Consider the following 66,615-nt stretch of genomic DNA (forward strand, 5'->3'; position numbering starts at 1 on the left):
TCTTTTTATGTCTTGTACTGAGTAACGACTTTGGAGATAACAATACACAGTGTAATAACTATTGTTATTCTATTATTTGATTATGTAAATTTGTTTTATTTTTTAATTTAAAAAAAGCGAGTGCCTGGAGTAGGTGAGCCCCCCCATGGGCGTGGCTGGGCATCAGGGAGGGGCGTGGCGCTGGAAAGGGATGTGGCCAGGTAGAGGCGGGCCTGGGGTGGGGGCGGAACCAAGTTCGTGAGGTGCAAGCGCGGGGGGGGGGGGGTATGGCCGGAAGGGGCGTGGCCCAACAGAAGAGAGACTGAGCTTCGGGCCGGCCGGCCAGCTGGCAGCAGGTAGATAGATCGGGAGGCGGACAGGTCGAGAGGCCAACAGAGAGCGTGGCGGGGCAGAGGCCAGGCTCAGAAGAGGGCACGGGGTCGGCCGCTGTAGGACAGGGCGTGCCCAGGCATCGGTTCGCAGGGACAGGGACAGGGCCGCGCCCGACGCACGCCCTGCACACATCCGCGGCTGCCTCCTACGGGTGCCGGGCAGCGGCCGCCGGGAGGTGGGGCGGGCGGTTGGGCAAGGGGCGGGGCCGGAGCGGGTGCCGACACAGGGGTGGGGTTACCGTTGCGAGGCGGGGCGGCGCAAGCGCGCTTCGGGGCCGAAGCGGTTTCCCTTCCCCGACGACGAGCCCGCGGCGGCCGCCCCCCGAGTCCCAGCAGGGCCTGTGTGGCGGCGCAGCCCGCGTCCGCGTTGCCGCCCCCGCGCCCCGCCGTTGGGCCGCGCCGGCATGTCAGGCCCCGGGCCGCGGGAGCCGTCGCCTGAGGCGGGCGCGGCGGGCGCGGCGGGCGGCGACGTGGGCCCCGAGGACGCGGGCGGCGGGGACGCGGCGCTGGGCGAGTCGGGGCTGAGCTTCACGACCACCGACCTGAGCCTGGTGGAGATGACGGAGGTGGAGTACACGCAGCTGCAGCACATCCTCTACTCGCACATGGAGGCGGCCGACGGCGAGCTCGAGGCGCGCCTCGGCTCTGCGCTGCTGGGCGGCCCAGGCGCAGGCGCGGCAGGCGCGCAGTCCTCCGCGCCGCCTGGGTACCCGGTGCTGTGCCCGCCACTGGCGGCCGACGCCCCCTGCCTGGGTCACGTTGACTTGCAGGAGCTGCGCATGATGCTGCTCGGCGAGGCGGGCGCGGCCGAGAAGATGCCAGGCGGCTTGGACGGGGGGCGGGCGCGGGCTCGGACGGAGGGCGGCGCGGCCAAGGAGGGCGCGGGCGCCGCGGGGCCCGAGGGCGCGCCCGAGGCCCGGGCCAAGCCCGCCGTGCGCGTCCGCCTGGAGGACCGCTTCAGCAGCATCCCGGCCGAGCCCCCCGAGCCCGGCGTGGCGCTCAACAAGTGCGTGTGCGGGGGAAGAGGGCCGGGCCGGCTTTCGCCGGGGTCTGGGTGGGGACCGGTGGGCTTGTCGGGGTGAGGCAGGCGGGTCGCCCACGGGTGTACGTGGACCAAGGGGCAGCCGGCCAGCTGGGGGGTCTGGAGGTGGGGAAGCAGCCCGACGCCTGTCAGGCCTGCGCTAGGACGAGGGCAGGATGCTCCGGTCATATCCAGGGCTGGGTAGCAACAGGTGGGTGTCGGCGGGGGCTGGCTGGAGTGGAGGGCAGCCTGGGTCCCAGGATAAACACAGGGACCTAGAATGAGTCACCAGCGTACTCTGACTTGCGTCTCCTCAGGCAGCAGACTCCCAGGTCCAGGGTGACCTGAAAAGTGTGCTCTATGCACCTGCAGAGTCCCCAGCCCCAGGTGGCACCTTTGGGAGTGTAAGGCTCCATCTGGCTCTGCGCTCAAAAGGAAGAGGAAGAATTGGGACAAGTGCACAGATGGCCCTGAGGATACTTGGCTCCTGTTACCCTCCTAAGTGCCACAGAAAGCTTCTCTGCCTTCCCGAGGGCTGACTTAGGGTAGAGTGCGGGACAGTTTGGGCCTGGGGAGGGAAGATCAGGAGTCCTCGGGGATTTGGAGCCGTAAGACAAAGCTACAGCCTGCAGCAGCTTGTGGCTCACTTGGTGACTTACAGGGGTGGCTGTGGAGGGGGCTGATGCCCTGCTTTTCCATTCATTCTCCAGCTGTGGCTGCCCTGCTGCCCATCCTCACTAGGGTTTGGAGGATGCCAAAAAGAGGAGTCAAGGTGTGCTGCGGGTCGGGAGGAGGCACAGGCTCACTTCCTCCGGGAGGAAGAAGAGTAGGTTTCCCTGGCAACACTGGTGGGTAGTTGTACAGCCATCTTCTGGATGAGGGTGCATGCTCACAGAACTCCTGTCCAGAGTAAGGCGGTGATGGCAAACCTTTTAGAGCTTTCAGGGAAGCCTGCTGCAGCATGCGTTCTGTGGGTTCACCACCACTGGTTTAAAGTGACCTGTCAGGGGAGTAGTAAGTGATAGCATTGTTTCCAGAACCTTTCTGCCACTTACTCCTTTCAGTTTGCTGGATTTTCTTTTGTCTTGGCAGTTTGGTAACTCTTATTCGACATCCATCTGAATTAATGAATGTTCCTCTTCATCAACAACAAAACAAATGTACAACATTAGTGAAAAATAAAACTACTGCTGCGACCCCTGCTTTGCAGTTCACCTACCCACTGTTCACAAGTTCGTGCTCTACTGGTGGAAATTCTAGCCTTTCACAGACACAGGTGGGAAGCTGACTTGTGAAGTTTGCGCTTCTGTACTAAGTGGATAGATTTTAATATATGTAGGCCCCAAGGATTTTTTTTTTTCACAGAGCTTGTAATAACCTTTAAAACTGAGAGAATATTTATATGGTTTAGGGCTATATTAAAATTCCTCAATAAAATGTTATCAATAGCTTTGAGGTTACTTCTGTCAGGTGCATTTTATTTGTGCAGGAAATGGCAGATTAAGCCACATACAGATAAAATTCCCATTGCTTCATTTTTTCTAGAGTTCTAGTAATTCATCTAATGTACTTGAAGCTGCCAAGCACCAGGACATCGGACTGCCAAGAGCATTTTCTTTCTGTTACCAACAGGAGATTGAATCTACTAAACAGACTTTAGGTAGCCGAAACAAAACTTTGCCTGAGCAGGTTTGGATTAAAGTGGGAGGTAAGCCAAAAAGTAGTGGGTGGTGGGCAGGTTTCCTGCCTGAGTCTTGGCACAGGCCTTTTGAGCCATGGGGAGCAGGGAGGTAGGTGACTTGGACACACCAGACAGTCTTTTTGTGTCTCAGGGATCCTTACACCCTCTCCCCATCTCACTTTGAACATTCTTCTGAATTTTAAACATCATAATCCATCTTAATGTGGAAGCATTGGCTTTGAGGGGTTTTTTAAAGCAGTAAAATGACAGATTCACATAAATTTCAGTTGTCTTTATTACTGAAAGCACTTTATAATTTATTTTTGTTTTATACTCTGAGTGACGTAGGATTTGAAACCTGCTGAAAGGCATAGGAGAAATGCATAATAGAAAGACACTATAGGTGGTCAGGAACTAGATGGAGAGCCAGAGGCCATAAAATGATCAGAAAGTTTGGGAAATAAAAGGGCTACTGATGGCAAACATTGCCAGCCTTGAAAATTAACTGTCAGTCCCTTCCTCTCTGGAAAAAATGTTTTTCAAGTTACACGGTAAACTAACACTGTTACACTAAGCTTTTGACAAGTTGATGGGATAGGATGGAGATGAAGAGCTGTTGCTTTCTCCCCCTTCAGCCATTTCTTTTTCTAGTTGGGACATTGTATAAAAAAAAAAAAAAAAAAAAGATTTGTAAAGAATAAAGATGACCACTGAAATGGTCCCTGTGCTAACTACTGAGGTTAAGGAAAAGAATACTACCAAAGCCTTTAAAGTCCTTTCTCTGTCCCCATTTAAATGTTTTCACCTTTCTGAAATTTGTATGAATGATCCCTGAGCTTTATATGGCATATGGGATTGTATATCTAACACATACTAGTTAGATGCTATTCTTGTTTGCTGGGAATTTGTCATATTTCTATAGCATGTGCACACAGCATGTGGCATAAAAGTCACAATGCTATTCATCACTGCCTTTGGGGGGAGAATCACTTCCAGGTGAGGACATACTTAAGCCACTTAAATTTTGTCTTCTGAGTGCTGCAGTAAAATTGTAGTTGTCATATTAGAGTAATTAATATAATGAAAAATCTTTTTTTTTTTTTTTTTTTTTTTTGGTACCGGGGATCGAACTCGGGTCCTTGCGCTTGCACAGCAGGCGGCGAAACCACTGAGCTAAATCCCCGGCCCAGATCTCTTTTTTTTTTAAGAAGATATTTTCCATTCTGAATTTCAGAAAAAGGGAGAAAGTTCTTGGCCTTTTCACTTATAGATAACACCTGTTGATTAAAAAGGCACACTTTTCTGTGTGATGCCGGGGAATTGAACCCAAGGCTTCCTACTGAGATACATCTCCAGCCTCTTCTTTTATTTTGAGGCAGGGTCTCACTCAGTTGCCCAGGCTGAACTCAAACATTTGAACCTCCCGCCTCCGCCTGTCAGAGAAAATCTGGATTGGTTGCATAACACTTGGAAGGAGTGTTTGTAGTTCAATCATAGATTTGTGCTTAGATTTTCAGTATGAATTGAGTGTGGAGCTCGGTGCTGCTGCACATGGAGTCCCTGCCGCCACAGCTTGTGGTTCAGTTCTCTGCTGCAAACCCAGTAGTGTTTCTATATTTTAAAGGCCCCAAATATATTCTACCTTAACGGGGGCAAGGTAAGAAGGATAAAAAATTGAAATCCCATTTTTTCCTTCTTTTGCAAAGAAGAAGCGCTATGTAAGCAAGCAATAAATAAGAGGAATCGGAGTAGAATACGTCAGTTGGACACAAGTATAGAACGAAGAGCCCTTGGAGAGATTCAGAATGTGGGCGAAGGCTCTACAGCCACACAGGGCACCTGGCAGTCCTCGGAGTCCTCACAGTCAAACCTGGGGGACCAGACCCAGAGCGGGCACCAGGGAGGAAGGTCTCAGCGTAGGGAGAGGCATAACCGAATGGAAAGAGATAGAAGGTAATGTGGCAATTGTCAGGTCACTTTGTACAGTTATCCTAGGTAGGCAGGTACATTGCAGATAAACAGCACTTAGCTCCTTTGCGCCGAGGGTGGGGAGGAGGCAAGAGTAACACTAACTTTGGTTTGCTTAATGGAGCAGGTGTCCCCAAGACTCCCAGATTCAGTTATTCTCTGGAGGACTTAGTACAAAGAATATGAGGCAAAATCAGAAAAGCCACATGGGGAGAAGCCCAGGGGAGATTGGACACAAGGTTCAAGGCATCCTTTCTCCGTTGGGTGTCTGGGATGCCCTGATCCCCCATTGGTGTGTTCTGATAATGTAGTGAGGTGTCACTGAGCAGGAGAACTCATCCGAGACTGACTTTGAGACAGCCACTTAAGTACTCGAGCCTTGCACACAGCTGAGAGAGCAGGTATTTGAGGGAACCCCTGCTGTTGTCAGAGTTCTGGCCCTGCAGGCCACTCTTTAATCTTTCCAAGTCTCCTCAGACACTGGAAGGCCAGCCTTCTCAGCAGAGCCAGCAGGCCAGTGGGCTAGCTGTGTGGCAGACAACCTAGTTCTGCATTTTGTTTGGTTCTTTCAAGAATGTTGGGGAAGAAGGAGGTGAAAACCAAAATGGTCTTTTCTATGGATCTTATTCATGCTCTTCTATATAAACCCAAAAGAAGTCATTTATTATGATTACTGTGGACCAGTTTCTGTTTTAGGCTTAGGAAATAAATAGCACTGAGACATATTCAACTTTGAAGCTCCAGGATTAAATGTTAAGCCAAGGCAATTTACTGCCTTTTTTTTTTTTTTTTTTTTGGTTTTTTAAGATATGGTCTCACTTTACAGCTGACTTGTACTCACAATGTAGCCCATCCTCCTGCCTCAGATGCCCAAGTACTGAGATTACAGGCGTGTGCCACCTTTCCTGACATGCCTTTTAAAAGATGTATTAAAGCCAGCTATAGCCACTGGTGGGGCATGCCTGTAATCCCAGCAATTGGGAGGCTGAGACAGGAGGATCATTGTGAGTTCAAGGCCGTCCTGAACTACAGAGTGAGATCCTGTCTCAAAAAAACAAAAAACAAAAGTAGCTAGCTAAATACTTTTCTTATATATGTCATGCTTTGACTGAGGAACTTCCCTGAATACAGCTATGAATTATAATGGGCATGCTGCCTACCCTGACATTTATTTAACCAACATTTATCAGATAACCTGTGAAAGGCCTCACATGGCATGTTGACAGCTTGAAAGCGAATTCTCACTATCACTGGCTGAGTTCAACAGCCTTCTGAAAATTCTTTACCCCTCCATTCAGTTCCTCATGGATGAGATATCAGAATAAAATGAGCTGATTGATATTTAAAATGTTAAGCCCCAGACCCAGCAGTCAGGGAGTTGTTTTCCTCTTACAAAGTTTCTGTCACAGTTCTAGGTATACAGGTGTGAAGACACGAAGCTAGGGTACACTGTAAGTGCTGAAAGTCAGCTTAGGTCAGACTTTCCCTATTACTGGATGTAAGATGTGAAGGGTAAAAAAAGTTCAGTGATAAGTTGTGCTTTGAATTCTCTAAAAAGGCTAAGTTTCTGGGTGTGAAGAGAGAGGGAATCTGATAGCTTTGGAATCAGGGCCTCTTGGAGAATCTGAAAACTGTGTCTGAGTCCCTGCCACAACATTTGGCCCATGGAGAACAGATTATAACATTCTCAGCAGAAAGAACAGTCTACCCAGAAAAGGCACGGAGTTTTACCTGCAGTCTCAGAAGGTAGCGCCGTCCCAGGCGTAGCAATGTGAGCCTGGCCCCTGAGAAGTAAGGGGAACTGCTGGGACTGGGCCCATCTGCGCCACAAGTGTTCTGGGGACGGCAGTGCAGGGCAGGACACTGCCTGGCTCACCTGAGGCTCCAAGGTCGTGGCACAGCCTGAGTACTCAGACTACCGCATTGGAGTCAGACCCCTTTGAGCAAGACAGTGAACTTGGTGCTGCTCGTCTCCTTCACCATGCTCTGTGTGATTAACCTGGATTTTGACTGCAGGCGCAGAATCCGCATTTGCTGTGATGAGCTGAATCTTTTAGTTCCCTTCTGCAATGTGGAGACAGATAAGGCAACAACCCTTCAGTGGACCACAGCGTTCCTGAAGTACATCCAGGAAAGACATGGGGATTCTCTTAAAAAGGTTAGTATTTAAGTAGCCCTTGTAGCTATTTAGAGTCTTATTTTACTTACGAGTGTTCCAGTTTATCCTTTCTTCCCCAGGATAATTGAAATTGCCCTTTATTTCCTTTGTTAAATAATAAGTGCAATGTGAACAAAGCTCTACTCAATAGAAATGTAACTTGTATCGCTTCTCGGCCTTTTGGCTAACATCAAGTGTAGAAATGTAACTTATCATTTACTAAAGTGAAAATGGCAGTCCAGATTTATTCGTGAAACTATGTAACATAAATGACTTGAAGTGTCAATTGCTCTGTAATGTGTTGCACACCGACTGTATATAGTGTATTGCACTGGGGTCCAAAGAGTGTGCAGGGTGTGATTTTTGTCCTCCAAAGGCAAACAAGTTACATTCCTGTGGCTAGGGATGAGCTGGAGCTTCAATACCTGTGCACTTTGGCTCCCTGGGGTTGGGGGCCACTGTGACTCATCTGTCCTATGTGTCCTACTTTGGTTCTGCCAGCACTGGATGCTGGTTCAGGTGAGAGTCGGTGGCCCCAGAGGGTGCAGAGGAAGAGAGCGGCAGTCGTGGGTTGCTTGTGGCTCTGCCTCGGGAACCATGGTGCTGGATACTAGGGTCAGAATTCTGGTGGTCAGGGCCTGTGGCTCTGTGTCCTGCCCGCTGTGATTAGGCCTCAGTGAAACAAATAAGCCCACAGGGTCCTGATTTTGTATCTTGCCCAAGCTTTTGGGCACTTGCTGCTGTTGACCCCAGCAGGAGTCTGTCTGCTTGGAGAGTGGGCTAAGACAGATGCAGCAATCTAGAGCCTTTCTAGGAAGGACACCCGTGAGGTGAGAAGCCCTCCCACAGCCAGGCTGCGCCAGCGGGGCCACCTTTCTGCAGGACACTCCTTGCAGTAGGAGTGTCCTGACCTGTTCCCTCCTCTGTGTCTGCATGACAGTTATATCTTATGAATTGCAGGATTGCTTAAGTTTTTACTTTCATTATATGTTTCATTGCATTTTAAAGCAATACTATGTTTTATCCTAATTGAGCCATTTACAGTTACTTATATGTAGTTGGTCTTTAACATTTGTTAGTGGTAGACTGCTGGCTTGTTTTAATAAAGTAAAGCTTTAATATTTTAAAATGACTTAATGTTTGGCTCTGTGTACCTGTTCACAGTAAATCATTACTGATGAAATTCTGTCATAATGCAATAAAGATATTTATAACCTTTTAAATAAGCTATGTATTAACTAGATTAAAAACTTATGGATATTATGGGTTTTTTTGTAGGAGTGGTTTTTAAAATTTTGAATATTATGTTTTGCATATTATGTTTTCTGAATATTTCTGAAGTATAGTTGCATTGCATTTGTAGATTATTTCTGGGTCAGATGATTAGACCCAGCAGAATAGGCAGAGTAAAGTCACTTAGCTGTCTGGGGAACTGGAACATCACTAAGCTGAATATGTGTTCTTGGTAATTTCCATAGTAATTTCCCCCTTACTTGCATGCATATTTTTGTTCTTAAAGATGCAATAATGAAAGTTTTCAGTGGTTTTCTGTTTATCTTAGTGTGCATTTTACTCAACAAACCTTTCTTAGTATAACAAGGCATCTGCTGCAGACCTGGAAGGAGCCAGCGACCGTGAACAGTGAAGGAGATGTCGAGTCCTGCTGCTGGGTGGAAACGCTGCAGTGGGTCAATGCAGTGACAGTGGGCTTCTGAGCCCAAGTGCTGAGAAGGAGCCTGCATCGCAGAGCTCGGAAAGCTGCAGTTCCACGGGGCTTTGGGCAGGGGCGCCACACACCATGACTAGGAGAGCTCTGCCTGCAGTGGTATTGCTGGGGTTGGAGCCCGAGGTAGGCAGGCCAAGGTGTGGTGGGCCTGGGTCTCTCGCTGAGAGGCCCTGGAAGGTTTCAGGGCAGGGAGGGATGTGACTGGACTCACATTTTATAGCCATCACTTACCACTGTGGTGGCCTGCAGCAGTAGCTCTAGAGAGACGCCCTGGCTGGGGTCGGCAGAGGAATAGCTCCCGTTGTATTTGTGGTGCCAGATACGAAGCTTAGTGGCCTGGTCCTTGACCAGCAGGTGGATAGGGAGCGACAGGATGGGGGTATGCTCAGTGTGCCGGGCTGGAAGTGCCGAGCTTTCAGAGCTGCGGAGTTGTTGAGAAGGTGTCATTAAAGGAGTGTGCAGCTCAGACAGATGACTGACGTCGCGTTCATGTTCAGGTGAGCACACGTGGTACAGGAGCACCCGTACGCCCATCGCCGGATCTCAGCTGTCAACAATTACATGTTCGCTTCACACACATATAAGAGGCAATCGCAGACCTGTCTTCATGTTGGCCTCTGACCGCATCCTGCAAGACCTCCACCTGGATGGCCCCAGTGCCATGGTCAGCCCCGCGAGGGTGGTGGCAGCTATCTTCTTTCCTCGGTTGCTCCCTCAGTAGTCACATTTTCCCAAATTGTTCCAAAAGTGATCTTTGCAGCAGTTTTTTTCCAGTGCACCATTCAGCCAGGGATTGTGTGTTACATTTGATTCTGGTTTTCAGTCTTTACATGGCATTGGGTCAGTAGTTATGGAAATTATTATTATTATTATTATTTTTTTTTTTTGGTACCGGGGATCAAACTCGGGTCCTTGTGCTTGTGCAGCAGGCAGCGAAACCGCTGAGCTAAATCCCCTGCCCCGGAAATTTTTAATTATGGTATCACTTCAGGCTTACAGGAAAATCACAAAAACTGTACACAGAGCCTCTTGTGTACTAGCCCAGAGTTGCCGTGTCCCCATTTTCTCTGTCTTTGCCAGTCTCTCTGTATAAGTTTCCAAGTGATTTGCTAGTGAGCCACTGACATATGCTGTTTAGACCCAGCTACTTCAGTAGTTAACTTGGAAGAGTAAGCACATCGTGGTACACAACCAGCACGGTGGTCAGAGGACAATGGCACTGCATCATGCTTAGTTCTTTGCAGTTAACACTTAGGTTTTGCTGGTTGTCCCAGTGCTATCCTCCGTAGCTTTTCCACAGCCAGGGTCCAGTCCAGAGCCATAGGTGACATTTAATTGTGTTGCAACTCTGTTCTAGATTTGTGGCTGTGAACCTCAGTGAGGTGCTTGAAGCCCCTTTGCCACCCTCTGCTGCCTCTCCTCCCTTCTTCGGGTCCCATCACAGTGAGGACCGACTGACTGGGTGCTCTGCAGCTGTTTCCCTTCTCTGGTTTCCCTGTGGCGGCCATGTGCTTTGCCTCCCCTTGTTGCTGAGGATGTGGCCTTGTGCTCTGTCTGAAGTCAGGCCCACGCTTGGTTTCTCCCTTTTGCTGTCTCAGAGATCACTCCTTTCCTTCTCCCATTTTCCTGCAAATGGCTGCTGTCTCTCCTGTTCTCTTGTGTGAACTTTGGCTCCCAGGTCTCCTGCCTGCACCCGCCCCTTTCTTTGCCCTCCTTAGCTCCAGCTTAGCGCCATCTGTCCACTCCTCTCCTCCATCCCCTACTCCAGGTGGCCTGTGGAGATGGGTCCTGTGCTGGCCCCATGGACACCCGTTTGTTTTTTGTACCAGCTTTCAGGTACAAATCAGCCCTCCCTGATCTCTTCCCCGACCTGTGGCCTGCCTTCTCTCCCCAGCTTCTCAGTGACAGGGTGCACCCAGCGTGGTCCATGATTCTAGAGCTGAGTGGCTGAGGAAGCTGGAGAGTTCCCATCAGTGTGCAACACTTAGTGGTCCTGAAGTTAGTGGCTTGCCTCTCCTGCTGTGCACCACCAACCTGAGGCCCAGAGTTCCCCCACTCCCTTTGTTGCTCCGGGGAGTGGCAGCATTGCTGGCTGCCTGGTAGGCATGGGGTGAAGGCCCGCCTTGCAGAGACTTGTACCTCTCCTGTTGAAGGCATCTGCCTCTGCAGTGGCTCCTGAGGCCCTCAGCCCGCGCTTCCTGTGTGCCTGCATGTACCGCTGCTGGCGCTGCCGTGTAGCACTCTGGTCGGCTGAGTCCACTGGCACTTTGCACCTTCCAGGGCATCATCTTTGTGGGCACACCTTTACCTATATACAAGTGATGGCAAGTGTGGATCAGGTAATTGTATCCTTTATGATCTGGCCTAAGTAAAGCCCCTTCTGCAGGAGAGATCCAAACCAGGTAGGTAGTGACATCCAGCGTATGGGGCCTGACATTGTGGAGTGTGGTGACCTGCCCTGTGCATGTGGGCAGCTGCGTACTCAGGAGTGTGAGTGTGGTCCCTGTGTGACTCCAGAGGCTGGGAAGAGGCAGTGCAGCTAATCTAGAACCGCACCCCGCGGCAGCACGGAGTCTGTGCCCACACGGGATGGAGCGGTCAGCAGCTTGTCTTCAGCCTCACCTCTCCGGGCCCCTGTGGAAACTACTCAGATGTTTGTTTCGCCTTGTTGTTTACTTTTTGAACATGTTAGGTGGGAGTTTATCCTCAACTGCTGAGCAACATCTGCCACTTGTACATGGAAAAATGAGCTCACAGCTGTGTTCATGACCTGTTTTATAAATAAAGTGTCTTGGGCAAAGTACTCCTGCATTCTCGCTGCCCTCCTGACTGTGCCTGCCTGTCCTGGGACCTTCCTGAGCCCCTTGCTCACTGCACACTTGCCGTGGGCCAGGCTCCGGCCTTGTGCAGCAGCTCAGTTCTCCTAGCTTTGCTGCTGGCTTTTGTGAGCAGGTGATCGCTAATGCTTTTAGCCTCCTAAGTTGCTTTTTATTATTTAAAAACCTATACTTATTATTTCCTTCCTAAGCATTTTGTTGGCGGTGAAAGTTTACTTCATTTACTTCAGTCTTGCTTTCTAATTTACATTTAAAGCAAATTTCTGCCTTAGTGCTGGTTTGAAAATACTCTTGTTGCTTGGGATATAATGCTTTCACTGTCTCAGTGATTTTTGTTTACCTCTTCAACATACGAATTCTCTGAAAGTCTAATTTTCTATATACATAGAAGTTTGTCTTTTCAAAAACAGTTTATCGGGGCTGGGGATTTAGCTCTGTGGTTTCTGCTGCCTGCTGCACAAGCGCAAGGACCCAAGTTCGATCCCCAGTACCAAAAAAATAAATAAAACGGTTTATCTATTTCTCACATTTATTTATCTCCTTGTAGTCAGTGAAAAGGCTCTATTTTTCTGTTAAGCAGTTTTAAGTCTTGGTGTTTGTTTCAGGTGGGTTCTCTCTGTAGTCCTCAGGTGCTGGTGTTCCTAGACACACACCAGCACACCTGGCAAAAAAGTTCTAAGAGTTTGTCGAGGCTTACATTGTGACCTCTTATGTTGGCCATTAAATTTCTGTGAACATTGGGCAATAATGTGTATCTTCTAGAGAATTCTATGGTTTTGTTATGCTGAGATTGTTTATTTTGAGTCAGGACATAGCTGAATTACCCAGACTGGTCTCCAAGTCCTGTCCTCAAGCCATCCTGACTCAGCTTCCTGAATAGCTGGGCTCCAGGCATGTGCTCTGCTCCTGGTTTATTGGCCAAGATTATTGAGATTAAAACTTCTCTTATCCTTTCCTTTTTTCTGTCAAACCTATTTCTGAGAGACTGGTATGGAGATCTCCCACTAAAATTATATCTGTTGAATATCCTTAAGAGTCCTATCAGTATTTGCTTTATATATTTCAGGTAGAAATACTCACAAATCCCCTCCTCCTGATCTGCCATCCTCCTAGTATTCTTTTTATCACTTCAAAGTATTCCTCTTTCTTTTAACCCTTTATCTTAACTCTTGACACCCAGACCATGTAACTTTCTCTCTCTCTTTTTTTTTTTTGATACTGGGGATTGAACTCAGGACCTTGCTCTTGTGAGGCAGGCGGTGGAACCACTGAGTTAAATTCCCGACCCCAACTTTCTCTTTTTTAATAATTTTTCTATTAATAAATTTTATTTTACCCACCCCACCTTAAGCCCCCAACTTTCTTCCTCTTAATAAGTTCCTGGTATATTTTCTTATATATAATTAGAGCAGCTCTCTTTTTCCTCAAAGAAATAGATTTTACTGGAAGAGATTATCAGTTACAGATCTAAAAAGAATATTTACTTTGGAGTTCGAGCCCCAGTACCAAAAAACAAACAAATGAAAAGAATATTTACTTTGGTCAGATGTCATTTGAAGACGTTTTGATAGGTTGTAAAAATTCTTTGAAGCTCAGCTATTTCACATGCTTTGTTGAGAATAGATGCTCAGGCCGGGGATTAAACTCAGTGGTTCTGCCACCTGCCTCACAAGCATAAGGTCCTGAGTTCGATCCCTGGTACCAAAAAAAAAGGTCAGGAGAATAGTTGCTAATTGAGCTAGTATTAGGAGGACAGTTTAGAGTCTGGAGAGATCTGTCTGTTTCACTCTTGCATTCAACCCCAGCTTCCCATAAACAAATTCAGGGTGGGGGCCCCTCTGGACAAATCTAGAACTCCAGTGTAACCATGCTTCTGCCCTACTTCAAAATGGAGACAGACCCCTGGACTAGCTGCATTGCTGTGTGAAAATAGTTAAGAAAATCAAAGTATTTTCTTACATCTGAAAAATGATTATTTTCTTCTATCATGTAACTATTCTAAATGGTAAATTATATCTTGCCACATGTGGCAAACACTTTATGTTTTATATGTCAAGATTATAGAAAATGTGGCTCGTTGGAGGCATCACAATTCCTGATTTCAGGACACACTGCAGAGCCATACTCACCAAAACAGCATGGTACTGGCATAAAAACAGACATGTGAAGGGAAACAATTAGCAATCCCAGGAATAAACCTGTGCATCTATAACCAACTGAATCTTGACAGAGGCACCAAAAACACAGCCTTTTCAACAAGTGATGCTTGACAAATGGATGTCCATATGTAGAAGACTGAAAGTAGACTCCTGTCGCTCACCCTGTACAAAACTTAACTCAAAGTGGTGCAAAGACATAAATGAAAGACCTGAAACTACTAGGAAAAAAAATGGAGAAACACTTCAGGCCTCAGTATAGGCAGTGATTTACAGGAAACGAAAAGAAAATGTTGACAAAAGGGATTATGTTAGAAAATTTATGCACAGCAAAGAAAGTGAACAGTCAACAGAGTGAAGAAACAATCCACACAATGAGAAGGTAATTTGTTAGCTATTCACCTGAGAGACTCACTATCCAGAATATATGAAGAACTCAAAATATTTAACAAAACCTAGACATTTCTCAAAAGAAGTACAAATGGCTAATAAATATATGAAAAGGTGCTCAATATCATAAGCTATGAAAGAAATACAAATAAAAGCTACAGTAAGATACCATCCCCTGGGATAGCTATTACTAAAACCAAAAATAACAAATGCTGGCGAGATTACAGAGAAAAAGAAACTTTTTTCTATTCTGTGGATGGAACCCATGGTGCTCTACCACTGAGCTGTATCCCAAGCCCTTTTTTACTTTCTTTTTTCTGGGGGGGGGGGTGGTACTGGGGATCGAACTCAGAACCTTGCGCTTGTGAGGTGGCGGCACCACTAAGCTAAATCCTCAGCCCCTCCTTTTTTACTTTTTGAGACAGACTCTTAACTAAGATGACCAGTCTGGCCTTAAACTTGGCGATTCGTCTGCCTCACCCTCCCACGTATCTGGGATTGCAGGTGTGTGGTGAAAAGCTTGCTGGAGGGAAAAGCTTACACGCTGTTGGTGGGATTAAATAGTAGAGTGACTCTGGAAAACTATGGAGATTCCTCAAAAAACTAACAGATCTACCATATGACCGAGCTATACCACTTCTAGGTATGAGGCAAAGAAAATGAAACTGGCCTGTCAGAGACTCACATGCCCGTGTTCTTGTGGCACAACAGCTGTAACACAGGATCAGCCTAGGTGCCCATCAGCTAATGAATGGATGAAGAAAATGTATTTATACACAAAGGAATTTTATTTAGCCATAAAGAAGAATGAATTCACCCCATCTGTAGGAAAAAGGAGGAAACTAGAGGGCATTCCATTACTTGAAATGAGCTAGACTCAAGAAAAGTATTGCATGTTCTCTCATACTATGTGGAAGCTAAACAAAGTCGATCTAAAGGTAAAATAGTGATTTCTACAGATTGGGAGGGTGGACAAAGAAGTTGGATTTAATCAGTGCCTGCTGTAGGCATGTGTTGAAATATACTGAACAGCATTAATACGTACAGTGATTCTTCTTAAATTTCATCCTAAATCTTTTTAAATGTGGGGAGGGGATTAGAGTGTATATACAGGTATAATTTCTGAGAATGGATATGGTCAGAAATGGCAGATTGCTTTGGTGGAGTATTACTTAGAATGTGGATAAGCAGAATGTTAGAACCACTGCAAAGGATTCAGAATTACACCACTAGCAGTAGGGTATTCACATGGGTCCTGCCCTTGAATTACATATGAACACTGCAGTAGTAACAGAAGCACCCAATTAAAAGTTGGGTAAAAGGGTTAGACATTTCTCCAAAGATGTATATGAATGCCAATAAATACATGAAAAGAATCTCAAAATCACTGGTCATTACGCAGATAAATGCACATCAGAACCACAATGAGATGCCACCACACACCCATTAGAATGGCTGAAAATGAGTGTTGGGAAAGAAAGGCAGAAATTGGAACCCTTGTACCTTGTTGATGGGAATGTAAAATGGTGTAGCCACTGTTTAATTGCAATTTTTTTCTTATAGTTTCACAAGGTTAGTTTTTTGTTTTTTGTTTTTTGTTTTACCAGGGATTGAACTCAGGACCTTGTGCTTGCCAGGCAGGCACTATGCCACTGAGCTACATCCCCGGCCCATAGCCACTGTTTAAAACTGTATGACAGTTCTTCAAGAAGTTAATTATCATGTCATTCAGCTATACCACTTCTGAGTATAATCCCCAAAGAACTGAAGACAGATTCAGACTAATAACTTCTCTGTGAATATTTATAACAGCACTGTTCATAGTGGCCAAAACATGGGAATAACCCAGGGGCCCAGCAGGTGATATTTGAGTAAACAAGATGTTCTTTATATACTCAATTTATGTCCATTGCGAGTCACCATAGGAGTGAAATTCTGACACTGGTTACGACGTGGATGACCCTTGAGGACATACTGAGTGAAGCTAGTCACCAGAATACAAATACAGTACTATGTGCTGCTCTGTGTAGCCTCAGATTCAGAGATGGGAAGCAGAATGGGGGTGCCAGGGGATGGGGAGTCAGTGTTTAACGGGAACAGTTTCTGTTTGGAATCATGGAAAGTATTGGAGAAAGCTAATGGTGCTGAGTGTACAGTACCACGACTGCTCAACACCACAGACAAGTAACACGTGGTTGAAGTGGCAAACTTTGTTACATATATATTTTACCACAAACATACAATGTTAGTGTTACTTGCCTAGCATGCTATGCTTTTAAAAAAAAATTCCAAATGTACAAAAATGGAGAGACTTGGACAATGAATTCCTATGTCCCTAAAACTCATTTTCTGGATAATTTGCTTTACCCATCGACCTCATAACCCCTCCCTTGGTAAGTTTTGTTTTGTTTTGGTACCGGGGATCGAACTTGGGTCCTTGCACTTGTGGGGCAGGCGGCAGAACCACTGAGCTAAATCCCTGGCCCCCTTGGTAAGTTATTTTAAAGCAGTTCCTGACTCTCGTCTCAGGCATAGATACATCTCCAGGAAGCGAAGGGCTGTGTAAAACCACGACAGCAGCATCACTGTGGAATACACTTGTTCCCTGATACCCACAAATGTCTTTATGTCGGCTTATTTGAATTGGGATGGAAATACTGCATTTGGTGGTTGATGACTAAACATCTTTTAATCTGTAATTGTTCCCTATTTCTTTTTTCCTTGCCATTGACTTACTGAAGCAGAGTAATTTGTCTGATAGAATTTTCCACATTTGCATAGTCACGGTGGTGTTTACTGTCTTTTTGTCTCCTGTCTTTCCTGTAAACCAGTGCCCTAGACAGACTTGATAAGGTCTGGGTAGGAGGCACATAACATCTGCCCCTGAGGCTCTGTTTCGTGGGGCTGAGACTGACCATTCTAGACATTAGAATTGGGGTTTGTTGGTCCTGGGGATTGAACCCAGGGCCTGCACGCTGAGCTATAAGTCATACTTTATGTTGCAGCAGGGTCTTCCTAAGTCACTAGGCTGCCCAGGTTGGGCTCGGACTTGAAACCCTCCTGCCTCAGCCTTGAGAGTGCTGGGATCACAGGCGCGCACCACCACCCCCAGCTTAGAGTTGAGGCATTTTATTTTATTTTATTTTATTTTTATTTTGTTATTTTTGGTACCGAGGATCGAACTTGGGTCCTTGCACTTGTGCAACAGGCAGCAAAACCACTGAGCTAAATCCCCGGCCCAGGCTTTTTAAACAGAAGAAAGAGGGCCAGGGATTTAGCTCAGTGATTCTAACACCTGCCCAGCAAGCAGAAGGACCTGAGTTCGATCCCAAGTACAAAAAAAAAACCAAACAGAGGAAAGAGAGGCAGTGTGACATGAGCAGGGATTCAGAGCCAGCAGGGCACCGCAGGGAACAGCTTTTCCGTAGTCTTACCACGTACCTAGCTGTCTTAGTGTCAGCACCTTACCCCAGCCTGGCCACAGGACACTCTAATATGCGGCAGGGGAGGCAGATGCTGAAGAACAGGTACTGGGTAGCTGCCATCAACCTGTACATGTACAAATGGTTAAAGTGGTACATTTCTATGTTCCATGTGGTCAGACATTTTGAGACTTTGTTGGAAAAGCTAAATAAAAATACATATATAGTGTAACTCCTGGGGAAAATGTTTGAACTTCTGTTTTTATCACATGTATACCTTTATATGGTATGACATTTGTGACACCGTAAAACCAAGTATCTTTGGGGCTGGGGATTTAGCTCAGTGGTGCTGCCGCCTGCATCGCAAGCACAAGGACCTGAATTTGATTCCCAGGACCAAAAACCAAACCAAACCAAGTACTTGAAGTAATTATGTAGCTTTTCATTTCAATCTTTGTGCTCTTGAAGACAGCACTGTTCACATCTGTGCATCCAGCGCATTAATGACCCCTTCTTGGCTCTAGGAATTTGAGAGTGTGTTTTGCGGTAAAACTGGCAGAAGGCTAAAGCTGAGCAGACCGGACTCCTTGGTGACCTGCCCTGCACAGGGGAGTCTGCAGAACAACCCCGCAGTGGAGACCAAGTGACTGGACTGGACAGGGGTCCTGGGAGTGAAGGGCTGTCCCTGGCCCACAAGCACCCGCCCACAAGCGTTCTACGATCCTGGGACTCTGCTCTGACAGTGACCTGAACGAGCCATGGCTCAAATCGTGGGGACCCTAGTAGGGACTTTTGAGAGCACATTCTGCAGACGTATTTACCTAGAACAAAATACTCATTCATGTCCTCTTAGATCATTTGGGGATGAAGACATCTTGATGTTAGTAAATAATTTTCAATTATCTGTGATTCCATCATGTTTGCTTAACATGATAACTCTAAGAATTAACATCCTTTGTAATTTATTTATTCTTAGATGGTACATTACTTTTTATTTTATTTTCATTTTAAATATGCCCCTTTAGCAATTGGAAGAAGATAAATTGTTCTTAACTAGTAGTTTGAAAATTGTATTTCATTTGTTGTATCCCCCTTTGTAATATTTCCAGTCTCGTGGTACTTTGTGTTGCAAAATGCAGTACTATTTTAAAACTTTTCATTAAAAGTTTTCCAGAGACTTCCTTTAAAGCTACTTTTGTCCATATGTAAAATATTTTCTCAGTAGACTGCTTAAGTGCTCACATTTTCCTATTGCCAGTCATTACATGTAATAAAGTGCATGTTTGGAATGGAGTTCCGGTGTGTGGCGTTATTTTTATGCAGATGCGGTAGTGGACTCTGGTGTGGTACAGGCACCTTCAGTAAATATTGTCAGAGACCTACGTTTGTACACAGAACTAGGTCAGGCAGGCTAGACTTTCCACTGAAGACACTGCATCAAGTCACTAATCTTAAGACTTAATATATCATTTTATTGGGATTGTATCATAGTCTTTACACAAATGCTATGTAAACAAGTCTGAGTTTATCTCATGGGCTTGTACACAACTCCTTATATACACCCTGCATCCCTTCCAGATGCTGGGTGTAGTTGGATCCATAGGGCCTGTGTCTGAGGTATGCTATCACAGATGAATGGCCACTGTGAATGCTGCAGACAGGACCCGGGACAGTGGCATCGTTGGCTGCTCTCGGGCTTCTCTAGCCAGCGGCTGCCAAGAAGGAAGCTGAGGGCCTGGTCAGGATGGCCTCCTGGACTGACTGGCTGTGCTGTCCACCCCTGATGACCTAGCCGTTGACCTGGGCCGGCCTGTCAGCTTAAGTCCTCATTGTCATCACTTCCCGCTTCCTTCAGTTCTCTTCTATGCGCTGCGAGGACCAGATTTTTCCCCATTCCCTCCTAACACAGCTCCTTGGCAGGCGGAAGTGTCACAGATCCCTGGTGTCCCCTGAGCCCCGACAGCACCGGCAAGCCCAGGATCTCCAGGAAGCCCCGGCTCACCATGAGCACCATCCCGGCCGTCTCTGCTGATGCCGGGCACGCCTTGTGACCCTGCAGACCAGATGGGGCAGAGCCATGAGAACCCACCAGCCTCTCTCTGCTGGCTTATTTTCTGACCTCCAGACGAGGCCAGGAGGAAAGCCCAGGCCAGGACTCACAGGGCAAGGCCTGTGGTGGGCAGGGGAGGGCAGGTGGAGAGGTGGCGAGGCCCAGGCAGATCCCTGGGTGGAGGCCGGGTGGCCTGAGGATGGCACGCTGAGTGCGTGTAGAGGGCTTGGGGTGGACAGGAGGGGGAGTCACGCCTGGTGGGAGGCTGTGGGTAGTGGGTCCCAAGGTAACCAAAGGCAGAGTCATCCATCATGTGGGATGCAGACCAAGCCCCACTGGTGCCCAGAACAGATGGGAGGTTGCTGTCTGCCAGACATGGCAACTTGGAAGTGACGCTTCAGGCCACACAGGTACAGTGCGGCGAGGCCGGCCTGGCAAAGCAGGAGCTGGGCACACAGCGTTGGGGACCAGAGAGGAGTGCAGGAGCCAGGAGTGTGCTGCGCGCATGCGTGAACACCAGGAGGACAAGGCTCAGGACTGCCAGAGGAAGGCCCTACCGAGTCATGTGAGTCACGAGAGGTTGGAATGTGGTGGGGCGTGCTGACTCCTCCTCCACAGGATGTCTGGGGTTTTTGTTTTTGTTTTGCTTTTCAGTTTTCCATGGTGCTGGGATTGAACCCTGTGCCTCACACATGCTAGGCAAGTGCTGTACCACAGAGCTACATCCTCAGCCCTTTTGAAAAACTATTTTGAGATAGGTTTGCTAAGCTGTGCAGGCTGCCTTCAAACTCGCAGTCCTCCTGCTTCAGCCTCCCGAGAAACAGGGCTTGTGCCATTTAACAGTTAAAAAATCGAACATATGAAGTACACTTGGGTCAAAGGAGAGAAAATGGCTTTAGAATTTAACTGGGATTTAGATGCAGAATGGCTTTAGTTAAGTAAGTAGTGCTTAACCAAATCTCCTTAGCTAACACAGATACAGGGAGATCTATTCATTAAACTTTTACGTATGAAGGTATTTAAGGCAGTTTGTAATCTTGTCTCTAAGCATGTTTTGCCAAGAGAAGAGCATTTCTCCTCAGAAAGTGAGACATGTCTGTAACCCAAGCACTCCCCACATTCCCTGGGGTGACAGTGTCCTACCTTGGAGTCCCTGGTCTCCGGCGGGGCCGTTCAGCCCTGCGCCCACTGCACCCTTGTCTCCTCTGTCGCCCTGACCTCCTGCAGTGAGGGTGGACACAACACATTGTCAGAACAGCCGCTGCAGCCACAGTGCCAGGTTAAGCAGGGTCCCACCCTGCTCACGCTTTTCAAAGAAGCAGAACCGCTTAGAACCTTGCAGGTGTCATAGGTATGGCTCAACGAGGGACACAATGAACCCACTCTGCCTCCAGTGGCACCAGCCATCGCCACCCTCCCTGACCTCTGCAGCCACTGTGGGTGGCATTTGGTTTGTTCAAAATATTTATGCCTGCTAAGCCATTGGGTATTGATGTGGCATTCATTTTTACATGATTTTTGACCCCTGCATCACCTAAGGGTATTTTAAAATGTCCCTCTGACAGCGTGGAATCTCATCTCTATTTTGGCCTGCCTGAGTCGCGGTGGTGGAGAGATGTTAAACTCTCCCATTAGTGGCAGCAGGTTTCTCACCACTGGCTTTGTAGGTTCTGCAGCCAGGATACTAGAGGCATACGTCATCCTGGGAGCATATTCCTGACAAACTTAACCTTGTGTGTGTGTGTGAGGGGGGTTCTAGATACTGAGATACATCCCCAGCTCTTTTTATTTTGAGACAGACTTAAGTTGTTCGGACTGGCCTGGAACTTGTAATCCTCCCACCTCAGCCTCCTGAGTAGCTGAGCCAAACTGTAGTTCAGGCCAAACTGAACTTTTGATGAGTACAGAAGCACACTGTAAGGCCAAAGGCATTATTCGCACTATTCTGCTTTGCCCGTGCTAACAGTGGCACCACCTTTAACTGGGTGTGGTTTCTCAGCATGCCTACAGTGCTGCTGTCTTTTGATACTGATCAGAGTTGTGGGCCCCTAATTAGTACAAGACCCTAAGGCCATCGATGCTTCTCCTCTGGGAGGCGCCCAGGGCCCTGGAGGTGGGAATTGTCCCCCCGCTGGGCAGTGGGCTTTCAGGGTCAGTGGTCCCCCAGGAAGTTGGCCTGTTGGCCCTGGTGCAGTGGGCCTGACCTGCTTGTCCTGGGCTGTGGGGTGGGGCTGCTCCCTCTCAGGGCTGTGTCTGCCTGTGTCTGAGTCCCATAAAGGCCCAGTCATGTAGGAATCTTCAAAGTATGTGGGATGCCTGGAGCCGCATGCAGAAGCAGGGGCCAGGACAGAAGTGGGCTTGTGCTGTGGCCCAGAGCACTCGGGTCTGTGCGTCATGGTGATCACGACTTAAAGAAGCATCCAAGGGATTGGTCGGGGATTTAGCTCAGTGGTTTCACGGCCTGCTGCACAAGCGCAAGGACCCGAGTTCAATCCCCAGTACCAAAAAAAAAAAGAAGCATCCAAGGGAATGTGGAGCAGCGTGATGGTTTGGACAGAGACTGCACGTGGGCAAGAGGAACGTGACCTGCCCGCCCGCCAATGCTGAATTGCCTCCCTCTCCTAAAAGCAAGTGAAACAATGCTGCTCATTGCACAGAATCTCTTCACCTGCTAAAGCATCTAATCTCAGAAGGAAGGAAGACTCACAAAACTGTTTCCCTTAAAACTTTTTTAGGGCTAGGGATTTAGCTCAGTGGTTCCGCCGTCTGCTTTGCAAGCACAAGGTCCTGAGTTCAATCCTCGGCCCCAAAAAACTTTTTTAAGCTCTTTGAGAAGCAGGAAGTTGTTGGTCGCTCGAAGTTAATTGGAGTCGTGGTGTCAAACCTTTCACCTGAGCCACAAGGCTGCCGGACGGAGGTTCTGGCTTCCCTTGGGTCAGAGGCCAGCCTTCCACACGAGCACCTGACAGCACTCACTTGTGTCTGACCTGCACCTCCCTCCAAACTTGTCTTTGATTCTTATCCTCAAAATACAATTTCAAATTGATTTTGCCTTTTGCAACAGACATTTTTATGTACTACCAATTTTGGGGAAGACATGTGCGATTACAGGGACTCCCATTATTCCTCACACTTTTACCAACCCCTTCCCACCAAATGTTCTGTTGAGAAAAATAACACATTAAAAAAAAAAGTTCTGGGCTGGGGATTTAGCTCAGTGGCACTGTGACTGCCTCACAAGCGCAAGGTCCTGAGTTCGATCTCTGGTACCAAAAAAAAAAAATCGTTCCCTCAGGATTAGTAAGGAATTAACTTGGGCCCTGAAAGCACAAAGCCCCAGCCTTCTAGGAGTTACCTGGAGGGTCCCCATCATGCCCTGGAGCAGAGGCAGTGGTAACTGGGGGTGGGAGGGTGACCAATACGGATGTTGTGTCGGGCCCAGGCCAGTCAAGGCCAGAAAACAGTGAGCTCATGTCCAGGTGACCTTGGGCCCCGATGTGCCCGCTTCTCCCTCCTGTACCTCTGAAGGAAGGCAGCACAGCTGCTTCGGGCTGTGGGATGTCTGGGTTTTGCTGTGCAGCTAGTGTGGTTCTGCCCACGCACAATGAGTGGTGTTGGGCTGACTACTCACCTCTGGGGCCAGGGTCTCCCAGCTCCCCCGTGGGACCGCGGTATCCGGGAGGCCCTCGAATACCAGGGTGGCCGATGGAGCCTGGAGGGCCAGGAGGCCCTGGAGGACCAGCTGGACCAGGCCGACCGATGGAGCCCGGTGCTAAAGGCTTCCTCAGGTGTGCAGCTAACTGTGCAATTTGCTCTTGGAAAACAGAGTGCGAGCATTTATGTCACAGGATTATGAAGATATTTTAATGCAAGGCTCAGGTCTATACTGCCTTTCGGAAGGAAGTTTCCATTTATCGCATGAAAGTGGTTTTTACTATGTTGGGATATCGCAGGGCTAGAGTGGAGACCCACCCTCCCCTGTCTTGAAATGTTTCTAATTCTGGGAATTGGAGGGCCACAGACATCCACTTGGGGGGGCTCAGGGATCTGTCCCTCCAAGCCCTAAGGTGCAGTGCCTTGTGCCTTGTAACTGCCAGGCATGCAGAGGGCAGAAGCTGTTCACTGTGGCACAGGCATGGACCACACACACCAGCAGGTGGGCAGGCAGGGGCGTAGCAAGGAGCACAGCTGGTGTGCAGCCCAGGCACTGAGAGCCCCGGCAGGGACGGGCAGCAGCCACTCACCGCTGATCACGCCCCCACACAGCTCCCTGATGCGCTGCTCACTGGCTTCTTTCCCCTGAAATTCACCCAGCAATCCGTCAGCAGACAGGGCAGTGTGCTGGCAGCCTCGCTGAGACATGCCCAGTACTCCGCTGCTAACGTCACTACTTAGAGAAAACAGTCTAATCCAAGACAAGCCCAATGCCCAGGCACTGAGTGGCAGAGGAAGGACCACGCACCGGAACTCCAGGATTCCCGGTGATCCCAGGGATGCCCTGCACACCCTGGAGGCCCACGGGCCCAGGTGGGCCAGGGGCGCCCTGGACGCCACTGGTGCCATTGGGTCCCTGGATGCCTTTGGGGCCTAGCTCCCCTCGACTTCCAGACTGCAAAGAAAGAGAACAAACCGGGTCCGAGGAGCCTCACTCGGCAGGCCAGGACCCTACAGCGCTTGCTTTTGTGACCACAGACCTGCGCGCCAGCCATGGGGCTGGATGGGAAGCCCCTGAGAGCATCTGCCCGACACTTACCTCTCCTTTGGGTCCAGCTGAACCACTGGGGCCCTGTGCGGAGGGAAGGTGTATGCTTGGTTATCCACGAGCTGTCCCTGGTCGGATGGGAAGTGGCTCCCAACAAACTGACCCAACCAACTATTAGTTGAGGATGAAAATTTAAAAATCATCTTCAAGCCACATCACAATTTTGACAGGGTGACTTTTTTTTTGTTCTCCTATGGACACTTGATATTGCTGAGCATATTAACCACTCATGCCTTTTGAAACCTCTCCCCTGAAGAGTGACTTTGTAACTCCAGCGTAGTTTCTCTTACACTTGTTTACTTTGTTTCCATTATTTTTATAAATAATGCTGAGCTGAATGCCTGTGTCTCAAACTCTGGGCCCTGTTCAGCTGAGTCGCGGAATGACCAGTCCCAGACATGTGAATGGGACCCAGTTCTAACCAGACAGCCGAGTGTGTGCCACCGGGAGCAAGGACAGGGCTCGCACAGGGGGCTGCCTGGCCCTGGCCACCCCTCGTCCACGGGCCAACTGCCACAGCCCGGGCCAGCGAGGGCAGGTGGAAGCCCTCACCCGGTCCCCACCAGTGTGGCTGAAAGCATGCAAGAGGCTTCCCCGCTGGCAGGGCCCTTGTTCTCGGCCACTGCCCGCCGCCCCAGCAGTGGAACGGAGGCCAGGAAGCTTCTCGGATTTCCAGGGTCCCAGCTGCCAAGACAGTGTCAGAATTTGCCAAAGTAAATTAAGCACAGGCCACTGAGGAGCCTAAGTTCATTCTGGGCCACGGTGCCCCAGAGACCAGGATCCCTTTCTGTGTTACCCAGAAACAAAGCAAAGACTTAATTACAGACTTAAAGCCCCAGCCAATGCAAAGCCAGAAAGGTCTTTTTTCCCCTCAGATTTTAGCATTATTCCATTTCCATAACCCCCAGAAGGAGAGATGGGAGTCTGGGACCTGATACACCCAAGCATTTTATTTAACCCTGCCCATCTCTGCTCTGAAGGTATAGTTTGTTCCAGTTAAACCTCGTCTGCGACTGCTTCATCCAAGGACCTCAAATGAGTGACTTCCACACTCAGAGCCCCCACACTCGAGCCACCAGACCTGCAGCTGCTTTCTGGCCAGGTCCCCGTCCCTCCCGAAGTGACGGCCTGAGGCCAGGCCTCGACCTGAAGGACCCGGAGCCTGTGCACAGCTGCCCATAGAGAGCTGCCTGTGCTTCCACCAGGGGCTGCATCTGCTGGCCGTGTCCCCCCGCCAGTTCCCCGCCGAGACCAGCCGCAGCTCCCAGCTGTTAGGTCACTAGGCCGCACTTACCAGCTCTCCTTTGTCCCCAGGAAGGCCATCGGAACCCGCAATGCCCTGGGGACAGCACACCCAAAGGTTAATAGTGGCTCCTTCCTGTCAAGCTACTGAAGCTACCAGCGCTCAGACCTGAGGCCGAGGCTGGAGTCCAGGCCTGGCACCCGCTTTGACCAGGCTCCCGGGACAGCAGGGACCCTGCCTCTGAGAGCTCGGGGCCAGCAGGGACCCCAAGGCTGAAGTCACCTGGAGGGAGGCCTGGGTGCCAGGGGGCTCAGAAGGGCTCTGCAGGGATGGCTACAGCCTCCCCCGCTCCCGCCCAAGCTGCTCCAGGGAGAGAAGTGCAGCAGAGAAACAGCTTTCTAAGCTGTCCCTGTAGAGAGGGGGTTAGAGCCCAGCCCTCACACACCGTCTCCCTGACCAGGCCCGGCTGTGTGCCCCAAGAGAAGCAGCTTCCATCATTCCACCTCTGCTGTTACTGTGCTAAGTGGAACAGGAGGAGGAGGAGGAAGGGAAACGAGAAACACAGCAGCCGCTCAGAGTTGTGAGCACAGACCCAGAGCCCGACGGCCCAGCAGGCAGAGCCCGGCCCAGCCGGAAAGCTCCGGGAGGCGCCTCGGACAGGTCCCGGGTCCGACCACCATTGCCCGCTCACCTGGTCTCCCTTCGGGCCTGCAGTGCCTCCTGGGCCCTGCGCAGGGAAAAGGCTCTGGGTTAGAGAAGCTCAGGAGTGCAGGAGGTGGCGGGGTGAAGCCCTCGCACCGTCACAGCCTGGCCCGGCCTGGCCCGGGGGCGCACCCCATGTTCACAGCCGACAGGTCCCGCTGGCCACCGGTCTGTGCCCTGTGCACCCCGTGAGTGTCGGGAGCTTTCCCCACAGAACACCCTGCCCCTGCCCAGGTCCATGGCGCCAGTCCCGGAGGGCCGGTGAGGCCCTTTGAGCTGGGTGCTGCCCTGTGGGTACTGCGGCCTCGCCATGCTAGGGCAGCTTTGTGCCAGTCTCATCTTGGTGGCTTCCCTCAGACCTGGGAAATCAGGAGCAAGTCTGGGAGTTGTAGGACCCCCAACACAGCCAGCTGGTTGAGCGCTTAGTGGTACAGCGCTTGCCCTGCGTACATGAGGCCCAGGAGGATCCCCAGCACTGCCAACACACCAACGGACAACCCCACGTCCCCTGGAGCAGGTGAGGACCTGCCCCAGAGGCCAGGGGCAACTTCCCCGGGAGTGGCAGCTCCAGAGTTCCACCCACTCCCGACAGCCCCGTCCCACTCTCCCCGCTGAGGATTCTCCACGTCTCCAGGCCCTGGGGCTGGCGTGTCTTCCCGCCTCTGGAATGTCCTGCCTGGAGCCTGACAAAGGGCCCACTGTCCCTCTGTGGAGTGGTGGTTTCCACCTCTCCCTCTTGCAGCGATGTCGAGTACCCTCCCCGGGCAGCACACCCTTGTCAAGATGGCTTCATCTCTGCCAAGCAGGGCCAGCCGAGGCAGGGATCTGGTGAGGGGCCCAGGGCCCAAACAGACCCCTAGCCTTCTCCAGGCAACCCAAGGGGTCCCTGAGCAGGCCACACCCCCTGTGCCCCGGCCTTCACCAGAGCTACAAGACCAGGACAGGGCCTGCAGGCTCACTGGCACCCAGACTCCCTCAGCAGTGCCCCTCTGCCGAATCAGACCTCGTCCGATACACAGGGCTGGAGCTGCCACCTCTCCTCTGGCCCAGCTCCTGGGCCCTGGTGGCGTGCTGTTTGCCCTGCCAGGCCTCTACAGCCAAGAGGGACGAACACTGGAGGAACCGAGGGGCGCTGCGTTCAGAGCTGGCTCCTCTGCCCTCACCCAGGTGGGCAGCAGCAGGCTTGGCTGGGAGCCGCTGGCTGGCAGGGTGTCTGCTCCCTGCCTGTGCCCACGGAACCAGGGTAGGGGTGGGATGAGGTACGTGAGCAGGGCACTGCCTGCCAGAATGGCCACTCACCCGGTCGCCCACTTCACCACGGAGGCCCTGCGGACCCGGGAGGCCAAGGTCTCCTATGCTGCCCTTTCGGCCCTGTGGACAAGGTCCGAGCTGTCAGTGCCCACAGAGCCCAGCAAGACCCCTGCCACTCCTCCAGGACTCACTGCCCTGGCCCAAACCTGACCCACTGAACCTACCTGGAAGCCTCGGACTCCGGGGGCCCCGGGAGGACCTTGTGGGCCGAGGGCCCCCTGAAAGACACAGGTGTGAGTGGATGTCCTGGGCCTGAGGAGTCATCTGTGGTATGGGCAGGGAGCCCAGTGGGCCCGGCTCTGTCTCCCTGTCATCCCAGGCCATTTGGCCAAGGTGCTGGGGACAGAGGCAGGGCTGCTCCCGGGGAGACAGTTAAGGGGCTCTGAGAGAGCGGGCTCTGGACCCTATTTGTCAGGCCAGACTTAGAACCACCCCGTGGCTGGTGCCAGACAGGATTCTCCGTGCTTGTTGGGGTCTCAGCTGCACTGCGGCGTGAAGCTCCCAAGGACAGGGCAGCTCAGACAGCCCGGCAGCCTCCCTGAGGGCAAGGGGCCAAGGAGGCAACACTGCCCTCCCAGAATTCCCAGCTTTTGAGCGCTAGGCCCATGCGTGCATCCAAAGTGCCACCTCAGCCTGCTCAGAGCCCACCCACACTTACCATGGAGCCCCTGTGGCCAGCCTCGCCGTGCCCCCCGGGCATGCCGATGTCTCCCTGCCAGCGGGAAGAAGGACGTGAGGGGAGGGCCCCCGTGCACATCCCAGGGAAGGCCGGGGAAACTTACGGGCATGCCAGGCTCTCCAGAGGGGCCAGCCTCGCCCAGCTCCCCGGCTGTGCCCTAGAAGAGGGGAGGCCCTGAGTGCTGCATCCTCTGTCCAGGCCCAGGGCACTGCCTGCCTGCCCTCCCCCGGAGAAAGCAGTCACATACCAGTTCTCCCTTCTCGCCTTTGGACCCTGCTCGTCCAGGGAGGCCCTGCCAGGACAGAGCTCGGGTCAGGGCTGCTGAGTCCCTGGCAGTGCACACACAGGCAGCCGAGGCTAGAGAGACCACCCCCCAAGGTGGGGGCAGCCACTCCAGCCTGCTGGCCCCAGGGTGGGGCTCAGACGGCTTCCTGGGGTTCAGATGCAGAGCCCCTGCGAGTGCCCAGGCAGGCCTGATGGGAAGGCGGCCCCACGACACACGGGGTGAGCTCAGGCACATTTGCACGACAGGCACACCAGTGTGTGAGCATAACAGGCCCCAGTGGGCAGTTCCTGGACCCCCCATAGGAGCTGGCCAGCTGTGTTCCTGGCAGCGAACTCACCGGCAGCCCATTGGGGCCCTTCTCTCCCAGGGCACCATGGCGACCGGCCTCTCCCTGTGAGGAGTGAGTGGTAGGGGGCAGAATGGGCGCCGAGGCCTCAGGAGCTGAGCTCCCCCCAGCCCCTTCCCACAGGCAGCCTGCTGAGCACCAACCTTCTCGCCATCGAGTCCTGGCATGCCGTCCCGGCCATCCGTGCCTGGCACACCCTGGGGATGAGGAACAGCGAGGCCTGCTGCCCTGCCCTTCCTCTGCAGCGCTGCTCCCCTTGGAGCTGCCCCTTTCTCATTCCCCAGAACTGGGTCCCCCACTCTAGCTCCGCAGGGTTCTGTGGCTTCCCTGCTGAGGGGTCGTGTGGAGCCTGTGTCACCCCCAGAGACCACTGTGCAGGGCGGGGTGCAGGCAGGCATCACTGGCTGGCCAGGGAGCCCAGGGCATAGCCTGATCTGAGCCCTGCGGTCGTCCTGCTGGGCGACAGTGGCTGCAGTGCTGGACGTTGGAAAGGGGGGGCTGTCCGAGCTTTGCTTCACGCGTTAAGAAGGGGGGAGCTGAGTGTGAGCATGCACGGGCCCACCGGACAGAGCCCCTCAGACTGCGGGTCACACACCTGGGGAGCCAGCCCAGGAGGCAAGGTGGGCAGCTGAGAAGGGGAACTCGGGCAGCCCTCCTGCCCCGTGTGGCCAGCATGTGTGTGTCCCAGTGAGCGCGCCAGGCAGGCAGGTACTCACCAGCTCCCCACCTGGCCCGGCCACGCCAGGGATTCCTTTGGGACCAGGTCTACCCTAAAGACACACAAGGGACAGAAACAGCCACAGCTGGAGGCCTGAGAGATCTCAACCCGAGCTGCCTCACCACTTCCTGCGGCTGTGCTCTGGGTGGGGCAGCTGCTGTGCCCAGCCCAGCTCCGGGGCAGTGAGGCCGGGTGCTGCTGGAGCAGCAGCTGGCACGGTGGCTTGCTGGTGCTCCCGCTCTGGGCCTCACAGGTGGAGGAGATGGGGTGGGTCTGGCGGCTGCTGCAGCAAATACCAGCTTGGGGACAGTCCCTTCATTTCTAGGGGTGCTCAACTGTTGGGCTCTGTCTCCCCACCTCCCCAGTCCCCACTGCACAGCAGGCAGCCAGGGCTGGGGGAAACACACTCGGCCCGGGGCCAGGACAGGGCTGCAAGGCCAGGATCTGAACCCTGGGGCAGAGGACGGGCTGCCACCAGACAGATGCCCCAGGGTCTGCCGAATGCCCCACCCACCCTAGGGGAGTAAGATCCAGTTCTCCCCAGAAGGACCCAGAGAACCAATGTCTCTTACTTACAAGGTCACCCTTGGGGCCTCGGAAGCCCTCAGGGCCCCTCCCACCTCTGTCACCCTGGAAATGACAAAGAGGTACAGGGACAGAGTCAGCAACATGGAAAACGGAACAAGCTGGACCAAGGAGACTGGGCCCTCCCAGGCCTGGCGGTCGGAGCGGTGGGTTTGCTGCTGCTGCGGGTCACAGGGCCGCGGGGTGACCACACCAGGCCTCTACCCAGAGCGCCAAGCAGGCAGAGCCACGGCGAGGACAGACTCCCGTGAGCCTGCCCCTCAGGCATGCACAGGTGCCCCCAACTGTGCCAGGTCCCCACATGTGCCCACAGCATAGCCCAGCTCGGGGCAGGCAGGCCAGTGGGCTGTGACACGGCAAAGGGAGGGGACAGGGCCTGGCCTGCATGGGGCTGCCCTCACCCAGACACGCACATACCACTTTCCCGGGAGACCCTGGGGCGCCAGGCGGCCCTCGGAACCCAATGGGACCCTGCAGGAGAGAGAGGGCGTTTGGGGTCCTCTTGCAGTAAGGGGCCCAGAGGGAGGCCGTGGCAGGACCAGAGCACATGGGCACTGGCTGCTGAGCCTCAGGCCTGATGGATCCCAGTGGGCTCTGGAGCACGGGTCCCCACGTCCCACGGGCTGACCTCAGCTGGCCCCCATGCCGCCACGAGGGCAGCAGGACTTACCCGGTCCCCAGGGGGCCCCAGTGGCCCTGGCAGCCCTCTTAATCCTCGGGGACCCTGTGGGGAGGAAGCTGGAGATGCAGAGGCTGGCTGCACCCCAACCTGGGCAGCTGCTGGGCCCCCAGGGACCCTGGTGCCTCTCCCCCAAGCTCATCCCCTCAGCTCTGGGCTGGGTTCGGCCAGGGGCCTGCTTAGGTTCTGGCTGCCTGGTCAGTGTCCTGGGGTGACCACCTGTGGGGTCCCCTCCTCCCACCGCAGTCCCACCCTGGCCTCACCTGCAGCCCCACGGCGCCTGGAACACCAGCAGGACCGGGTGGGCCGGGGTCACCCTGCCACAGAGAAAGGAGTGGTCAGCAGTTCAGCCTGGCTCTTCCAACCTCCCTCTGCCTGCTGTCTCCCAGAGCAAGCCTGAGCAGCACTGCCTCTCCTCCTGGGCAGGTGAGCATCCCACGCTACACACGCGTTGGTCCCCCCTAGCCACTCTGCCCGCCAAAGAGCATCCTGGCTTTCATCCCCAGCAGTGAGGATGGACAGTGGCCTCCATGGATAGTGACCAGAGCAAGGGGACAGGCAGTCAGGGACCCCGACCTTCACAGATACACCAGGGAGCTGCACATGAGGTGACCCGACCAACCAGCCCTGACCGGCCAGGCCCCATCAGGAAGCATGTACAGCAGGGGCCACCAGGGCCCATGAGGCGTGCTGCCTGCCCCTGCTGAGTCCCGGGGTCCATCACCCACTGCCCTCCTGTTCAGCAGCCCACCCCCAGGCATGGCCAGAGGTGCTTTACCTTCTCGCCGTCCTTGCCAACTTCTCCCTGTTCTCCTTTGTGGCCGGTGGGCCCCTGCAAGGAAACAGGCATGGCCCTGCAGACCTCAGTGCCCTCCCTGGCTGCATTGCACGGAGGCCCGAGGCCCAATTAGCTCAGGACCCAGCCCCAGCAGCACTGCAGTGTTCAGGACCAAAGGCCAGGACCCAGATTGGGAAACAGGCCCAAGAGACCCTGCGACCCAGCTGAGGGCCCTCAGCCAACAGGGCGGCCAGGACCAGCAGGGGGCCCATGGTGCCAGCTCCCCCAAGGCTGCTCCGTGCCTCCTGTGGCTCTCACAGCCGAGGCCCGGCCAGGCCACATCAGCTTCCAGCGCATCGCTGGGGCGGTGAGGGCTAGGGGACAGGCCACTTTCCCCCTGTGACAACCCTGGGTCTCCGTCCCCCAAGTCCTAAAGCCATAGGGGACCCAGCTGCAGGAGGCCCGCATCACCCCACAGCCACCACTCACCTTAAACCCTGGCATTCCTGGAGGCCCGGGGGGGCCTGGAGGGCAGACGGCAGGGCACTGTTGGGAAACAGAGCAGTCAGAGCCTCCTAGCCCTGTGGAGGTCAGCACAGAGGCGCCCTGAGCAGGGCCACCGCACGTGGGCGAAGGAGGCTGTGGCTGAGCCCAGACAGGGCCCCAGGGGCTGGGGGAGCCAAGCTGGGCTGGATGCCCCTCCCTCACGGCCGATCCGATTTCTGAGCAAACCCTGGGTTTCAAAGCAGCTATTCACGGAAGCGGTCGGCTGCTGGCTGCACAAAGGGGCCTTCATCTTGGGACAAGCACCTGGTCACTCTGAGGAGGAAGCTGCTGCGAGCCCAGGGCACAGCAAAGAGGCTCGGGTCTGGAGGCCCACCCTGGGAGCAGGCCAGGACTTGGAGTGCAGGCGGCCCCTCCATATTCCTCACTGCCTGGGCAGGATGGCCTAGGCCTCTGCACTCCCCGGCCTGGCTTCAGGGGCCAGCGTCCACTGCCTCCCTCCAAGGACACAGCCAGCGGAGCTCTGGCAGTGAGAAGAGCCAGACCAGGACTGCTGGGTCCCTCAAAGGGGGTCAGTGCTGTCCCTCCAAAGCACAGCACTCCATGGACGCTGTGCTGCCTTGCCTGAGGCTGAACAGCTGCACAGAGGAGAAACAGGTCTGTTTTCCTTACAGGACTGATGAGGCTCAAAGGCCGAGATAAAGAATCTGTGATGAGGGACAGACCTGTCTGCACCGTACACTGCAGTGGCTGCTCTGCTGTCTGCCTGAGGTGACTGTCGTAATCTAAGTTTGTGTCGCCCATGTGGCTCCTTGTTCAGGTCCACGTGGTAGCCGGGCAGGTGGAAAGGGGGGGAAGCCTGGTCATGCCCCAAGCTGCCTGCACTGCGCCCCAGTCCCCAGGGAACTCCTTCCTGGCCCCACCTTCCTGCCGGTGGGAATTCCACATTGGAGGCTCCCGGGCGGGCAGTAGCCTCAGGCAGACCCTGCCCCAAGGCAGCCACCCCCTGCCCCCTCACAGATGTGTGCAAGTGCCCACCTGTAGGTCAGCAGCACCTTCAGGGAGGACCCCAGGCTGTCCCTGGAACAGAGAAGGACAGTGATGTCCACTTGCTTCCCACCCTCTCTGACCATGGCCTCCCCCGCCCACCAGGAAGCCAGGATCCTCCAGGGCCCAGAGCTGGGTGCCGCTGGCCCCTCAACAGGGCCCACGACAAGGACAAAAACATCTGTCCTGGAGGAGGGATGACCATGAGTTCTAGCCTAGACTCTGCCTTTGAGCCCTGCCTATTCCCAGGGAAGGGCCCCTCGTCTTCTGGGGAGATGGGCATCCAGCCCAGCGCTCTGGCCCGTGCAGGCACTCCAGAGCTCCCAGCCGTACTCACAGGAGGTCCCGGAGGTCCTGGGGGCCCAGGCAGGCCTGGAAGTCCAGAGGGTCCCTGGGGAAAAGGAAAATACTCAGAGCAGTGCCAGCCCCACGGGGTGAGGGGCCCGCTTGGGCCAGTTCCATCCCGCTCCTGGACAAGGCCATGCTGGCATCGGTGTGCCTGGGCTTCTGCTAATGCCCACCAACAAAGGGGGAGGAGGGGGCGAGATGGTGGCAGGGGAGCGTGCTCCACGTTCGGGTCCGGGTCGGCCACTCACCGGAGGACCTCGGAGGCCCATCCCACCGGGGAGGCCGCTCACACCTGCCTCTCCCTGTGGGATGAAAAGAGTGAGAGGTGAGGAGCCGCGCCCAAGGAGCCCTACAGACCCTGAGGAGGTGGCCCCATGGCCAGTTTGACCCCCTGAAGGGCGGCGCTCCAGGCGTTCTGGTCAGGTTGGCCCCAAGAAGCCCCATCCCTGCCATGGTTTGGGACACCCCAGCTCTGAGCATGGAGGCAGATCTGGGAGCTCGCGGGCTTGGGGGCGCGCACAGGGCGGTCTGTACTCACGGGGGGTCCAGGGAGGCCTTTGCCCTGCAAAACCAAGCACATGGTCAGGGTATAGGGTGGGGTTGGGCCTGCCACCCCCAAGACAGTTCAGGTGGGTCCTGGGAAGGGCAGAGGGACAGGTGGCTGGTCCCTGGGGACCCCCTTCCAGAGGGCACAGCCCAGATAGGGGCCCAGGTGCCCAGTGCAGGGCCCAGCCCCCAGGAGAGGCTGTAGGGGGACATCTGGGCTCTGGGTCACCCTGCTGTGGCCAAACCTGTTGGCTCCTCAAACTCCCAGGGAGAGGTGAGGACGGTACTCACCCCCAGCCCAGGCGGCCCCGGGGGTCCCAGGCTTCCCTGAGGAGGAAGGCAGGTGTCAAGGGTGCTCTGGGCCAGCAGCCTCACCTGTCTCCACGCTCCCCCCAGTCTGATCCCACAAGTCCTCCGAGGAGGGAGCAGGGGCAGGAGCCCCATTTACAGCTGACCAGGGATGAGGCTGAGGCAGGACCTGCCGCTGGCCACCTAGTGGGGAGCAGACTGGCCACAAGGAGGGCCCAACATCAGGACCAGCCTGGGCCACGCAGAAGTGACTCTGATGCCCATCCTGTCCTGGAAACCCCAGTACCAATGCGCCTCAGCCACGGGCAGCCAGGCCTCCACGCTCTGGGCCTGCCTTGCCCCTCTCTGAAGAGTAAGTAGAGTGCGAGTCCTCCGAAGGCAGGAGGGGAGAGAGCCAGCTAGTTCGTCCGGGTAGCAGTCAGTGTACAACAGTCCAACTAGACTTGGGGACTTGCAGGCAGGCAGCTGCTTACCTCAGGGGTGAGGAGGGGTTACCAGCCTACCACACCAGCTCTCCCTGCCAGGGTCTGGACACCAGACCAGATGTGGATGTGGCAGAAGGGAAGGCAGACACAGGGGCTGGCCACGTGGCACCCTGTGCCCACCACAGGGCAGAGGCCAGCCAGTGCAGTCAGGGCCACCCACAGCCTGAACTTTGGCTCCACTGCCCGTGCACACAGGACACCCACCTGCCACCCCTGCCAGGGGACCTCACCTGTTCACCGTGATCGCTGGACATGGGGGCGGGGCTGGTACCTACCCGTTCTCCAGGGGCACCTTTGGGTCCAGCAGGTCCGTCCCGCCCAGTCAGACCCTGGGGAGGGAAGCAGGAGGGAAGCACATGCCCAAGGACAAAAGTGGGCCTGCGACTCTTCCTTAAGTCAAATGAGTCCAAAGAGGCAGAGGACCCTGGGGCCTGCCCCGTCCTCTGTCCACCTGGGGCCCTCAGAGGCCCAGGGGACAGCCGCTGCGAAGACAGCAACAGGGCCTCATGGGGATGAAACCAGCAGGACCAGGGGCTCACGTCTCAGACACCCACAGAGACCACCCAGGCCAGCGGTGGGGTGGGAAGGCACAGGGCCAGGCCAGCAGGGGGCAGAGGAACCTGACAAGGGGCGCTTGTTCTGGGATCCGCAAAAGCTGGCAGGACTTGGACTCTGGCGGTCTGGTTCTGTCCCCTGCCAGGTATCAGTAGGGACTGGGACTAAGGCCAGGGAGCCCTGCTGGGGACTTCTGTCAGGACTGGGTTTCCTGCCTGAGCAGGCCCAGCTGGAGAGAAGCAATTAGAGCCCATGGCGGGGCTGGGCTGGGCTGTGCCAGTTAGGGCAGGAGGGGCTGGCACACTCACGTCCACACCTGGAAGTCCTGGCAGTCCTGCCTCTCCGGGCTTCCCTCGTTTCCCCGGGGTCCCCTTCGATCCCTATGGGGGAGGAAAGTGCTGAGTGTGAGGGATGGGTCCTTGGCCTTCGGCAAGGAGAAAAAGCACTTCCAGCGCAGGACTCTGCCAGCCACCGGAAGGGTCCCTTTCTTGGAGTGGTGCCCAGTCCTCCCGCCCCTCCCACCCCTCCCGCCCCTTGGTCGGAGCTGCAGGATGTTCCCCTGGGGAGCTCAGCCCCCAGGCCCAGCAGGTCTCAGAGTGGGACTGCAGTGGGCTAGGACTAGACAAGTTGAGGCAGCTGGCAGCTCCAGCCTGGGCGGCCTGCAGGGCTGTACTGTCCCTTCCATAGCCGGCCTGGCAGTGGCCCCAAAAAAGCTCCCAGCCAGACCCTACCCAGAGACACACTGAATCCACACACGCCCCTCCCACCCCTACCTGGTTCCAACCCTGCTGGAACCCTCAGAGGCCTCTTCTGGGGCGACACAGGCTCAGCCTGGTGTGACAGGACATCAATGACCTTCTGTTCCCTGTCCCCACCCCCTCCAGACTGGAAATGGCTGTCCCCTCCCCCAGGATACTCACCGGGGGCCCAGGCAGACCTGGAGGACCAGCTTCTCCCTGCAGAGGGGCAGATGTTCAGATGTGAACCCAGAAACCCCACCTCAGGGGAGCAGAGTAGGGCTGGCCTCCAATTCTGTCCTGGAGGCCTGGTCCATGGAGGCAAAATAGGGCTCCCTAGCCCCTCGTCCATGACCAGGGACTCTGCCCTCTACAGGCCAGCACCAGGGAAAGGGGGGCTAGAGAGCCGGGGCTCAGCCTTTGCAGGGCTGAGGCAGCATCTGACAGCCCTTTGAGAACACAGGGGTGCCCCCGCATGCCACAGCCCCCACCCGCAGTGCTGAGACTGAGAGCTGGACTGAGTGCCTTAGGAAGCAGGCTTCAGAGGACTGGGGGCTCCGCCCCCTGCCCCCCCCCCCCCCGGCTTGGGAGGAGGGCGCCAGGGCCACTCTCCACGAAGGGGTCCAGCAGCCTCAGTTCCCGGACACCCTGCAGCATGGTTAAGCCCTTTAACTGGATTTCCAGCCATGGGTTAAAGTGGGAGCCCTGAGCCCCAGCTGCTCAGCCCCAGCCGAGAGAGGCAGAGTGAGGGGTTGGCCCTGGGCCCCCGAGGACCAGGCCGGAAGTGGGTAAAGAGGGTTCATGGCTCCCGAAGCCAAGCTAGGGAGCTGGGCAGGGCCGTGGGGGAACCGCGGGCATGGATTGGCCTGGAGGGGGTGCCTGCCCTTTCTGGAGTGATCACCAGCGAGCCTCACGCCCCACCACCCCTCCGGGGGAGGCACAGGCAGCTCCCCCCAAGTGGGCCCCACCTGCCTGGGACACCTACGGAAGGCGCCACTGTGGGCAGAGTGGCCCCAGCCCCAGAAAGCCCTCAACAAGTCAGAGTGCATCCACCCGAGGATGCGACCCACTCGCCCGCAGAGCCCGGGTCCACCCCAGGGGCACGGGACCCTCGCTTCTGGTCCAAGGAGCACCGCCGTCCACCCTGGCAGGCTCTGCCCAAGCAGGACCAAGGGTCTCTCCCTTCACGGGCCACTGCGGCGCCCCGGGGTGCAGGGAGGTTCCCGTGGGTCCAGAGCCCCAGAACCGTGCCCGACTCACGTCAATGCCGTCCGTGCCCGGCTTCCCGGGTGGCCCCGGGGCCCCCGGGGGCCCAGGGAGCCCCACTTTCTGAAATGGAGAAGGGTCATTAGAAAGGCGCCCGCCTGCTCCTCGGCGGTCCCCCGCCGCCCTCTGACGGGCCTCAGCCGCACAGCGCGGCGCCCGCGGCAGCGACCCTCGCCCTGGCTCTCCCCCGGCCGCGAACAAAGCCGCACTGTGCGTCCGGCTGCCCCGTGAGGACCGGGCTGCAGCCAGGTCGTCCGGCCGGAGCGGTCAGAGCCTGCTCACCTGTGCGGTGGCGGCTGCCAGGAGCCGTCCCAGCAGGAGCAGGGCCAGGGTGGGCGCGCGGGCCATGGCGGGCGGCTCTGAGCGGCGCGGGCGGCCGGGCGGCCGGGCACAGGGGGTGGGCGGGCACAGCGCACAGCCCGGGCGCCCCGCCCCGCCCCGCCCCGCCCGCCGAGCGCACAAGCCCCGCATTCTGCCGGCCACCTGGGGGTGGCACCGGTGTTTTCTGGCCCGCCTGCGAGTTAAAATTATCCTGGGACCGGCGCGTTACACACACACCTTTCAGAGCGCAAGAAAGACTTCTTTCTGCCTTGCTTCTCAGCCGCAGCCTGGCGGGCCGCGCCCTCCGTGAAGGGCGCCCTTGTGCGGGGCGTGCGGCGGCTGGGCGGCTGCTGCGCTGCGCCCCCCTCGTCTCGCGCCGCCGCCGGGCCCCCACTCCCTCGCGGCAGCACCCAGTCCCCCTTTCCGGGAGACTCGGCAGCCTCCTGTCCCACCCGCGGGGCTGCCCCGTGTGCGGGGCGGAGCGGGGCAGAACAGCGCAGCCGGCGCGGGGTTTGCCACGCGGAGGTTACGCTGACCGGAGCCCACAGCAAGGTCACCTTTGCCACCACTGATGAATCGGGACCTCTTGGCACGCCTGTGACAGCGCGTGCGGTATTTGTGTTTGGTCCCGACGAGAAACCTGTCCCTCCTCTGTCCAGCTGGCACTGGGGGATACTTCCATGAGTCTGAGCGGTTCCCTCTCCAGCCGACAGCTGGGGGAAGGTGGCCACCCAGTGCCTGGGAGGGTGGAGAAAGGTGACGATCCTTCCCAGACACTTCCCTAAAGAGGTCTTCAACCAGAGGGCTCCCTCCAGGCAAGAAATACTGGCCCACGACCCTGAGGCTGCAGCTACCCACCAGCTGCGCATCATGTTTTCCTGCAGCTGCTCTGTGGACGTCCCGCTGTGGCAAAGCCAAGGTCGTGAGGTGGCCGTGCTACTTACTGGCCCCTCAATGGAAGCAGCACTAACATTTTCTTGGGGTTCTGAACTCTGCCTTCATCAGCATTCCGTCCTGTTCATACATCTCGGCGCTCTGTGCTGCGCCTGCTCTCCTTGACATTTATTCCTCGAGACTCGAAACCTGCTGGGTCTCTGCAGGGTTTGTGATGAACAAGGTGGTGGTGGTGGTGGTTGAGGAAACTTGCCTTGCTCCCCCACAGAATGGCTGTCAATTAATCAAATCCCCTCTTTGGAGGAGCCTGAAATTCACCTTCCTCTGTAAACGTCTACATGTGTAACCCAGGGGCTCAGAGTAGCTTGGATATTCTCTAACATTCAGTGTTTGATCATAGCTGCAGGGAGAACTTTTCAAATCTGTACCTTTCCAGTAAATAACTAAAGTTTGGGGGGTGTGGGGGTTATATTTTGCTATGAAAAAGAGGAAAGGGCTGCAGAAGAGGCTTCCTCTCCTGCCCAGAGATGCTCCTGAAGGTGTGAGCACCTGAAGGTGCCAGGTCCTTTCACCAGGTACAGCGGACCCTCAAGTTAAGGGCCTGACACACACACAACTTGGGTTAATTAGGTTAACGAAAGATTCATCTGCCTCATGTTATTTATGGCATGTACTCAGGTAAACATCTAAATCTCAGCTGTATTGACTTACAACCAACCTGAGTTACAACCAGCCCTCGGCGTCCAGGCACTGCCCAAGGACCAAGTCACTGATGGGGTTCACCACGTTGACAGGGTGTGGGCTGCCTCCGGGAACCCTCAGCAAAATGCTGCCCCAAGCTTACCGCCCTTAGGTTGGGCTTCAACTCTGAAGGCAGAACTGACTTTGGAGATTCGAATCAACCAGGAGGGAGTGGACAGAAAGGGAGGAGCTTCGAAGCAGCCTCTGCCCAGGAGCAGTAACTGGAAAGAGCCTCCTCCTCCTCCTCCTCTGCCATGGAGGAAGGCCTCAGCTCTCACAGCCCTGGGGTCCTGCAGGCTATATCAGAGGGGCGGGACAGTGTGTAGCCCTGCCCTCCATCAAGTCCTCTGCTCGGACCGAAGAGGCAGGGATGAGGGCTCAGAGCAGCCCTCTAATCCCAGGCCCTGGCAACAAGATCCTGTTTGGAAAAAGCAAGGGTGTGGCCACCCTGCACCTGCTCCTGGCCCAGGCCCACAGGCAGCCACACCAGTAGCCCTATGCAGCTAACCAGGGCACGGCATGGTGTGACTCAGGAAGCACAGGAGCCTTCACCGCTGGCGAGGGGAGTGGTCTGGCACCTGGGCCCCACGTGACCCCCCCCCCAGCCTTCCCTTTGTCACAGGGCCACTCCCACCTCCACACAGACCCCTAGCTGGGCTGGTTGAGGGCAGGGAGGGTGCCAGCCTCACCCACCCATCAGAGCCAAGCCTCTCTGGCTCCCACCTTGAGCTGGCAGAACAAAGCAGTGTCTTCCAGTTCAGGGACACTGCTCTCCTTAAAGCTCAGAGCAGGTGGGCCAGGCCCTGCCTCTCAGAGCAGGAGTGGGATTCCCTATCCAACTCAAGCCCCTGAGCATCAGGGATCAGAGGGACCCCACCAAAGTGACACTCTACATCACTCTCAGTGCCTCAGTTTCCCCTCTACAGTGAAAATCCCATCACTGGGCCAAACCAGAGTTGAAGTGCTGGGGTCCCACAGGTTCTGGTGGGGGAGCTGAGCCAGCTGCAAATGCCTGGTGCTCCAGAAGAGGGCAGTGATGGGCTTGTGAACACAGAGCCCAGAGCCAGCGCCCTGCAATGGACCCCAGGTCTGTGCCCCGTGTCCAGTGCTTGCTCAAGGCAGTCGGTCATCTGTGGTCCCTCGAGGGCTGCAAGCCAGCGGTGCCCTCACAGGTCCAACAGCTCCTCGCCCTCCACTGCAAGTGCTGGGGACAAGGGGGCGTCCTGGGAGGGGCTGCCCTGGCCTGGGAAGACAGCCCCGGGTGTGGAGGGCGGGGGGCGCAAGGAGGCGGAGTGCAACTCGCTGCTCTTCGAGCTCGCACGCAGGGCAGGTGGGAAGGCTGCTCTAGATCTGCAGCACCGAACACTGCTCCCCTGCCACCCCAGGACCCTGCAGTCCCCAGACTCTGGAGCAGTTGACAAAAGGCAGCCAGGGGCCAACTGTGCGGCCCTCAGGCTGCAGACCTTGTGGACTGGACACGTGCACGTGGGGTGGGGGTGGGGGGTGCGGTGCAAAGCAATGTGGCACCAGGCCACCCTGGAACATGGGGGGAAGAAAGCCGAGAATGTGATGCAACCGGCCCCACAGAGCCCCAAACAGAGCCTCAGTCCATGCCCACAGGCCTCAAAGTCAAGCGAGTTTATTCAGAAAAGGCCTCACTTGGCACCAGACTAAGAAAATGAACCCCTCCCGCTGAGGCCTCCCTCCACATATTTACAAACGTGGGGGCTCAGAGGGAGAGCCGGGTGGGGATGCAATGAGGTAAGGAGGGTTCTGAAGGCCTTGGCCTTCCCTGAGGGCAGGGCCTCAGTCCTTCTGGCGGCCACTGTAGTGACCACCAGGGAGAGGCCAGCACTGCTGGGCACCATGAAGAGCCAGCAACGGGGCCCCAGATCCCCCCACACTGGGGCCAGGCAGGGCCAGGATGCCGCTGGCTCCTGCCCCTTAAGGCTTTCCAGGTTCGACAGAAGGCTCCATCCTGGCCACCTCTGTCTCACCTCGTGAGGTCCCTGCCGCGGCAGGCCCAGGCCGGTCTGACGGCCTCCTGGGAGCACCGTGCTCCGGGCCCGCCTGGTTTTCCAGGTCGCCCTCGCCCCCATCCCACTTCTGGACCTCAGGGTGCTCCGCCGGGGCAGGACCTGGCATCTGGGCGCCACCACGGGTCACCACTTCCTTGCCCCCCGCATCCTCCTCCACCCTCCTCCGCTTCCTCACTTCATCAGCCGCGCTGGCTTCTGGGGGCTCGGGACAGGGCTGCCCGACCTCCCCTGGGTCACGGCTGCCCTGGCTGAGGGCACAGCCCTCCAGGTTCAGGGCTATCTTCTCCACCTCGGACACACCCTGGGGGCCCGGCTCCCCTGGGGCCTGCTCCCGCCTGTTGGCCTCCAACTTCCTCTTCTTGCTCTCTTTGGGGCTTGGGGGGTCGGCCTGATCCTGCTGGTACCCCTCCTGGTTTCCCGTGTCCTGGAGCTTTTCACCCAGCGGCTGGGGACCCTCAGCCGACGCGCTGTCCCCGTCCTGGTCCTTCTCTGGCCCGCAGGTCTGAGCCTGGGTGCTGGCTTCCAGGGGGGCGTCCTCCAGGGCCTTGTCTCGCTCCACCTGTCTGGGGCTGGCCAGTGCCTGGACTGTGACTTGGGGCTTGAACTTCAGCAGCTTGTCTCGGGGCCCCCACACAAACTTGCAGCGGGGCTGGAAGTGCAGCCAGGCAAAGTGCACGAGTTCACGGCGCCGGCGCCGGCAGCGCACAGCGAAGAGGAAGTAGTCCAGGGCACTCTGGCGCACGCCCGGCAGCTCATGCCGCACCAGTGTCTCCTCGAGGAAGAAGCGAGCCAGCGGGGCCTGGTAGTGCTCCAGGCCCAGCTCACCCAGCGACTTGAGGATGCGGGTGATGCGAAGGTTATTGTGGCTGCGCCTGCGGGAGGGCGTTCGGGTGGGATTCAGCCACAGCTCACCAGGGCCCAGAGCCTCCCCGGGATCTGGGATGCAGGATGACTCACGGGGACCCAAAAGGGCAGTGCGCCCTGGAGCTGTGAGGGGGGCACGTTGGCGGGGAGCTGCCCCCAGGCCAGAGGACGCCAGCTGGGCCGGGCCAGGGGGCCTGAGGCGGCAGTGTGCACTGTCCCTGCTTCCCACGGACAGAGGAGCTCACAACCCAGACCAGCTGGGCACCGTGCCATGCCACCCGGCAGGCGCTTGCAACCCGTGTGCCCCTCTCACACCTGCCTGAAACCAGCACCTTGCTGAGGCACTGGGGGCTGCACAGGAGAGCCGGTCCTCACCAGTTCAGGTTCTGGAAGCGCTTGTAGTAGTTCTGTGCCCGGCACACGGCGCCTGTGTCCCGGTCCTCCAGCTGGATGCCGTAGAAGCCAAGCATGAGCTCGTAGGCCCGGATAAGCCGCTCCCGGACCTCCTTGGAGCTTTTGAACGCCTGGAAAATACCCCCTAGCAGAGCTCAGGCAGCCGTCCCTGGACCATTCTCCCTGGGGAGGGTCAGGGTGGCCTCAGACACTGGGCCAGCCGCTGCCTCCCTGAGGGCCTGACTCATCCTCTTAGGGTAAACAGCAAGGAACACATTAACAAGTCTTGCTTTCCCTTGAGCTGCTGCAGTACCAGAGTCGAAATCCCCAAGCCATGGCATGGCTGTCTTTTCTGCGAACCTCCTCTACCTGCCACAAGGCATCGCTCACTGTCCAAGCCTCTTTGTCCCTTGTTCCCACCACTGGGTCTCTCGGGGCCTCCCCCAGCTCCCCATAGGTGGTAGCCGGCCTCAGGGAGATTGCCAGATGCTGACAGGGACACTGGGGCAGGGTGAGGGCCACTTTGGAGGGAAGAGCATCACATCTCAGGCTCCCGTGTGGCCCCATCCTGGCAGCCCGAGGTTGGTGTCGGAGGGGACCCAGGAAGGCCCGCTTCCCCAGGCCTCCCCGGCCCATCTGGGGACTCACCTCAACCTCCTTGAGTGTGAGCGGCTTGGCATGCCAGTTCACTCCCGGCTCCCGCAGAGGAAACAGCCTGTGCAGACATGGATGGTGCAGGCCCTTTAGGGGCAGGTGGCCCAGTGCAGCTCCCCGCCTTCTCTAGGGCAGAGGGGCAGGGTGCGAGTGGGCAGCCAGCATGTGCCACAGGCTGTGTGGCCGAGTCACTTGGTCACCGAGTTGGTCTGCCGGCCACCTGCTCTGGGTGCTCTGCCTTTCATCCTCTTCTCTCAGGTCACGGACACACAGTCCCATGATGCGCCCCATGACAGAGGCTCCCTATGTGCTGGCGTGGTGCCTCACTCAAGCCCAGGTCAGGCACAATGCTGCCCTGGGTGTCCCCAGGGGCTCTGAGGACTGGCTCTGACGCCACGGGCACTGACAGGCAGGCCTGCCCCATCCGCCCCAAGAGCTCAAACGCAGGCCTCCCTGTTGCCCCAACTGCATGGCTGCCACGATGACAGGCTGACAGGCTCTGGGACAGGCCTGAGTCTTTCCTTGAAGCCACTGGACCCTGTGGTGCCCAGTGATGCCCACCCACAGGTGTCTACCATCATCTGTGGTGTGGATCCGGCTCCTGGAAGGGACACCAGCGAGTAGCAGGAGGCAGCGGTGCCAGGCCCTGCCCTCCCTGATGCCTTGCCCCACACTGCCCACTCACCACTGGATGTAGGAGTGATTGTCCTCCAGGAGCTCATAGTTGTCCTTCCAGTTTTGAAGAATGTCCTCCACGAAACAGCCTACAAGCCAACAGGGATGATGGATGAAGGCCACCATGACAGGGCCTGGGGAACAGCATGGCCAAAAGTCCCCTCACCCCCAACTTCACCCTGTGAGTTTTTTAGGCCTCAGCAGGGTTATCCATGCTTCATTTGCTGCACCAATTTTGGGTGCCCAGGCCCTTGGCAGCCCCTCTGCAATTTGAAAACCGCACCCTCGCTGCTGACTGGGCAAAGCTGGGTGGGGCTGGGTGGTGGCCCCAGACTCAGACTCACTTCTGCAGAAGGGAGACCTCATGGCCTAACCCAGTGTGGAACTCTGCAAACAATGCCCAGTAAACCCAACTCAGGAACACAGCTGGCCTGGGTCTGTGATGGGCCCAACACATTCTAGGCTGTGTGGGCCACACAGTCCCCGCTGCAGCCAATCTGTGTTTCGTGTTATCATGAGAAGATGAATAGGCGTGGGCAGGTGGCAGTCAGACCTTCCTGGCACTGAAATTTTAATTTCATGTAATTTTTATATCACAAAATACAAATACAGCATACTATCACCACTCCTGTTCAATATAGTTCTGCAAAGAGCCACAGCAATTAGAAAAGAGAAAGAAATAAAAGGAATGAAGATAGGAAAGGAAGAAGTTAAACTGTCATTATTTGCTTACAATATGGTACTTTACATAGAAGACCCAAAAAACTCCACCAAACGACTTCTAGACTTAATTGACAGATTCAGTAGAGCAGCTGGATATAAGGTCAACACTCAAAAAACAATAGCCTTCTTATACACAAATAGCAGACTTACTGAGAGAAATTTGGGAAACAATCCCTTTTACAATAGCATCCCCCAAAAAAGAAATATCTAGGAATTAACCTCACAAAGGAAGCAAAAGACTTCTACACTGAAAACTACAGCACTCTGAAAAAGGAGATCGAGGAGGATATAAGAAAATGGAAGGACATCCCTTGTTCCTGGGTAGGAAGAACCAACATAGTGAAAATGGCCATACTTCCAAAACTGCTATATAGATTTAATGCAATGCTGATTGAAATTCCAAAAATATACTTCACAGAACTAGAGAAAACAATCCAAAAATTCATTTGGAACCAGAAGAGACCTAGAATAGCAAAAACAATTCTAGGCAACAGAGACATGGCTGGGGGTACCACAATCCCCAACTTGAAACTATACTACAAAGCTACTGTGATAAAAACAGCATGGTACTGGCAAAGAAACAGACCTGAGGATCAGTGGAATAGATTAGAAGATCCAGAAACAACTGCAGATATACTCAGCCACCTCATCTTTGACACAGGAGCCAACCACCCTCATTGGAGGAAAGATAGCCTCTTTAATAAATGGTGTTAGAAAAACTGGATTTCATCCTGCCAAAGATTAAAACTAGACCCATACCTATCACCATGCACTAAAGCTTCTGCACTGCAAGAGAAACCACCAACAGAGCTAAGAGACAACCTACAATGTGGGAAAAAATTTTTAGCAGCTGTACCTCAGACAAAGGTCTACTGTCTAGAATATATAAAGAAAAGAAAAAAATCAGATTCCCCCAATTCAAAGATGGGCATCTGAAATGAACAGACATTTCTCAGACAAAGAAGTAAAAGCAGCGAACAAACATATGAAAAAATGTTCAACATCACCGGTCATTCGAGAGATGCAGATGAAAACAACACTGAGATTCCACCTCACCCCACAAAGAATGGCTGCTACCAAGAAATCAACCAATAACAAATGCTGGCGGGGGTGTGGGGAGAAAGGAACCCTTCTCCATTATTGGTGGGAATGCAGATTGGTGCAACCACTGTGGAAATCAGTATGGAGATACCTCGAGGAACTAGGACTAGAGGTCCCATTTGATCCAGCTATTCCCCTGCTGGGTGTCTTCCCCAAAGAATTAAAAGAATCATACCACAGTGATATATGTGCACCCATGTTTATAGTGGCACAGTTTGTAATAGCTAAAGCTTGGAAACAGCTCAAGTGCCCATAGACTGGAAACTGGATAAAGAAGATGTGGTTTTTTTATAAAATGGAGTACTACTCAGCCATAAAGAACAAGAAACTAGAGACATTTATAGCTCAATGGATGCAATTGAGGCCATATTCTTAAGTGAAATAAATAGGACACACATGTGTAAATACCGAATAGTTTCTCTAATGTGAGAAACTGAAAGTGTAAATAAGGATTAAAATGATTAAAATGAATAACTGATAATCTGAAATAGGAAGAAAAGGTCCAAAGGGGTAGGGGTGATGGGAGGGGAAGGGGAAAGGAAAGAAGGGAAAGGAAATATTATGAGAAAGAAAAAAAATGGAAACGAAATCTTTGTAAATAGGGAAAGGTGCACAGGGAACGGGGAAGAAATAAGAACCAAGATACATCACGTTCAGGTACAAGCACCCAGTGATAAATGTAAACGTATCGTGTACCTAAAATGTACCAATAAAAGAACTTAAGGAAAAAAAATACAAATACAAGTGGAAAAAAATTTGTAGCTTATTGGTTTGCATATATTGCTTTTCTGAGGCAGCAGCAGAGCTAGGCAGTTTGGAGAGGTGATGTGAGCAGAAAAGCCTCAAATTTACTCTCTGGCCCTTTTTTCTCCAACCTTGGCTGCCTCCAGAGGGCACTGCGAGGCTGCTGAAGCTGCTGCCAGACTGTAGGGTGCAGGCCCAGCCAGGGCCCAAGTTACTGCTACAGCTCAGTGTGTTGATTCAATATTTACCGTTAGGCAGGAAGCGGATCTCATTTCTGTAGAAACTCAAGTTGGGCATGTCCCCATTGGAGTCTCGTTCCACCAAATCCTAGAGAGCCAGAGAAAGAGGATTGAGGGACTCATCAGAAAACGGCTGTCTCTGAGTGCCTCTCGGACTCCAAATTCCGGGGAGCAGGTGTGTGCAAACCCCTGGGTCTCCCAAAGCTGACCCAAGACCCCAAAACCCAGCCTGGGCCCCTCAGTCTGCAGGTGAGGGCAAGCGGGGGTGGGGGGTTAGCGCCACCTGCACCTCCTCACCAAGGCTGGCCAGGGCTGGGGTGCTCCTGCCTCTGCACCTCCAAGCAAGCCCAGGCCTGCCTGAGATTCATGGGTACAGAGTGTGGGCCGAGGGTGACCCTCCACCCTTGCCAGACCTGCACACCTGCATCAGAAGGCTGGTGCTGGTACCGTGTTAAAGGCCAGAAGGCAGGGGCTCTGAGGCAGAGGAACACACTCTGATCAACCCGCCATTAAGGGAAGGGCAGGGATCTGAATCCACACCAGGCCCGTGCTCTGGACAAGGGACACATTCCAGAATCCCACCCAAGGCGGGATTCTGGTCGGACAGCAGACATTCTGAAAGAGGCTCTGATGGGAGGGTTTTTGTGTCTCAGGGTGCTGAGGAGGCGGCAGAGGGGTGTGGATACCTACCGGGTAGTGGTGCCGGTATCGGCACATGTCCTGCATGGCTCGCCAGTTGCGGGTCCCTGTCATCCTGGACTGGGAAGAGAAGAAAAGGATGAGACTCCCACAGAGACTCTCCCAGTCGCGGCCTGGGTCAGCTGGCAAGGAGCTGTCTTTAAGAGGAGTGGATGTTTTTCATGGTTCCTCCATTCCCCCAGCCTGGCCGCCCAGTGGGTGGATCTGGACCCTCGTGAAGTGTCCCAACCCTGCCCAGTACCAGAAGCAGCTGTGGCTGAAGCCACATATTTACCTGGCCATTCCTACCTCAGGTGTGCAGGGCCCAGACCGAGGTGCACACTTCTCAGAGTATCCACCAACAGTCTCCTGTCCCCAAGCTGCAGCTCTGCCTCCTCTCCCCAGGTTTCGGGGTCACCCTCACTTTGGTCACGGCCCAGCCCCTTACATCCCCTAGGATCCGCTAAGCCCTCAGTACTTCTTACACTATGCTCTAACTCGGCACCATCTGTGTCCCCAGGGCAGCCACACTGCCACCTACGGCTCCAGAAGGGGACCAGATGCTCTGGCTGGGTCTGATTCCCTGCCCAACCCTGTCTCCTTCGGCCAGGTGTGATAGAGATGACAGGCCCAATGGCCTGGCTTTCAGCAGGATCAGGGGCTCCTTGTTGCCCCAAACCCTTCAGACCCCACTCAGCAGGTACAGCACCTGGAGGTCCAGGGCAGGATCACAGGCAACTAGTGACAAGAATGCTAGAGAAGCCCAGGCCTGCCCCTGCTCTGTGAGAGCACCCTGCCGCGGTGGCTGGAGGATGACAGACCCGGGAAGCACACAAGAGAATGGCTTCTCCTGTCCAGGGAAACAACTGGCTCCTGGGACAAGGGAGCCCCAGGAGGAACAGGAGCCCAGGCCCCCATCCTCGCTCTGAGCCCTTCCCACCTCCAATCCCTAACCAGATGGGACTCCAGTCAGGGTCTGGACTTGTCTCCTCCTGATGGCTAAGTCAGGGCCAGTTAAAGAGGAAACCAAAACTTGGCAGAAGCCGACCCCGCCCCTCCAACCTTCCCCTTTCCCTGGGTGAGAGGATGGCCAGCAGCAGCCGGCACGGCTGGGAGCAGGGCCAGGCAACAGGTGCACGCTTGACAAGGCCCAGAACTGAAACAGCCTCTTCAGGGTCCCACCAGGGCCGCAGGGGAGGCTGAGGGGGCCAGCGGTGGAAGGGACCGAAGTGCCCCCAACTCACCAGCAGGAGACAGAGGGAAAGGACCAGAGATCACAGGCACCTTGTAGTCAAGGCCTGATACTGCTTCCAGAGCATGGCTGATGAACAACAGCCGAGAGGCTTCACCTCACATCAGAGCCCCCTGGCGGGCACAGGCACAGCCCAAGCCTACCTGTGACCCTGGCCCCTGCCCACCTGATGCCCATCCCGAAGCTCCTGAGCTGGCCTGCAGCACTGCAGGTATGGTGGAGGCACAGGGCAGCGCTGGGCTTCCGGGTAGGCTCAAGAGCCCCTCCATGTCCCCTGGCCACTCCACTGACCACTCCACAAGGAGATAAACAGGAAACCAGTGGTCTCTGCCACGGGAAAATCCACCCTGGAAAGCGTAGGCCAAGATCCCAGACTTTCTGCCCCCGACTCCGTCCCAGGACCCCCAGCTTCACAAAACTTCTAACGGACTAACTGCTGGCAACAAAAGTAGCCCCAGGAAAGACAAACACCAGTGCAACAGAAGTAACCAGTGGCAGGGCCTCCGCCCGGTCGTCACGCGAGGGAAGCCTTCCAGGCCCCGGTCCAGGGCGCCCCGGGCTCAGCCCTCGCCTGGGGGGTGGGCGCGGCAACCCACGGGGGGGGGGGGGGGGGGGGGGAAGGAGACGAGCCTTCCAGCCCCGCCAAGAGGGAGGTAGTCGACTCTTAAGAGGTTGGATGCCGGAAACGCGTGACCAGAGGGGGCGTGGGTGGGATCTACTTAGATGACAGCCACCAGGGCTGGATGTAGGACGTGACAAAGACAAGCGAGGATGTGCTCGAGGCACCCTGAAAAATGCCGCCCACGCTGGAACGCAGCCCTCGGGGGCGCTGGGCTGCCGTCACCCACGCAGGCCCTCAGCCCTCGGCGGCCAGGGCGGCCTCGGGCCCGCGTCGGCGGCCTCCGGCCTGCGAGCCCTCCGCGCCCACCTGGAGCGAGCCCGGCCAGGCCGCCCGCGGGCCCTCGTCCTCGTCCGCGTCCTCGTCCGCGCCCTCGTCCGCGTTGCTCGCGTCGCCCGCGTCGCCCGCGTCGACCGCGCTGGCCTCCGCGCCGTCCTCCGCCGCTTCGTCCTCCTCCCAAGTGGAGTCGCAGTCCGGGTCGTCCATGCTCAGAGGGCGGTAGCTCCGCTCGCAGCGGAAGCGAAAGCGAAAGAAGAGGAAGCGCGGGGCGGGGAGGGGCGGGGCGGGGCGGGGCGGGGGCGGGGTGGCTCCAGGCTCCGCCCGCGTCCGCAGCTGAAGATGACCCCGGGTAGGCCGGGTTGCATCCGGGTGCAGCCCCTCGGAGCACCCCACCCTGTCGCGCCCGCGGAGGGACGACCTCGCGAGAATAGTTCTTCCTCCCTAGAAGGGATCCCTTTCTCCCCCCACCCCCCGCCCCGCTTCCTCCCCCTGGGGGCGCTGTCAGCTTCCCAGGGTTGCTGGGGGTGCCTCCCCAGTCCAGTCTGGGCCTTGCTTCTCCAGGGCCGTCATGTGCGGTGTCACGGGAGGCCTGGTGGGCGTGGGAGAACATCCCTCACCCTGGCAGTGTCTCGGTTACCCATGAGGGCAGTCAGGGGTTCCACACTCACAGGGAGGGAGCACCCCGTCTTGGAGGCCAGGAGGCAGGGGATAGTCCAACACAGGCGGAGAGGAGTGGAGCGGGTCCTGGGGCGCCCCGGGGGCCGGAGGTGGCCGCCCTCTGTCCACGCTGCAGACTGAACAGCCGGAAATCAGCCAGCTGCAGTTTCCCAGCAATGGTGGGACCCTTGCTTCACCTGCATCTGCGGAGGGGCCACCTGGAAACTATCGTGCCACCCTCTTGTTTCCAAAATCCTAGGTGAAGCTCAGATCTGAACCTTGGGTTTGGCCATAACCGCTGGGGACCTGCGTTCTGCGTGAAGGGAAGGCCAGCCCAGCCCCACTGGGATGCTCGACGCCTGTGAGGGCCAGTGGCACTGTGAACTGAATACAGCCAGTCAGGTGTAGCCATGGGAACACTGTAAGGCCTTTCTGTGTGCTGGCCCCTGGCCTTGGTGACCTCTTTTGCACTGGGGATCCAACTCAGGACCTTGTGCTTGAGAGGCAGGCGGCGGCACCACTGAGCTACACCCTGGCCCTTGCTGACATCTTGTCCTGTAACACTCTCTCCTGATGGGCACCTGGCCCGTGCTGCCTTATGTTCTAAAAGGTCAGCAGTGAAGCCCTGGAGCTACAGGGCTCTGGACAGGCCTGCAAGTTGCACCCTGCAGCAGTAAGTGTGGCCTTGTTATGTGAATGAAACCTGGACCTGAGTGTACCGTCATGTGTACCAGGAGCTTCCAGCGGGCGTCAAGGGTGTGACAGCTGTTCAGGGTCTGGCTGGTCTGGGAGCACTTGGGTGGAAGGCTGCCCTGCCACTGCCCAGAAAGTGGCAAGACAGTCGTACTGTGTGCTGACAAGACCTCTCTCAGGGGACAGCACCCCCTGCTGCCTGCCGCCAGTACAGCTGCTACAGAACCAGGTTCTGAGTTGTTTCTAAGGCATCGCGCAGCCTTTTACAAACATAACCGAACCAAGGTGCACATTACCTGTCCTTGGGTATGTTTTGTGCAGAACTCGTCTCCGGGGAGCCCCTGTCTCAGCGTTGAGAATTCCTCAGCACTCTGGCGGTGCCCAGGGTGGCTCGGCTTTCCAGATGGTTCTGCTGCCCTTGCTGGGAGGGGCCCTGGGAAGGGTCACACATGTCGCTCCCAGTCATGCAGGAAAGGAGTCATCTTTGCACATGATTGCTTGTGGCTGAGCCCAAGAGTGGTGGAGGTGAGCTCAGGTTAGAAGTGCCTGGGCATTTCCTTCAGACTGAAACAGCTGCATTCTCGAGCCACATTATTTGGCCCAAGGATGTCCTGCCCCAGTTCTGGAAGCTGTTATTGCTCATGCTGTTTGATTCCTGCTGTGGGGGAGAAGTGGAGGCAACTGTCCCTTCCAGATGGCCCCTGGAGCAGACTGGGAGAGGGGAAGCCATACCCACCTGATACTGAATACCCACTCTGAGTGGAAATGATTGTCCCCTACCAGGAAGATGTCTTCATGGTCCCGGGTGTCTCTGGCACAATAAAGTGCCTCTACTGAGATTTTCAGTCTCAGCATTAACAATGGCTTTCAACAATTAACACCTTTCAAGTATGAATTGCACAACTGCTTCTCTTTGTTCTATAGCCAGTGGCATTCCTTCTTAGCAATAGGTTTGGTGGGGTACACATAAACCTCTGAATTCCAGATCTTGCCCCCAGGCCAGGAGAGTGAGTACAGGTCCTGATGGGCTCCAGCTCACACTACTCAGTGTTCGTGAATTCTACTTGGTCAACCTTATATTCTAGCACAGCAAGACCTTTACCGCCCTACAGGGATGTCAAGCTGGAATGTCTATGTCCAACCACGTGGACCTCTCAGGAAATGTGGCCAGATGGGGTGCTGGGACGGTGGGGTATGCCTGCTGCTAGTCAGGCAGGAGACGGTGCAATAACTGAACAAGGCAGATCTGACTTGTTGACTGGGCTTTCCCAGCATGTTCTGAGTCCCTGGAGATGCTGCTTCAGATGTGGGTGTAGAATAGTGAGCCTGGCTGGAGTGTGCCCTTCCTAGTTATCCCATGCCACCCCTCATGGTCACCATCTGCTCCCCATTTCCCCTACTTATTCTGGACTCCTCGAAGCCAGGCTTCTATCATGGACCATGAGTCCAGCAGCCAGACCAGGCACAGAAATAGGCATTGAGTAAGGGCCAACCCTCAAGGAGAGGTCATGCAGCAGCAGACACTGCACAAGGGAGACCCTGCCCTTGGACAGGCCTAGAGTGGCCTCCACCCAGCTGGTTCCCAGACCTTGCTGCAGTGCTGACCACCCTGCTGTCCCTCCTGGACAGGTGGTCTGACTGCAGGTGTGTAACTGGGGTGAGCAAGGAGTTCACTGAGAAGTTCACTGGGACTTCATCTCGGACAGGGCAGGGTTCTATCTTCAGCTCCCACTGCATGTGGCAGGGTGTGACCCACAGTGTGGATCTGTTTAGGCTCTACAGAAGGCTAGACCCATGGTCTAGTCCCGGAGTACGGAAGGGAAGGCTGGGAGACTGGCAGCTTCCCAGGATGAAATCCTTCGTGTCCCGCAGGATGCTGTCGGGAAGCCAGACCCAGTGTTACGTTGAAGGGTGCTCGAGTGAAGGCTGCAGGCTGCGTAGGGCTCCTCATTTCTCGCTGCTCAGGTCTCCGAAGATGGCAGGATGACCAACCAGGGCAGTGAGGTCTGGCCGATGAGCATGTCTCCTCACAGTGGCAGGACTTGGCTTAGTGAATGGCCAGCAGTCTCAGGCCCAGTGCCCAGAAAGCAGTGCACAGGGGGCAGCATCTGGTGCCCCGGGCACTGGGGTCTTTCTTCTCTCCCTTGTGCAGTTTCAAGTGCTTGTCGGGTTCAACAAAGTAACCACACAGGCCTGTTACTGTTTTGCACATTGTAGCAGGTTATGTTACATTGTCTAAGTGGGCTCTTCAGTTACATCAATGAAACTTCCCACTGCATAAAAAGCTAACCTATTTTGATATCAAAAGCACATGACTCCAGGTTGACTTTTTTTGTGCTTTAATGTTCGAAGCCAAATGAAGTGTACCCCAGGCGACACTGGGGCCACCACCGCCCCAGCCCAATGGTTGTGCTTTCTCCTCCACTCCCTCATTTGGTCTTTTCACAAGTCACTGGAATTACAAAAATAACCACTACAAATTCTCTGTATCTGGCATATAAAAACTGAGCAAAAAGTATCTCAGTAGTTGTTACCTTGAAACAAAACATCTCAGAAAAAATACAACAGGTTTAACTTCTGCAGTATTTTTGCTCATATAAAACACTAGTATAAAATAGGCTTCTTAAAAATTAAATAGTGAAATACCAACCAAATTATATACATCATTACAGTACGAGTGAATGAGGCAGAATATCCAGTCCTTAGGTTCTCAGTTGGGGGTGTCCACCAAGACAAGTAAGGTGATGTCCTGGGCCACATTCTCCTGATGTCCCCGTCAGGGCAGAGGGGAGCCTTAGAGGGCCAAACAAATGCAGAGTGGGCATCCAGGAAACACCAGTGGCTCATCTGAGGACCAAGTGGACATGCTGTTTTATTGCTTGCTGATTCAAGTCTTCTCCTGGCCCCGGGCCCCATTCTCCTCCATGAGGCGGGCACAGGTGGACACCCTGGGATGAGGCAGAATGTGGACTCTGCTGCCTCAACATCCAAGCTGGGTTGACCCCGGTCTTTCAGGTCCATGAGTCCACCGGTGGTCTGACAACATGATGGAAACCTCCATGCATGTCCCTGCTAGATGAACACGTTTGCCGAGGGCCTGAGGTCAGGCAGCAGTAGCCGGAAGCATCAGGATGATTCTGCTGCCCCCCTGGGGATGAGATGTCTATGTCCGGCGCCGCTTGGCAGCACTGGGGCTAGAGGGGTTACTGTTTGCTGTCAGCACTTTGTCGGTGACCCGGCTACGCTTCCGCTTGTCTGCCCCTTCTTTGCACCCCAAGTCTGAAGAGTTCTTCTCTTTGTCTTTGCTGGATTTTTCTGTTGCTTTCCCCAAGCTCCCTGAAGATGAAAAAACTGAGAAACAAAATCATTTTGCTGAAAACAGAATATTCAGAATCTGTTTATCTTCCTGTTCAGTTAGAAAAACCAGAATTTATGCACATGACCCCCTGAACACAACAGGACTCCTCCTGGGTGGGGGACCCTGACACATGGGCCTGATCCTCCTGAGGGCTCGGGGTGTCACATGCTCAGGCTTCCAGGCTCTGCCGGGACGTCAAATGAGGGGGCAGCTGAGCACCTGGCTCCTTGCACAGGCTGTCAGGGGTCCTGCACTGAGGACCCGCACCGTGCCGGCCTCTAACTGGAGCCTCCACCTTGCACTTTATGGCCACCTGACCCTGCCCTGCATGTGGGAGGCCTTTCTGGCTGTGGAGACGGTGCTGTGGCCCAAAGGGCACCGGAGGGTGAGCAGCTCCACACTTACCATCGTCAGCCCCATTGTGGGGGTCCACGTCTTCCTTCATCTCCTCTTTCATTTCCTCCTCGATGGTCACTTTTCCTGTGGAGGAGACGGCTGACGTTCACTGGAAGCCCTCGGTGATGGCCAGCACTGGGGACGGTCAGGTCAGCACTGCCCAACTCTTGCTGCCCACACAGGTCTTGGTGTCTCGAACAAAGTCCTCCCCACCCTGCAGGTTCCCAAGACCTCCCATGTACAGGTAGAGGTGGGGCCTGAGCAGGACCCTCACACCTCCCCGAAAGTCCCTGACCTCCACCCTGACCGCCCCACTGCTGGCCGAGGTCTGGCCTTTGGTATTCCCAGACCTGACCTCATCCAAGCCTCACCTTCTCGGACCTCTTGAATGATCTCTTCAGGAAGGACGAAGTTCCTTTCTGGATTCGGGAAGGGAAGAATCTCAGACTCATGCTAAGGAAGAGCAGAGCATTTTGTATTCAAACGAAACAAAGGAAATGTGACATTAGCAGGTCACTAAAGACATATGGAGGTAGCTAGTGAGCAGTGGGTGAGCACCACAACTACTGCAGGCTGCGAGTGGGTGGCACTCAGGGTGAAGGCCCTTCTTCCTTCCACCTGCAGTGTCCACCATGGCTGGGCTTTCTGGTCACACAGGAAGGACTAGACTAGCCAGATGGGCTAGCACCACTGAGGACTGAGGATACAGCAGCCTGTTGGCACACACTAAAGCGTGGCTCACCACTACGGCCTTCTCAGCAGGAGACTGCTTTCCCAAAGGGTGTCCAGCAAGCGGTGACACTGAGGAAAGCTCACAGGTGCCTCTTGTTCCTGTCCACGTGGCAGGAGCCCACAGACTCTGAGGGCATCAGCAGAAAAAGCCACGTGCATGGAGAGCCGACAAGGAAGGCAAGGCAAATGCAGCAAGGTCACCAAGGCTGACTGGGGTTCCTCAGGTCACACAGATTAGAGGGCATTGGACCACTGAACCACAGAAGACTGAGCTGGCAGGAAGAGCCCCTGGGCTGGGAGGGGATCAGGTGACAGGGGTTCTATCAGCAGCCTGGATGCTGCACAAAGCCAGGCAGTACCTGTCAAGGTGCTGTACACCAGAGGAGGGGACAGTCTGGTCTTGCAGGCCACTGTGCCCTCTGAGCCAGCACCTGTGCCTGTCTCAGGCTTTGGCACTGTCTCTCTGTCTTCCCCAAAGACAAGCACAGTGCTGCACTGATCTCTCTGAATCTTAGTACAGGAAGTGTCTGAAAACCAGTGCCCACAAATGACCCCACAAAATGTTAAGCCACTAGCCAGGGGAGTCAAGACAGTGGGCTTCTGACACTGCAGGCAGTGCCCAGGAATCAGCACCTGACTGATGCAATGTACAGTCAGGAGCGAGCATGATCCAGGATATGCAGTTTAGCAATTTGGGGCATCTGGGTTACCAAGTGCTGGTAACCCAGTGCCAACCCCACAGAATGTCCTCAACATGGGTTCCAATTCTCTCTGCCCTTTTTCTAGAGCTATGAGAGAGGGATGCACAGGGTTTGCCCGAGGGAAAGTGTTGTCAAACTCGTACCCAGGTCCAAACAGGAGGACTAGTGTGGCTCCAGGTCCAGGAAGAGGTGCAGACTCTGCTTCCACCAGCACTCCTCTTCTGGGCACGTGGCTCCCAGCCCCAGCTCACACCCCAGGAACACTCACTCTGACTTTCTGGACCTACCACCCTCTGCTGCCACAGGTCTGTGACATCTGCCCTTTTTCTGCCAGGAACATCCACTTTTTTCTCCCCGACACCTCGATGACCTAGTTAACCTGCTCACTTATCAGACACTAACAGCCCTCCTGGCCAACCTGGTTATCTAGTTAACCTGCTTACCAATCAGACACTGTTAGCTCTGAGCTCGGTGAAGACAGGGCCTTTATCTGTCTGGCTCCCACTGAAGCTGCTTTACCTTACAATGATGCAGGTAAGGTTGCCCTCTACCTACACTTCTGGGTCACCCAAACACTGACAACCAGGGGCCTGTGCCTCTGTATCCCCACTTGTCCCTGTAGTGGGTGGCTTTCCCCAGGGTCTCAGATTCCCAGTTACTCCCTGGAGACTTCTGCTGACTGCCCAATCTAAAGTAGGGTTCCTGAAAAAGCAACCAGCTACCCTCACTAGGTTGGTGCTTTTCATAGCACTGCTGAGCTCTCTCATTAATGACTTGTTGTGAGAACCAGGACTCATGTGTTGGGCCACCTGCAGCTCTGCCCAGCAAACCCCCATATGCCCAGTAGTGGGCATGCTCCAGCCCACTGGCTCTGACCTTTGGAGTACAGGGTGTGGGGCCTCCTGTCTCCCCAACGCACCCCAAGACTGGGGGAGTAGGAGTGCAGCTCACCAGTGCCTGCATGTCATACATAGTGCTCAGATGGTCCCAGATGACCTTGGACGGAACCTGTCGCCCAATATTCTGGCTGAACTTGTCCCGGATACAGATCATGTGGAAGTGCCGGTTCACACCTGTGGGAGGAGGGGCAGGACAGCAGGTGAAGGGGTGGGAGAGGGAGGGGAGGAGGCAGGGACTGTGCTCAGCCCGGGGAATGATCGGGTGAGGCAGGCCTGGTGCAGTAGGGTGTGGGGTGCAAGACACGGGCGCCAGGGCGGGGGTAGTGACAGGAGGGGGAGGCCTACAGGACAGGCCAAGCGGGGGACAGGAATAGCGGGAGTGATGGGGGAGGGCAAGGGTGGGGGATGTTAAGGGATGCGACGTGCAGGGAGCGGGGGTGTGGGGAGGAGTGCAGGAGTCCGTGGGTGTGGGGACACTGAAAGGAGCAAGGGCATCTCCGGGCTTAGGGAGGGCAAGGGCGTCCAAGATGTGGGGTCACGAGAGCAGAAAAGGCAGGGCCGCCTCGAGGCGGCGGGTCGCAGGCCAGGCAGTCTGGGGGCGTCCGGCGCCGGCACAGGCCCCGCCCCGCCCCGCCGGTTGCGGCCGCCCCGCCCCCACGCGGGTCCGCGGCCGGCGCTCACCGACGGGCTTGTGGCCCAGCATGGCGTGGAAGAGGCACACCTCCACCTCGGGGCTCCACACCACCGTCTCCTCCGCCGGGCTCGTGGCCGCTTCCCCCGGCCCCTTGTCGCCAGCGGCACCCCCGCCGCCCACCTCGGCCTCCCCCATGGCCGCCGGCGAGCGACGAGCGCCCAGCGCGAGCCGGCGCGGCCACGAGCTCCGCGCAGGCGCACTTGCAGGCCAGCGGGAGCGCGCTCGGCGTTGGCGCAGGCGCGACGAAGGATTGGCCTCCGGCGTGTGCCCGCTGCGCCCCCTGGCGGCGCATCCCACCCGCCGGACGATTCCCTCCTTCGCGGGGCGGGCGGCGGTGCCTCGCGAGTACTTAAAAAAGTATTAAAGCACAATTTGAAAAAACCTGCATCAAAACAGCAAACTAAAAAACTTTATGCGTCAAAGGACACTACCCACTAAGTGGGAGGAAATACTTTCAAATCATAAGGAACTTGTAGCCAGAATACATAAAGTCCTCCAAAGAATCCAGACACGTAATACATGAGTTTGCTGGAAGCCTCCAGGGTGCGCAGATGGTCACTAGGCCTGCGGGCCCGGTCCCGGGGGAAGCGGGTGGACGTGGGTGGCGACTGCGGGGAGGTCCCATTCCAGGTGCCTGGTGATGCGTGCTCGACAGGCTGCGGCCGTGGAGCCCTATCTGGTCAGTCGTGAACGTGCCCACGACCCCTCAATGGACTTGTTTAAACCCGGACAACTGACAGTTCCGGCAGGAGCAGGCGCGCGGGCCCTGGACGAGCCCAAAGTTGAAGCCCCTGGGCCAGGGGCGAGGGCTCTAGGACCTGTGCCGCTGGCCTCCGCTTCCGCGCCTGCGCCTCGGCGCTCTGGGGGATGCGGCCGTCGGGGGTCGACGCCGCGCGAGCTCAGGCAGGTGTGACGCCAGGGTGGGCGGGGCAGAGGTGGGGGCCGAGGTGGGCGGGGCCGGGAGGGGCGGGGCGGTCCTGCTCAGTCCCGCGGAATTCACAGCCGCTCCCGGCCCCGCCCCTTAGCCGCCTTTTCCCGGGGCCACGGCCGCCGAGGGCGCTCGGCGGAGCTGCGCGGGAGACTTGACCTTCAACAATGTGTACCAACTCCCCGCGACAAATGTAGTCATTATGCACCTCACATATGTACTAGTAAAAAAAATTTAAAACATTCTGAAGAGACATTTCAGGCAAACACTGTGGAGACTTTATTTGAATCCTCGTCCAAATAAACAAAGTGGATGAAAAGCTTGCATTATGTCTGCTTTACACTTAGCAGGTCTTAGGTTTGAGTCCCAGTGAAACTATGGCTGGGAAGTAACATTCAGCTGTGCATTGTGGCGCAAACATGTCATCCCAGCACCCTGGGAGGCCGAGGCAGGAAGACTGCAAGCTTGAACCAGCCAGGGCAGTTAAGCAAGACCCTATCTCAGCATGATTTTTAAGAGCCAGGTAATGTAGCTCGGTGTGAGGCCCTAGGTTCCAGCTCCAGTACTACAAAAACAAAGCAACAGCAGCTCATGTGGACTCTAGGGTCCTGCCTCCTGGTCTTCATGCCTCCTGGTCTCTTGTCTGGCTCTTCGGCCCCCAGCGGTGTGAGCCAGCAAGGTAGGGCCGTGGGCCTCTGCCCTTTCTTAGGCAGGGGCTGACAGCAGCCCAGTGCTACTGGGCTCTGATGAGGGCTGGCCGGCTCCTTGCCCTGGCCACTCCTTGGGTCTCTAGCAGCTGGAAGTGCTGGCCCTCGGCAGGCGCTGGCTCCACTCAACCTCCCTCCGAATGGCTCAGGGACTCAGGACCAACTGGGCAGGCTGCCAGACTCCTTCTCACGGTGCCAGGGCAGAGGCAGGGCCCAGTGTAGCTTTCTTAGGGGCCCAGAGCAGAGCTGCAGTGTGGTGTGCCTCGTCCCTGCTCGTTCTGACCACAGCTGGACCTGGTTCCTGCCCTCCACTGCCCAGCATGAGGGACTTGCCCAGGCCAGGACTAAGTACAGCCCACAGCTTCTCAGCCAGGCGTGCACTGCCGGCGGGGTCCGGGAGGCCCTCCCCATTACTCTCTTGCTGTTTCCTGGGCACTGCTGGGCCTGCCCTGAGCTGGACAGGGCTCTGTGCCACCCCCACTGCCTCTGCAGGTGCGGTGCCCTGTCTAAGAGCCTCCTCCCGCCGAGAGCTTCCCTCAGCTCCCCCCGCCGCCATCCTCTGGGGCTGGGCTGGTCCCCTGACCTCTCATGCCCACCCTGTGACAGCTGCGGCTGAGCGCTGTCCCACTGGCGGTGGGTGTCTGTCTGGCTCCTTTTGCTGACAGATCCCAGGATGTGTGTCTGGCACTCAGGCTCCATGCACCGAGACAGGCTGCACCATTTGGCGAGCAACTCTTCTTCTTTACCTGAAGCCGAACAGGTACATGTGAGGTGGAACCCACAGGCGTGGGCTTCCTGCCAGGTATCAGGGCGGGGCCGGCACCGGCCAGCTATGGGCTCTGCCTGCTGCACTGTGACTTGGCTGAATCTCCAGTTTTCACAAATGCACGGGCACAGCTGGAGCCAGGTACAAGCAGCATTGAGGAACTTGAGCCCAAGAGCAGACTGAGCCTGTGGGTGCTCTGGTCTCTGTGTGACCCCTGTTGAGCCCAGGACACACGAAGGGTGACACTTAGTTAGGTTCCCATCCCGCATGTTGGGTGTCTGGGTATCCAGGGGTCAAAATAAAACAGGGCCAGAAGCTTGCAAACCGAAGTACAATGGCAAGGTAAGACAACAAGAGTGTTCGCAGAGCCCACCTGTAAGAGAGGCCCTGTTGGGCAGCGAATGAACAGCACCAGGGCCAAACCCTTCCCTGACCATGCCGGCGAGCGGAGCCATCACCTGGGGGTTAAAGTGCGCTGCCTGGGCAGGGGTTATCCTGGTAATTTACTGAGCAATGCCCAGTGCACATGCTCGGGCAGGCAGGACTGAGAAGCCGTGGGGTTTGGAGACACGCGGCTTAACACCGTGAGCTGTTCTTACTTCGGGCACCTCGGAGGCCTGGATGCTGGTAGGGGTGGCCAGACCAGAGGGCTCTTCTGGATGCTCGGGCCACCTAGACCAGGGGGCTCCTGGTGTACACTGCAGGGATGGCGGTGGACATAAGAAAGATAATTAAAAAGACCTCGGATTTTCTTTTCATCTTGACAGTGGCCCCTTTGGGTCCCATTTACCTGCACAGGTCCACCATAACACCTCGATGGACATCAGGGGCAACGTCCAGGGCCTGGGGAAAGGTGAGGTACCACGAGGGCGGCAGAGCCGGGGTGTGGAACGAGGGAGGGGCTTCGGCACCATGCGTGGCCACCGGCATTGGCTCACAGGAGAGGAACTCGTTCCAAGGTGAGGATCAGCATCCAGGCCCTGGTGGACTCAGAGAAGTCAGCCTGGAGCCAGAAGCAGGAAAGATCCAAAGAAATGCCTGAGCGGCAGAAGTGTTTTAAGAAGAGATCAGTCCATACAGCCAGCATCTCTGCATCTGCCACGTAGCCGTAAGGTTACGAAAGGGTAACAGTGGCTTTTTGGGTGGGGCAGGTGGGGTAGAGTGCAGGGCCCTTTCCTGTGTGTCCTTTAGTAGGAGCTGGTTTCTGAAGCACATCAATGGCTATCCTATTTAGAAAATTAAATGAAAAACTCTAGAGGGTAATGTATCATTTGCAATAGTAAATAAGCAAAGCTGGCTGGGCATCGTGGCACATGCCTATCAACCCAGAACACTAGGAGGCTGAGGCAGGAGGATTGAAGTTTTGAGCCTGGGCAACTTAGTGACTTAGTGAGACCCTTTCAATAAAAATCAAAAATATGGGGCCAGGGATTTAGCTTGGTGGTTCTGCCACCTGCCTCAAAAGCGTTTGATCCCCAGTACCAAAACATAAAAGATAAAAAAGGGCTGGCAATGTAGCTCAGTGTAAAGGCCCTTGGTTCAATCCCCAGGACCGAGAGAGAGAGAGAGAGAGAGAGAGAGAGAGAGAGAGAGAGAGAGAGAGAGAGAGAGAGAAGAGAGGCAAGAGGCAGGCAGGAGGCCTGGCCCCCTTGGGCTGTCTGCATTTAGACATGTGCTCAGCAGGTCCCTCTTGGCCACCCACCTGCTCCACACTGTGCCGCGGGTCCGGCTGGGCAATCATCAGCAGCAACTCTTCCCCTCCCGTCCTGTCTCCATGAGGCAGTGCTGAGTGCATGCCCTCTTGAAAGGAGTTAGAGGCTATAGGGGAAGGGACCTGACCACACTCCCCTGTCAAGGCCAGAGCCAGAATGGCCTGGGGGAGGCCTGGCTCCGGCCGCCCCACCTCTCTCCCTGCCCAGGACTTCGCAGGCCTTGCCAGCCCCACCACTGTCTCTCTCTTGCCAGCTCCCAGGTCACCGAGGGTCCTGCTTGGTCCCCACGGTCACGAGCCAGCACTTCTCACATGTCAAGCATTTTTGTGGAGTGTCACCCAAATCACTGGTGACAGTTGTTCAGTGTTTCCTGCCAGGCGGCTGCCTGGGTCCAGGGGCCCAGGGCTGGGTCTGGCTTTGCCCCTGTGCGCTACCTCCCACCCATGGCCCAGAGCAAAGTCACCACTTGTTGATGGACTGACAAACCAGCCGACCCACTGATTTGCTCCGTACTGGGTGGAAAGAATGGCCCACACTCTTCGATCCACGCTCTTGAACTGGCTTCACAGATGGCCTCTCAAGTGTCTTGATCCCGGGGTGGGGGAGGGTCCAGGCCCAGGCTCTCCCGTGATCAACGTTATGCAGGCCCTGGCTGCTGCCAGTCCGAGTGTGAATCAGCACCCATGTCAGCCCTGGGTCCTCGAGTGGGAGCTGATGCCGGCAGGGCAGTGACGTTGCTGACAGGGGTGCTTGTCCCTGCTTCCGTGGGGACACCTCAGTCTTGGTCGGGAGAGCTGGGTCCAGCAGGAGCGTTCGGAAGGATTGGAAGGACACCTTATGTGTCCACATAGCCATGGGCACACTGTGGCTCTGGAGAGCTGCTCCCGCCACACTGGGCTGGGCCCACACCGGAGCCCTGGCTTCTGGTCACCCAAGTGCGCTGCTTGGACACGGGCTACCCTCTGGCCTTAGCTGGACCTCTGGGTTCAGGTGGCTATGCTATCCTCTCTCCTCGGCTGAGGGGCCCAACTGGACAGCCTCCAAGTCCCCCTCCCTGCTCCAGGTCTTGAGTCTCGCCCTTGTGAACATGCAGCCTGAGAGGCCTGGCCAACTCCCGTACACCCCACCCCCTTCTTCTCTGGGGAAAACTAATGAGAGCGAAGTCCTGGACTGATTATTTCTCCTCTCACCGAAGTAGCCTGAGGTTTTAGAGAAATGAGAAGTTGGGCTTTGAGGAAACCCACTGACCAACGGTCACTACATGACTGCCCCAGGCCTGCCAACCAAGGCCTGCAGGGGATGTGCTGTGCCTGTAGGGGCGCTTGCCACCCACATTTGAACCCAAACTGGTTCCTGGCTCAAACTCACAGCAGGAACCCAATGAAGGCGGAGCTTCCTGCTCCCTCAGCCGGGCCCATCCCGGGCTGTGCTCTGCACTGTGAGAAGAAACCCAGGTCTTCAGATGTGGCCTCAGGAATGGCTATGATGCCCTGAAGGCAGGCGTGTGCCTCTGGGCTCGGCAGGCTTTTGCCTCCAGGGTCCCAACTCCAAGAGGGGCCAGCACCCCACCTAGCCCTCACAGGCCTCTGGAGCAGGGTTGGGGCACCAGCCAGCTGCCTTTATTATCTTCTGCTTGTCCAGTTCTGTGGGAATGTCATGTTCACTGGCTATGGTGGGATGTGTTGCCTTCCACGTTCTCGTCACAGGCCCTGAGCCTGGCTTGGTGGAACAGCCCATCCCAGTGCTCTGGGAGGCAGAGGCAGGAGGCTCACAAGTTTGAGCCAGCCTGGGTAACTTAACAACTTAGTGAGACCCTGCCTCAAAATAAACAGTTTAAAAGGGGGAGGGGCTAGGGATGTAGCTCAGCGGGAGGCCCACTGAGACCGACCTTTAGTACCTCAAATAAAACAGAACAAAACAAAACAGAAACACAAAAACCTAGACTCTGCTGGAAGGCCCTTTGTGTAACTGCAAAGGTGACTTTGAGAGCAGAGTAGCCCAGCCTGAGGTGGCCAGAGACCAGCGGGCAGGAGCCAAGCTGTCCCGGGACAGGAAGGGTCTCTGCCCCTCTGGGCCAGGGCCATGTCCACATGTCATTTACTTCTCACGGAAAGCCCCACAGCAGGGCCCCTATTGACCCCATAGCAGATGGGGAAATTGAGGGGTAACCATTCTGCTATAGTGGGTGGGGAAGCTGGGCTGTGCCCTTCTCCCCTCTGAAAGTGCTGCATCCAGGGGTGGCTGCTGCATCCCACCTGGCCCTGACCAACTCCATTCAGTGGCCCCAGAGAGCCCCGACTGGTTTCCTGTGGACGGGGCACTATCGGCGAGCCGAGGGCAGTGGACAGAGCAGGGTGAAGGCTGGGGGCTGCCCTGGAGGGCCCTGCGCAAGGACAGCAGCTCTAGCCTGGACAGGGTGGGCGAAAGTGGGCACAGGGCTGCCGTGGACATGGGCTTCTCGGGCTCTCGGCCCCTCAGCCTCAGGGGCTGGCGTCTGTCGCTGTTGGCTTTGAAGGTTTCTCCCCAGTATGACTCAGAGCTGACTCCAGCTAGCCCTCTGCCCTGCAGGCCTGCCTCCCGGTTATGTTCCTGACATTAAGCTTTTACACAGCAGCCTTAGCCGATGTCATTCTGTTACTCTCAGCTTCTCGGATTCCTAGAGCCCAGGACAATTACAGGCTCAAAGCACCGCCGGAAAGGTGGTGGGACAGCCACCAAATGCTGCCCAGGCTGTGTCGGGGTCACTAATCATCATAGACCGGCCCGTTCCGAGGGGACTCGGCAGGGCCGAAGGAACTTCAAAGGACAGAATGTCCCGGCGGGGAGCTTGGCTCCCAGAAGCTGCTCTGCTTCCTCACTGCACACTCGGCACAAGGCAGAGTGGCCAGAGCTCTGGAAAAGGAGCCATTCTTACAGGCAGCCCCACAGCAGCTTGGCTTCGGCACTGGAGGCTGATGCAGGCAGAGGCTGGCTTGGGTGGAGTGGAGAGGACAGACAGAGGTGGCACGATGTCGGCCAGGCTTGCTGTGTGCCTGCTGCAGCCAGGCAGAAGGATGACATCTCCCAACTTGGAGACAGACTCAGAGCAGAGTCGGAGTGTGGACCAGATCCATAAAGACAGAGTCCAAAGGGAAGATGCTGGCAGCCAAGAGCCCCAGGGCTTGCCCACGGCTTGGGGCGCCAGGACAGTGAGTCTGGAGGTCACGGTGCACACTGCACCTGGGCTGGTCAGCCGGCAGGACAGAGGCGGCGTGGGACACGGGCGGGAGAGCTCGGGGTGCCGAGCTCCGTCCTGCCCTAAGACAGAGCACTGCTTTCTTAGAAAACGATGCTTGCATCATGGTCGCATCAAGTGCTGCTCATTCTCTGCCTGGTTAGGTGAATGGACACTCGGCAAAAAGGAGGTCTTGTATGTGAGTGAGCAGTAGCGGATGTCGTGGATCCTCAGCAGGACGGCAGCACGGTGGAAACGCAGGGTGGGCGGTCCCAGCTCATAAAGTTACAAGGCTGCACATGGAAGATGTAAAATACGACTACAGCTAAGACAAAACTGGGGAGTGGAAGCAGAGCTAGGAAGGAGCATGAACACCCCAAATGTGTTATCTTCCTCAGCCTTGTCTCTACATCAGAGACACCCGAGAGCAGGGACAGCAGCAGCAGACTCAACGAGCCGAAGAGCTGGGAGGGGGCAGGACGGGCGCATCGGGGTGGAGGCAGGAACATGTCTCAATGGCTCAGGAAAAGGTTCTCTAGAGAGAAAGGGATGGGAAAGCAAATATGGGGAGATATAAAATGTTGATGAACTGGGGAGGGTGTGGGGAAGCTCTTGGTGTGAATCGTGCAACTTTTCTGCAATTTTGAAATTATGCAAAATAAACCAGGCATGGGGGCCCCATGCCTGAGTCCCAGTGCTTTAGGTGGTAGGGGAAGGAGTGCAAGTTCAAGTCCTGCCTGGGCAATTTAGCAAGATCTGAGCTCACAAGAAAAATAAACAAATAAATAGGCCTGGGGATGTAGCTCAGTGTACCTCAGGTTTGAGAGAGAGAGATCCTAAAATAAAGACTTCAAAAATGTACAACTTTTCAGTATTATTTTTTTTGGTACTGGGGATCAAACTCGGGACCTTGCACTTGCGAAGCAGGCGGTGGAACCACTGAGCTAAATCCCCGGCCCAAAAATGTGCAACTTAGAAAGGACAGAAGATATTCAGAAGAAGTGTGCCACACCAATGTTGCTTGTGTAGTGTTGTGTAAAGTCACACGTGGCTGATTTTCAATCCTGGCACTCTAGAGGGAGCACTTCTGATGAGGCTGATCCCTCAGAACTGCTTCTTCAGCGAATCCCTTCATTCCACCTTGATCCCTGAGTCAGTAATGGGTGCTAGTTGTAGGAGGTGGGGAGGAGGGGCAGGGACTTAAAGAACTAGGCCGCAGGGCTGACCTCCTCCTTGGTCCCCGCCCTCAGGCAACAGGAGTCTCTCCAGGGCCACA

At 55.5% G+C, this 66,615-nt stretch overlaps 4 protein-coding genes across 19 annotated transcripts; 1 reads left to right on the forward strand and 3 right to left on the reverse strand.

The window, feature by feature from the left end:
- The first annotated feature begins 265 nt into the window (after positions 1-265).
- Positions 266-19,023, forward strand: Tcfl5 (transcription factor like 5). 7 transcript variants are annotated; one of them, XM_087197581.1, is made up of 7 exons: positions 292-335; positions 2,103-2,218; positions 2,485-2,668; positions 2,938-3,100; positions 4,780-5,026; positions 7,058-7,199; positions 18,255-19,023. In XM_087197581.1, exons 3-7 carry the CDS (start codon positions 2,519-2,521, stop codon positions 18,375-18,377), a joined length of 825 nt encoding a protein of 274 aa, XP_087053707.1. In that variant the 5' UTR covers positions 292-335; positions 2,103-2,218; positions 2,485-2,518; the 3' UTR covers positions 18,378-19,023. The 7 variants fall into 7 exon arrangements, with proteins under 7 accessions (XP_087053706.1, XP_087053707.1, XP_004841084.1 ...); XM_087197580.1 differs by lacking the exon at positions 2,103-2,218 and having other exon boundaries at positions 266-335; XM_004841027.3 differs by lacking the exons at positions 292-335; positions 2,103-2,218 and adding an exon at positions 657-1,377 and having other exon boundaries at positions 4,783-5,026.
- Positions 19,024-19,176: 153 nt separating this feature from the next.
- Positions 19,177-38,332, reverse strand: Col9a3 (collagen type IX alpha 3 chain). 3 transcript variants are annotated; one of them, XM_087197574.1, is made up of 32 exons: positions 38,225-38,332; positions 37,661-37,729; positions 36,584-36,619; positions 35,972-36,043; positions 35,384-35,437; positions 34,606-34,641; positions 34,307-34,330; positions 34,017-34,070; positions 33,758-33,811; positions 33,412-33,453; positions 32,359-32,415; positions 31,870-31,923; positions 31,355-31,408; positions 31,083-31,136; positions 30,830-30,883; positions 30,404-30,457; positions 29,826-29,879; positions 29,253-29,306; positions 29,101-29,154; positions 28,725-28,769; positions 28,581-28,634; positions 28,457-28,510; positions 27,963-28,016; positions 27,787-27,858; positions 26,477-26,512; positions 25,837-25,881; positions 24,534-24,566; positions 24,243-24,389; positions 24,025-24,079; positions 23,412-23,594; positions 20,924-21,001; positions 19,177-19,783 (listed from the first exon to the last, which is right to left on the reverse strand). In XM_087197574.1, exons 8-32 carry the CDS (start codon positions 34,035-34,037, stop codon positions 19,593-19,595), a joined length of 1,653 nt encoding a protein of 550 aa, XP_087053700.1. In that variant the 5' UTR covers positions 34,038-34,070; positions 34,307-34,330; positions 34,606-34,641; positions 35,384-35,437; positions 35,972-36,043; positions 36,584-36,619; positions 37,661-37,729; positions 38,225-38,332; the 3' UTR covers positions 19,177-19,592. The 3 variants fall into 3 exon arrangements, with proteins under 3 accessions (XP_087053700.1, XP_004841082.1, XP_087053699.1); XM_004841025.3 differs by lacking the exon at positions 38,225-38,332 and adding an exon at positions 37,949-38,087; XM_087197573.1 differs by lacking the exons at positions 23,412-23,594; positions 38,225-38,332 and adding an exon at positions 37,949-38,087.
- Positions 38,333-41,245: 2,913 nt separating this feature from the next.
- Ogfr (opioid growth factor receptor) lies at positions 41,246-53,358 on the reverse strand. Of its 5 annotated transcripts, none has more exons than XM_004841024.4 (8): positions 51,529-53,358; positions 49,913-50,676; positions 47,745-47,813; positions 47,064-47,142; positions 44,258-44,336; positions 43,567-43,633; positions 42,901-43,049; positions 41,246-42,533 (listed from the first exon to the last, which is right to left on the reverse strand). In XM_004841024.4, the coding sequence occupies exons 2-8, from the start codon at positions 50,087-50,089 to the stop codon at positions 41,567-41,569; spliced, it is 1,587 nt and encodes a 528-aa protein (XP_004841081.2). In that variant the 5' UTR covers positions 50,090-50,676; positions 51,529-53,358; the 3' UTR covers positions 41,246-41,566. The 5 variants fall into 5 exon arrangements, with proteins under 5 accessions (XP_004841081.2, XP_087053701.1, XP_087053703.1 ...); XM_087197575.1 differs by having other exon boundaries at positions 43,567-43,693; XM_087197577.1 differs by lacking the exon at positions 51,529-53,358 and adding an exon at positions 51,271-51,464 and having other exon boundaries at positions 43,567-43,693.
- Positions 53,359-53,554: 196 nt separating this feature from the next.
- Mrgbp (MRG domain binding protein) lies at positions 53,555-58,209 on the reverse strand. Of its 4 annotated transcripts, none has more exons than XM_087197585.1 (6): positions 58,000-58,209; positions 57,371-57,492; positions 55,729-55,845; positions 55,358-55,405; positions 54,996-55,156; positions 53,555-54,583 (listed from the first exon to the last, which is right to left on the reverse strand). In XM_087197585.1, the coding sequence occupies exons 1-5, from the start codon at positions 58,145-58,147 to the stop codon at positions 55,001-55,003; spliced, it is 591 nt and encodes a 196-aa protein (XP_087053711.1). In that variant the 5' UTR covers positions 58,148-58,209; the 3' UTR covers positions 53,555-54,583; positions 54,996-55,000. The 4 variants fall into 4 exon arrangements, with proteins under 4 accessions (XP_087053711.1, XP_087053709.1, XP_087053710.1 ...); XM_087197583.1 differs by having other exon boundaries at positions 54,996-55,070; positions 55,358-55,439; XM_087197584.1 differs by having other exon boundaries at positions 54,996-55,200; positions 55,358-55,439.
- Between the last annotated feature and the right edge of the window lie 8,406 nt (positions 58,210-66,615).

This window comes from Heterocephalus glaber, unplaced genomic scaffold, assembly GCF_053883595.1.
Source record: "Heterocephalus glaber isolate CG9 unplaced genomic scaffold, H.glaber_assembly_v1.0 deba00001673, whole genome shotgun sequence".
NCBI classification, from domain to species: Eukaryota; Metazoa; Chordata; class Mammalia; order Rodentia; family Bathyergidae; genus Heterocephalus; species Heterocephalus glaber.

What these genes read in the sequence shown, in the direction of transcription:
- Col9a3 (XM_004841025.3), bottom strand. Translation starts at nt 38,014, where the DNA reads ATGGCCCGCGCGCCCACCCTGGCCCTGCTCCTGCTGGGACGGCTCCTG. An exon ending in TGGCAGCCGCCACCGCACAG is followed by an intron (nt 37,730 to 37,948) that starts GTGAGCAGGCTC and finishes TCTCCATTTCAG; the next exon opens with AAAGTGGGGCTCCCTGGGCC. An exon ending in CAGGCCCGAAGGGAGACCAG is followed by an intron (nt 25,882 to 26,476) that starts GTGAGCGGGCAA and finishes TGCTGTCCCCAG; the next exon opens with GGCATTGCGGGTTCCGATGG.
- Tcfl5 (XM_004841026.3), top strand. Translation starts at nt 776, where the DNA reads ATGTCAGGCCCCGGGCCGCGGGAGCCGTCGCCTGAGGCGGGCGCGGCG. An exon ending in CCCGGCGTGGCGCTCAACAA is followed by an intron (nt 1,378 to 2,484) that starts GTGCGTGTGCGG and finishes TTGTCTTGGCAG; the next exon opens with TTTGGTAACTCTTATTCGAC. An exon ending in ATGGGGATTCTCTTAAAAAG is followed by an intron (nt 7,200 to 18,254) that starts GTTAGTATTTAA and finishes TCTTGGCTCTAG; the next exon opens with GAATTTGAGAGTGTGTTTTG.
- Ogfr (XM_087197575.1), bottom strand. Translation starts at nt 50,089, where the DNA reads ATGGACGACCCGGACTGCGACTCCACTTGGGAGGAGGACGAAGCGGCG. An exon ending in CCTGGCCGGGCTCGCTCCAG is followed by an intron (nt 47,814 to 49,912) that starts GTGGGCGCGGAG and finishes TTCTCTTCCCAG; the next exon opens with TCCAGGATGACAGGGACCCG. An exon ending in CGCTTCCAGAACCTGAACTG is followed by an intron (nt 42,534 to 42,900) that starts GTGAGGACCGGC and finishes GCCCTCCCGCAG; the next exon opens with GCGCAGCCACAATAACCTTC.
- Mrgbp (XM_087197583.1), bottom strand. Translation starts at nt 58,147, where the DNA reads ATGGGGGAGGCCGAGGTGGGCGGCGGGGGTGCCGCTGGCGACAAGGGG. An exon ending in GCTGGGCCACAAGCCCGTCG is followed by an intron (nt 57,493 to 57,999) that starts GTGAGCGCCGGC and finishes CTCCTCCCACAG; the next exon opens with GTGTGAACCGGCACTTCCAC. An exon ending in TGTATGACATGCAGGCACTG is followed by an intron (nt 55,846 to 57,370) that starts GTGAGCTGCACT and finishes TGATGCCCTCAG; the next exon opens with AGTCTGTGGGCTCCTGCCAC.